Raw genomic sequence first — 71,409 nt, 5'->3', positions numbered from 1 at the left:
TTCACCATGACACCAAGCCCTCTATCTTCTTTCTGTATTCTGATTCCTCGTTGTTTGATTTCTGTCCTACCACAGTGATGTCATCAGCAAACGTGTAGGTAGCATTCATTTGGAATTTAGCAACACAGTCCTGGGTGTACAGGGAGTACAGTAAGGGGCTGAGAACACATCCTTGGGAGGCTCCAGTGTTGAGGGTTATCATGGAGGAGGTGCAGTTGTTAATCTTCACTGATTACGGTCTGTAGGTCAGGAAGCTGAACATCCAGTTGCAGAGGGTGGACCCCAGACCTAGGTCTCGGAGTTTTGAGATCAGTCTGGAAAAGGACAATGGTGTTGAAAGTGGAGCTGTAGTTGATGAGCAGGAGTTTGATGTAGGTGTCCTTGTTGGCCAGATGTTCCAGGGATGAGTGCAGATCTAGCGAAATAGACTTCGTTGTAGACCTGTTGCGTCAGTAGGCAAATTGTAGGGGATCAAGGAAGGCTGGGAGACTAGAGTTGATGTGGGCCATGACCAGTCTCTTGAAGCACTTCATGATTATGGAGGTCAAAGCCACTGGGTGGTAGTCATTATGGCATGTTGCATGTGTTTTCTTAGGTAATGGGTTGATTCTTAAAGCAAGTGGGGACTTCAGCTTGTAGGACAGAAAGGTTGAAGAAGATATCGGTGAACATCTCCACCAGAAGGTTCGCACAGGATCTGAGTGTTCAGCCAGGGACACCTTCTGGGCCCATCACTTTCCTTGGGTTGTCTCTCAGGAAGACGATCTGATGTCTTCAGTGGTGACGGAGGGAACAGGTGCATCCAGGGCTGTCGACACTGCGCTGCTGGCATTCTGCTCAAATTGAACATTGAAAGTATTGAGTGCATCAAGGACGGATGTGTTTTGTCCGCTATCTTGCTCTGCTCCATTTTGTATCCTGTTATGTTGTTTACACCTTGCCACAGGTAGAGGATACTGTATGGTGGATTTGGGCCTCTAACTTGGCCTGGTGCTGCCTTATAGCGTCTCTGATAGCTTTGCAGAGATAGAGGATTCTGTGTAATCCAAGATAGAGGGCGGGAAAAATTTCTGGCCACAACATGCTGCTCCTTTTTTGGCGAATTTTAGCTGTTGGAGGTGATTTCCTCAAATTCTAGGAGCTGCAATTACTGTTTCTTATGCTGTTGCATTGTTTTGGATCTTTGGACAAAAGAAAAGTCAAAACAACAGCAATTAAAAAGGGAGAAAGAAAGACAAAGGCAGCAAGCACATGGTCTGTAAGGGAGAAAGAGAAAGAAACCCACACTGCTAACTGACACAGCATTGAATCTGCCTTTGCAGTTTGAATTCATGCATTGCCGGACAATGGAATGTGACTAGAAAAACTTAACAAACAGTGAAATTCACAACTGATCTTGGTGGAACCTGTTTGGGAGTGTTCATAGCACAGAAACAGATAAGTAAATAGTTTTAAGTATAGCCTTGCTGTAAATCTATAATGCAGGAAACAGGAGAATCGACGTTTCGGGCATAAGCCCTTCTTCAGGCTTATGCCCGAAACATCGATTCTCCCGTTTCCTGGATGCTGCATGACCTGCTGCGCTGTTCCAGCAACACATTTTCAGCTCTGATCTCCAGCATCTGCAGCCCTCACTTTCTCCTCTGTAAATCTATAATAGTGAGTAGAGTGGGTTCTTTCTCGATTTTATGTTTTTATTGAAATCTGTTTCTTGATTAAATTTTTAAAATATAAGCCATAAATATTAAGTTAGCCTGAAGCTGTGTTTGGTAGTGCCATTTTCTGGGTCTGTAGATTGGAAGGAGCAAAATGGCTTTTAGTAGAGTGATATGCTCTCCTTGTCAGATGTGGAAGTTTTGGGAGAGTTTAAGGGTTACCGAAGATTATATCTGCAATAAATGTCATTGGTTATGAATCCTGGCAGATCAAATGGATTGGTTGGAGCAACAGTTAGAGGCAATGAAGAATTTACATGAGCTAGGGGGTGTGATGGATTGCAGTTATAGAAAGGGAGAAAAGCCGCTGATACAGTCAGATAGATGGGTTAACTCCAAGAAAGATAGGAGATGTAGGTGGGTAGTACAAGAGTCTTCTATGGCCATCCCCATTTCAAACAAGTATGCTGTTTTGGAAAATGTAGGGGGTGATGGACTTTTAGGGAAATGTAGCATGAACAGCCAGGTTTCTGGTATCAAGACTGGTTTGAATGCAATGAGGGGTAGGTTGGATTCCAAGAGATCGATTGTGTTCGGGGACTCTCTAGTCAGGGGCACAGTCAGACGCCTCTCTGGCCAGCAGTGAAAAATCAGAATGGTGTGTTGCCTCCCTGGTGCCAGGATCAAGGATGTCTCAGAGAGAGTGCAGAAAGTTCTCAAGGTCGAGAGGGACCAGCAGGGGGTTATTGCACACATTGGTACTGAGGATATAGGAAGGGAAAAGGATGAGCTTCTGAAAGGAGTATATGGAAAGTCAGGCAGGAATTTAATAAGGAGGTCCTTGAGGGTAGTAATATCTGGATTACTCACTACAAGCTAGTGAGGATAGGAATAGGAAGATAGAGCAGATAAATGCATGGCTGAGGAGCTGGTGTATAAGAAAAGGATTCACATTTTTGGATCATTGGAATCTCTTCTGGGGTAGAAGTGACCTGTACAACAAGGACGGATTGCACCTGAATTGGTAGGGGACTACTGTAATGGCAGGGAGATTTGCTAAAGCTGCTTGGGAGGATTTAAACTAATAAGATTGGGGGGGGTGGTGGGATCCAGGGAGATAGTGAGGAAAGAGATCAATCTGAGACAGGTACAGTTGAGAAAAGAAGCGAGTCAAACAGTCAGGGCAGGCAGGGACAAAGCAGAGAACAAGGTAGGGCTGATCAATTAAACTGCATTTATTTCAATGCAAGAGGCATAACAAGGAATGCAGATGAATTCCGGGCATGATTCGGAACAGGGGAACTGGGATATCATAGCAATTATAGAAACATGGCTCAGGGATGGACAGGACAGGCAGCTTAATGTGCCATGATACAAATGCTACAGGAAGGATAGAAAAGAAGGCAAAAGAGGAGGGGGTGTGACATTTTTGATAAGGGATAGCGTTACTTAGCTGTACTTAGGGAGGATATTCCTGGAAATACATCCAGGGAAGTTATTTGCGTGGAACTGAGAAATAAGAAAGGGTTCTACAATACAACCTTACTGGGATTGTATTGTAGAACCACTAACAGACAACAGGAAATTGAGAAACAAATTTGTAAGGAGATTTCAGTTATCTGTAAGAATAATAGGGTTATGGTAGGGAATTTTAACTTCCAAACAAAGACTGGGATGCCATAGTGTTAAGGGTTTAGATGGAGGGCAATTTGTTAAGAGTGTACAAGAAAATTTTCTGAGTCAGTATGGGGATGTACCACTACAGAAGATGTAAAACTTGACCTACTCTTGGGGAAATAAGACAGGGCAGGTGACTGAGGTATCAGTGGGGGAGCACTTCAGGGCCAGTGACAATAATTCTATTAGTTTTAAAATAGTGATGGAAAAGGATAGACCAGATCTAAAAGTTGAATTTCTAAATTGGAGGAAGGCTAATTTTGACGGTATTAGGCAAGAACTTTTGAAAACTGATTAGGTGCAGATGTTTCCAGGTAAAGGGATGGCTGGAAAATGGGAAGCCTTCAGAAGTGAGAGAATGAGAGTCCAGAGACAGTATATTCCTGTCAAGGTGAAAGGAAAGTCTGGTAGGTATAGGGAATGCTGGATGACTAGGAGAAATTGAGGGTTTGGTTAAGAAAAAGAAGGAAGCATATGTCAGGTATGAATAGGATAGATCGAGTGAATCCTTAGAAGAGTATAAAGAGTAGGAGTATACTAAAGAGGGAAATCAGGAGGGCAAAAAAGGGACATGAAATAGCTTTGGCAAATAGGGTTAAGGAGACTTCAAAGGACTTGTACAAATACAACAAGGATGAAAGGGTAACTAAGGAGCACATAGGACCCCTCAAAGATCAGCGAGGCAGACTTTGTGTGGAGCCGCAGGAGATGGGGGAGATACTAAATGAGTATTTTGCATCAGTGTATACTATGGAGAACGACATGGAAGATATGGAATGTGGGGAAATAGATGATGACATCTTGAAAAATGCCTATATTACAGACGAGAAGGTGCTGCTTGTTTTGAAACACATAAAGGTGGATAAATCCCCAGGATCTGATCAGGTGTGCCCTAGAACTCTGTGGGAAGCTAGGTAAGTGATTGCTAGGCCTCTTGCTGAGATATTTGTACCATCAAAGGTCACAGGTGAGGTACCAGAAGTTGGCTAACGTAGTGCCACTGTTTAAGAAAGGTGGCAAGGATAAGCTAGGGAACTGTAGAACAGTGAGCCTGACATTGATGGTGGGCAAGTTGTTGAAGGGAATCCTGAGGGACAGGATTTACATTTATTTGGAAAGGCAAGGAACTGATTGGGGATAGTCAACTTGGCTTTGTGTGTGGGAAATCATATCTCACAAACTTGATTAAGTTTTTTGAAAAAGTAATAAAGAAGATTGATGAGGACAGAGCAATAGATGTGATCTATATGGACTTCAGTAAGGCGTTCGACAAGGTTCCCCATGTCATCCCCCAAGGTTAGATCTCATGGAATACAGGAAGAATTAGCCATTTGGATACAGAACTGGCTCAAAGGTGGAAGACAGAGAGTGATGGTGGAGGGTTGTTTTTCAGACTGGAGGCCTGTGACCAGTGGAGTGCCACAATGATTGGTGCTGGGTCCACTACTTTTCATCATTTATATAAATGATTTAGATATGAACATAGGAGGTATAGTTAGTAAGTTTGCAAATGACACCAAAATTGGAGGTGTAGTGGACAGCGAAGACAGTTACCTCAGATTACAACAGGATCTTGATCAGATGGGCCAATGGGCTGAGAAGTGGCAGTTGGAGTTTAATTTAGGTAAATGTGAGGTGCTGCATTTTGGGAATGCAAATCTTAGCAGGACTTAGATTCTTAATGGTAAGGTCCTAGGGAGTGTTGCTGAACAAAGAGACCTTGGAGTGCAGGTTCATAGCTCCTTGAATGTAGGTAGATAGGATAGTGAAGAAAGCATTTGGTATGCTTTCTTTTATTGGTCAGAGTATTGAGTACATGAATTGGGAGGAGAAAGTGAGGACTGCAGATGCTGGAGATCAGAGCTGAAAATGTGTTGCTGGAACAGCGCAGCAGGTCAGGCAGCATCCAGGGAACAGGAGAATCGACGTTTAGGGGATTCCTGAAGAAGGGCTTATGCCCGAAACGTCAATTCACCTGTTCCCTGGATGCTGCCTGACCTGCTGCACTGTTCCAGCAACACATTTTCAGTACATGAATTGGGAGGTCATGTTGCAGCTGTACAGTATGTTGGTTAGGCCACTGTTGGAATATTGCGTGCAATTTTGGTCTCCTTCCTACTGGAAGGATATTATGAAACTTGAAAGGGTTCAGAAAAGATTTACAAGGATGTTGGCAGGGTTGGAGGATTTGAGCTCGAGGGAGAGGCTGAATAGGCTGGGGCTGTTTTCCCTGGAGCATTGAAAGCTGAGGGGTGACCTTATAGAAGTTTATAAAATCAAGAGTGGCATTGATAGGGTAAATAGACAAAGTCTTTTCCCGGGGGTGAGGTAGTCCAGAACTAGAGGGCATTGGTTTAAGGTGAGAGGGGAAAGATATAAAAGGACCTAAGAGGCAACCTTTTCATGCAGAGGGTGGTGTGTGTATGGAATGAGCTGCCAGAGGAAGTGGTGGAGGCTGGTACAATTGCATTATTTAAAAGGCATCTGGTTGGGTACATGAGTAGGAAGGTTTAGAAGGATATGAGCCAAGTGCTGGCAAATGGGACTAGATTAAGTTAGGATATCTGGTCGGCATGGACGATTTGGACCGAAGGTTCTGTTTCCGTGCTGTACATCTCTATGACTCTATGACTGTGTATCTGGGTTTTCTGTATAGATCTGGGTTATCTGATTTGAATGCTGCATGTCTGGTCTTCAGCAGGAAGTGGATTTCTCAGTTCATCCAAGGTTTCCGATTGGGGAGCACCGATCTCATTGAATGGTGCAACCAAATAGCCCACTGCTGTTCGTGGGCTTGTAGTCTTACAGTTTAATGGTTTTATCCAGTAACTGTTAATGTGCATGCTCTTTCTCCTTTTTTTTTGCAGTATATCAGCTCTGGCCTTTCAACCAACTCTTTGTATTTAAAGCAAAGAAAGTGAGGTAATTCAACCTGAAAATTCATCATATGAAAAGAGGGAAAATAGTAGAGATGATTAATTTAAGTTATTAATTGTTCAACATGTCTTTACTTTCTAATTATGCTACCATTGTAGAATGGTTTGTTTTGTATTAATTATGCTATTATAATTTAAAGACAGCAGTATTCAGAATCTGGACTTAATGTGACTCCAGACTCAAATACTTTTAGACTTCCTGATGAGTTAGTCTCACCATACTGCCCTACAAAGTATCTCTATGGCTTGTTACTCGATTCACATTCCAAACGATGTCGCAAAACAAGTTTGTTAAAAATATGTTATATGAATGCACTGTTAGTCTCACTAATGCAGTTAAATAATAGCAGCTTAAATAGAACTTAACAATATTGAAACGTTTAAGCAACACTTGGAAATGATTAACCAGTTGATATGTTGTACGGGCTGTGACACTGCGGTTGAGATTTTTGAGTGGATATTTCTGCTGATGATTGTGCAAACATGTTTTAAAACAAATATACACTAATTTTAGGTTAGAAGGTTAAATTCACATCCGTTTTATAAAAAGAAATGTATGTGTAACACGCCTGATGATGTTAATGCATGTGTTACTCAGGAATACCTGATCAGTAAAAATATAAACTCTTTGAGCCTTCTGTTCTCCAGTAGGCCCATTACTAGGCACATATCCATTGTGCTTCAGAGTAATACATTCTGGGGGCTTTAAAATGTTTCTGATGGATGAGTTCAGATGCAATATACGTGCAATTCTCTGTGTTCCACCAGCACAATCTTATTAACAATAGAAAGACTCACTTATATTTATATAACGCACTTCATGTCCTCAGGACATCACAAATTAATTTCACGGTCTATTAATTACTTTTGGAAGCCACTGTTGTCTTTCAAAGAAAATGTGCCAGCCAATATACACACAGCAAGGCCTGACAGATAGCAAGAAGATAAATGACAGTTCATGTGTTCCACTGGTTAAGAGAGAAACATTGCCGATGACACAGAAGCAATTCTTGGTTCTTCATTGAATAGTAGCACGAGATATTTGATGTGCACCTAAGCAAGTGTGTGATTTAAAACTTCATCTGAAAGACCAACAATGAAGCATTGCCTCAATACCATGAAAGAGCTTCCATTTATATTGAATTTCTCACGACCACTGGACAAGTCAAAGTGTTTTACAGCCAATGATGTCCATTTCTAAAAAAGGTACTCAGTGTTGTAATGTAGGGAACGTGGTAGTCAATTTGCACGTGGTAAGCTCCAACAACACCAACGTGATAAGGATGAAATAACCTGATTCTGTGATGTTGGTCGAGGGAAAAATATTGGCAATGGCACTGGGGAGAGTCCTCTGATCTTCATAACATTGTCATGTTATTATTTATGTCCACAAGTGAGTGCAGATGAAGCCTTTGTTTAACATCTCAACCAAAACTGCCAACAGCCCAACATTCCTTCAGTGCTGCACTGGAGCACTTGAGTTTTGGGCTTGATAGGAACTTGAATTTTAAACCTTGTGAGTCAGAGACAAAACTGCTACCAACTGTACCACAATTAACACCTTCCACCTTGATCTTAAGTTCACCTGGACCATCTTGGATAGCTCCCTTCCCTTCCTGGACCTCTCTGCCTCCAACTCTGGTGACCAACTCAACATGGACACCTATTTCAAACCCACCAACTCCAATAGCTACCTGGACTACACCTCCCCTCAACAACTCCCACCCCCATAAAAATGTTATCCACATCTCCCCATTCCTCCATCTCCGCCATATCTGCTCCTAGAAGGAGCAATTCAATTCCAGGGCATCCCAGATGGCTTCTATTTCAAGGACCACAATCTCCCCTCCCACGTGATCAACAATGCCCTCCAGCACATCTCCTCCATTTCCTGCACCTCCATCCTTGATTCCCACCCATCCAATCGCAACAAGGATAAAACCTCCTTGGTCCTCACCTTCCATCCCACCAATCTCCAGACACTTACAATCATATCCCACCACCAGAGATATATTTCCCTCCCCCCCCATCTGCGTTGCGCAGAGATCATTCCCTCCGCGAATCCCTTGATAAGTTCACTCCCCTCACCAAACCGCCCTCCCCTCCCGGCACCTTCCCTTATTGCTGCAAAACCTGTGCCCACGCCTTCCCCCTCACCTCCATCCAAGGCCCCAAAGGAAATTTTCAGATTTGGCAGAGATTTTCCTGCATATCGAACTGCCTCATCCACTGTGTCCGTTGCTCTTGATGAGGTCTGCTCTACATTTGGGAGACAGGACATAACTTGTGGAGCGTTTCAGGAACATCTTTCAGATACACCCACCAAACAACCCCACTGCCTTGTGGCCGATCACTTCAACTCCCCGTCCCCCTCCGCCAAGACATGCGCGTCCTGGGCCTCCTCCACTGCCAAATCCAAGCCACCAAGCCACTGGAGGAAGAACACTTCATCTTCCGCCTTGGGACCCTCCAACCACACAGGATCAATGTCGGCTTCACCCATTTCCTCATCTCCCCTTCCCTCACCTTATCCCAGATCCAACCCTCCAACTCGGCATCACCCTCTTGAACTGTCTTACCTGTCCCTTTTCCTTTCTATCTATCCACTTCACCCTCCTCTCCAAACTTTCACCATCATCCGCTATCTGCATCTACCTATTGCATTCCCAGTTACCTTCCCCCCACCCTCATCCCCCTCCTATTTATCTGTCAGCCTCCTTCCACCGCACATTCCTGATGAAGAGCTTCTGCCTGAAAAGGCATCTCTCCAGCTCCTCGGATGCTGACTAACCTGCTGTGCTATTCAAGTGCCACACCTTTTAACTCAATTAACATGGTAAACTGAAAGTAAAAACAAAAAATTGTCAAAGAAGCACAGCATCTGTGGAGAGAAAACATTTCGAGTCCAGTGACCTTTCAGACAGAAGTAAACTGAAGTGCCAGCTTCAATCATCTTCCTCATCAGATCCTGGAGTGAGTTCTAGCCCATGATTAATGTGATCACTGTTTCATGCCTGATAACCTTTTAAGTGGCTTAACAAGAATCTAATTATTAAAAACATTTAAAGACTGCGCTTTTCCCACCTTTACAGGGTCAGATATCCAAAGACCTGCAAACCTCTGTACCAAAGAAACGTTACCATCCTCTCTCTCTTAAATGGGTGCTCTCTTATTTTTAAAGAGACCTCCACTTTTAGATCCATGAGGGGAAAATCTTCTCCACATCTGCCCTGCTAAGTCCTGTCTTATGTGGTCTTATATGGATTTATATGTTCCAATTTGCCTCTTCATTTTCTAAACCCCAACAAATATAAGCTGTACTGTGCTTCATATATGAATTTTAAATAATTTGAGGAAAATTAATGTTACTCGAATTTAATAAACTGAACAGCAACACTGAGATAGAATTGCATGCAACTGCAACATAATAATAATTGTTTCTGTGGGTACTGCAGATGCTGGAGATCAGAGTCAAGCTTAGAGTGGTGCTGGAAAAGCACAGCAGGTCAGGAAGCATCCGAGGAGCAGGAGAATCGACATTTCGGGCAAAAGACCTTCATCAGGAATTGTTTCTGTGCATGCATGTTAAATAAGTCAATAAAGATGCAGCATGATAGTTTGATCAGATGCTGAGACATAAAGGTCAGAGTCTAGAATTTTTCATTAGGATTAGCTATAATGTCTGTGAAGAGAGATACAATCTCCATGTGGATGCACTCGTTATAAAGGCCCAACAAGATCTCTTCTTCCTCAGGTAGCTGAAGAAATTTGGTATGATGGCAAATACCTTTGCCAACTTTTATAGGTGCTCCATCGAGAGCATTCTGTCTGGATGTATCACTACCTGGTACGGCAACTGTAACATTCAAGATTGGAGATGGTTACAGAGAGTGGTGAACTCGGCCCGGACAATCACAAAGGCCAACCTCCCATCCATAGGAACCATTTACCAGGCCTGCTGTCAAGGAAAGGCCACGAACATTCTCAAAGATCCATCCCACCCTGGCAATGTTTTTCCCCAACCTCTACCATCAGAGAGAAGCCTGAACACACACACCAGCCAGTTTCGAAACAGTTTCTACCCTACTGTTGCTAGGACTCACAAACTCTTAATATTCCCCTGTACCTGTGTATTTGTTTTTCCCGCTGTTTACCTATTATTTACTTGTCTATGTGACTTAACTTTGTGATCTGTCTGTATTGTTCGCAAGACAAAGCTTTTCACTGTGCCTCGGTAAACATGACAATAAATTCAATTCAATTCAAAGTTAGCGTTTTGAATGCTGAAAATTGTAGAGTTAGTCCCTGATTGCAAACAGGTTCTACTCCTGAATCTGTTCGTATGTCAATTTGTATGCAATTCAGAACAAATGCAGGACATTATCAAGCAGCTATTCATAAATGTTCGCATGTCTGATATTTAAAATTGCAACCTGTATGGGATCGCATTCGTAAATACAATTTGTAGGTCAGACGTTCATAAATTGGGGTCTCCTGTATTTGGCAATTAATTTTGTTTCTTTGTGGATTTGCCATCATACAGGAAGAATGGAACAACATTGTACTCACAGCAGCCGCCTCCCTTCCCTTTCCCGTGCTCTTTATCTGCAGGTTGTTTGCAATAATTGCCTCTCCTCTCCATAGAACCTCCATGCCTTCTTGGAACAAGAAAATGTTCATTCTGTTTCTGATTTCCACATTCTTTACTACTCTTGTTTCATATGACACACACACACCATGTTATTTGACTGTTATCCAACTCTTCTTTAAAGCCTGAGTTTCTCCAGCATTCTATTTCCAGCTTTCAGATTTCCAGCATCTGTGGTTTAATGTTTGACTATAATGTCTATCTTATTGATAGAACATAGAACATAGAACATAGAACAATACAGCACAGAACAGGCCCTTCGGCCCACGATGTTGTGCCGAACATTTGTCCTAGCTTAAGCACCCATCCATGTACCTATCCAATTGCCACTTAAAGTTCGCCAATGATTCTGACTCTGCCACTCCCACAGGCAGCGCATTCCATGCCCCCACCACTCTCTGGGTAAAGAACCTACCCCTGACATCTCCCCTATACGTTCCACCCTTCACCTTAAATTTATGTCCCCTTGTAACACACTGTTGTACCCGGGGAAAAAGTTTCTGATTGTCTACTCTATCTATTCCCCTGATCATCTTATACACCCCTATCAAGTCACCCCTCATCCTTCTCCATTCCAATGAGAAAAGGCCTAGCACTCTCAACCTATCCTCGTACGACCTATTCTCCATTCCAGGCAACATCCTGGTAAATCTTCTCTGCACCCTCTCCAAAGCTTCCATATCTTTCCTAAAGTGAGGCGACCAGAACTGCACACAGTACTCCAAATGTGGCCTAACCAAAGTCCTGTACAGCTGTAACATCACTTCACGACTCTTGAATTCAATCTCTCTGCTAATGAACGCTAATACACCATAGGCCTTCTTACAAGCTCTATCCACCTGAGTGGCAACTTTCAAAGATCTATGAACATAGACCCCAAGATCCCTCTGCTCCTCCACCTTACTAAGAACCCTACCGTTAACCCTGTATTCCGCATTCTTATTTGTCCTTCCAAAATGGACAACCTCACACTTGGCAGGGTTGAACTCCATCTGCCACTCCTCAGCCCAGCTCTGCATCATGGGACTATGATGTTGTGGCCATCACGGAAACGTGGATAGAAGAGGGACAGGAATGGTTGTTGGAGGTTCCTGGTTACAGATGTTTCAGTAAGATTAGGGAGGGTGGTAAAAAAGGAGGGGGGGTGGCGTTGCTAATTAGAAATGGTATAACGGCTGCAGAAAGGCAGTTCGAGGGGGATCTGCCTTTGGAGGTAGTATGGGCTGAAGTCAGAAATAGGAAAGGTGCAGTCACCTTGTTGGGTGTTTACTATAGCCCCCCCCAATAGCAGCAGAGATGTGGAGAAACAGATTGGGAAACAGATTTGGGAAAGATGCAGAAGCCACAGGGTAGTAGTCATGGGTGATTTCAACTTCCCAAACATTGATTGGAAGCTCTTTAGATCAAGTAGATTGGATGGGGCGGTGTTTGTGCAGTGTGTCCAGGAAGCTTTTCTAACACAGTATGTAGATTGTCCGACCAGAGGGGAGGCCAAATTGGATTTGGTACTTGGTAACGAACCGGAACAAGTGATGGGCTTGTTAGTGGGTAAACATTTTGGTGATGGTGACCACAATTCTGTGACACCTTGGTTATGGAGAGAGATAGGTGCGTGCAACAGGGTAGGTTTTACAATTGGGGGAAGGGTAAATACGATGCTGTAAGACAGGATCTGAGGAGCACAAGTTGGGAGCACAGACTGTCAGGGAAGGATGTCGTGGACATGTGGAACTTTTTCAAGGAACAGATACGACGTGTCCTTGATATGTATGTACCTGTCAGGCAGGAAAGAGATGGTCATGTGAGGGAACCTTGGTTGACGAGGGAGGTTGAATATCTTGTAAAGAGGAAGAAGGGGGCTTACATAAGGTTGAGGAAACAAAGTTCAGACAGAGCATTGGAGGGATACAGGATTGCCAGAAGGGAGCTGAAGAAAGGGATTAGGAGAGCTAAGAGAGGGCATGAAAAATCTTTGGCGGATAGGATCAAGGATAACCCCAAGGTATTTTATGCGTATGTGAGAAACATGAGAATGACGAGAACGAGGGTAGGTCCGATCAAGGACAGTAGTGGGAGACTGTGTATTGAGTCGGAAGAGATAAGTGAGGTCTTGAATGAGTACTTTTCTTCAGTATTTACAAACGAGAGGGACCGTATTGTTGAAGAGGAGAGTGTGAAATGGACTGGTAAGCTAGAGGAGATACTTGTTAGGAAGGAAGATGTGTTGGACATTTTAAATAACTTGAGGATAGACAAGTCCCCCGGGCCTGACGGGATATATCCTAGGATTATGTGGGAAGCAAGAGAGGAAATTGCAGAGCCGTTGGCAATGATATTTTCGTCTTCACTGTCAACAGGGGTGGTACCAGGGGACTGGAGAGTGACGAATGTTGTGCCCCTGTTCAAAAAAGGAAATTGGGATAACCCCGGGAATTACAGGCCTGTTAGTCTTACTTCGGTGGTAGGCAAAGTAATGGAAAGGGTACTGAGGGATAGGATTTATGAGTATCAGGAAAGGCACTGCTTGATTAGGGACAGCCAGCATGGATTTGTGAAGGGTAGGTCTTGCCTTACAAGTCTTATTGAATTCTTTGAGGAGGTGACCAAGCATGTGGATGAGGGTAGAACAGTGGATGTAGTATACATGGATTTTAGTAAGGCATTTGATAAGGTTCCCCATGGTAGGCTTATGCGGAAAGTCAGGAGGCATGGGATAGAGGGAAATTTGGCCAGTTGGATAGAAAACTGGCTAACCTGTCGAAGTCAGAGAGTGGTGGTAGATGGTAAATATTCAGCCTGGAGCCCAGTTACAAGTGGAGTTCCGCAGGGATCAGTTCTGGGTCCTCTGCTGTTTGTAATTTTTATTAATGACTTGGAAGAGGGAGTCGAAGGGTGGGTCAGTAAATTTGCAGATGATACGAAGATTGGTGGAATTGTGGATAGTGAGGAGGGCTGTTGTCGGCTGCAAAGGGACTTATTAATGTATTATCAAACAGTAACCTTGGAATTATACAAAAACATTTCCAAATTCTGATGTACAGCAGAATTGTTATTTCTTTGCTGAATGTTTCTGTCAGGGTAGCTGAACTTCTCTACCGTCAATAGAATTGAGGTGCGATGGGAATTGAAATGCTTAAACTGTGACGCACTGATAGCTGTTGTTTGAAATTGCTGATATTTTACGTTGAAGGTTCAGTGCTTTTATGTTAATTCATGGAATACACTTCCAACAGGATTTAGATGAAATTGTACAGGAGCTTAAAATGGGTTATACTGAAATTCCAATTTCTTTTTGCATTTAAAGAGAGGAGAGCTAACATGTGAATGGAAACAGAAGGTCATACTTGGCAAATATTATTCCAGCCAATTTAGAAATTGTTTTTGATTCCAAAGTCCAAATCATTGGTATTAGTCACAAACAGCAGTGATCCCAACACTGATCCTTGCAGAACACCACTTTCTGTCTCCTGCTACTCTAAATAACTGCTTCTTATTTTCACTCTGCTTTCTGTCTTGAAGCCAGTTAGTAATTCTTTCTCCTGCGTGGGCACTGACTCCATTCTGTCTGACTTTATGAATTAGTTTATCATGGGGTCCATTGTGAAAGGCCTTTTAAAAATCCAAATGAATGACATCTACAGCATCATTATTATCTACACACGCTGTTAAATGCTGAATTAGTCAATCAGGATTTTTGCTTTATAATTCACACTGTCTGTTTACTATACCTTCTTTTGTTTCTAGATGTTCGTCTATTTTCTCTTTTTGTAGGGAGTCCACAATTTTTCTGACTGATGTTAAGGCGAAAGGTCTATATTAACTTGTGTATTCAGTCCCCCCTTCTTAAATACAGTATTTGAATTAAATTAGTTATCTGTCTGGGCACCAAATAGTTGTTAAATATGTGTGTAACATTGTCTCCATTGTTAGCTGCCTTCTTATGTACGATAATCTGTTTCTGGATCTTCGTTTCACAATATTTGGCTCCAGTTCCGGTCTATTTCATGTGATTACATTCTAAATTCAACCCATCCTTTTTGCAGTCCACAACTGCTTATTGATATCTCTGTAATAATCCTTATTGAAACCACTGCTCATTTTGCCTCATGAGCACCCACCTCTCTGTTAAGCACCACCAGCAACCCTGGTTTACTTTATTTCAGAGCAGATCTGGGCCTCAGTTTTATTTCTTCAATTTGCTTTATATGATGCTGTACGAAAATCTTTCTATTACTTTTAGGTGGGAGAACAGCAAGCTGCAATGAACCTTGAATCTCAATACCTCTTCTGATCTCTCGTCTGCTTTAATTACTTTTGACCCTCACTCTTTAAATCTCACCTTTTGTCTCTTATGCATTTTCATTATGTCCGACAGCTTTAATTAAACCCTCTGAATCTGAGCCATCATCCTGCAGCAAAAGTCTCAGTTTCCCTCAATGGGCCAAATGGCCTATTTCCACTCTGTAGGAATTCTATATGCTTATTCCTTCCTCCCTGCTCTCACCTCAAGATTCAAGCTGCATTGAATATTCAACTCTATTTCTGCTGCTGCTACCTTCACTCCCATGTCTTTGTGGCCAGAAGTTTTCTCTCCCACATCCCTCCCCACACAGTCTTTTCCTCTTTCCTCTCGCCTTTGAAATTTTCATTTCAGGTGAAGCCATCCTACTGGCCCTTTGATCTCCCATTGATTTCTTTTGAGAACTGACAGTATGATATCAACCTAGTTAGTTTCTTCAGTTCCCCAGCTCATTCAAAATCTAAAATTTTGTGCCTAGGTACCTTTGTACAGGGAATGGTGATATTGTATACTTTTCATTGTCTTCCTGTATCCCTGTACTTGAATACACATGACAGTAAAATCTAATTCTAATTCTAATTCTAAAATCTATCTTGAATTTAAAAAAAAGTCAACCTCATCTTCACCTTGCCACAGAAATCTTCTGACTGTATCAAACATTTTCTGATTTAATTTCAGTACATGAGTTGCTGTTTTGAGCATCAGTTATAAAAGGCAGCACGAAGACGTCTACCAACCTATAAACTAATTATTTGCATAGCAGCTTTTCATAATAAAGAATTCATGTTGGCGGACTGAATATAACAGTAAAATAGACAACGATCCAGACAGTTCTGAGTATTGATTGTTATTTGATTGTTATTTACATTCTGTTGCACTGCTGAACAAATGAATTCTTCCTGCAAGTCTGTTCCCTGAATTGATGTAGTCAGCACATGTAAGTTAAATAAAGCAAATTCAGTTCTTTCAAAGAAGAAATGAAAAAAAGTTAAAGCCAATTCTTGTTAACGGTTTAAGTTTTAATGGAAGTGGCAAGTTGGAGACTCTACGTGGAGTTCCGATAAAATGAGATTATTTGGAATCCATTGGAATTTGTGGTGGAAATGTTGGAATAGTTTAGTCAAGCCTGTTAAAGTAATAAGTAATTCTTTCACCAGCTACAATAATGAGGTGTTAAAGTGACCCATTTAGATAAACAGATTAGTATTTCCAATGCAAACAATGAACCTATTAATCTGGTTAAATATTCATTGTGTGTGTAGAATATAAAACTGGACGCTTCAATTCACATGACCTGATTTTTAGATTAATTCTGTATTACGTTTCAAGAAAGGTATACAATTGAGTGTAAGAATTTACAGAGTGTGATCCATATAGTTTGGGAAACTGATTTTATTGTTATATGCTTAGCTGCTCAGGAGTCAGTAGAAATGAATAGGAACCAATCTGCTGACTGGTTGAGTTTCTCTAGTACTTTTTGTTTTTACTTAAGATGTCTAGCATCTGTAGTATTTTACTCTTATTTACATTAACTCCCTTTCTCCCTTCACAGACATTACCAGACCTGCTGACTTTTTCTAGCTCTTTCTGTTTTTATTTCTGTTTAATTTCTAATATCCCAGTTTGTATAATTACCTGATTAAATTGTGAAAATGCATTGATTTGGGTTCAGCAAACATTGACATCCCCACTCACCATGTCACGTATTGGAAGTGATGGCCTAGTGGTATTATCGCTAGACTATTAATCCGAAACTCAGCAAATGTTCTGGGGTCCCATATTCAAATCCTACCGTGTCAAATGGTGGAATTTACATTCAGGAAATGAAAATTTCGAATTAAGAATCTACTGAAGGCCATCATTCCCAACCCACAGAGCAACTAAGAGGCAACCACATTGCTGTGGGTCTGGAGTCGAATGTTGTCCAGATCAGGAGAGGATGGCAGATTCCTTCCCTGAAAGACATTAGTGAACCAGGTGGGTTTTTCAAACAGTTGACAATGGATTCATGGTCACCATTATACTCTAATGCCAGATTTTTTTAATTGAAATTCAAACTCCACCTTCTGCTTTGGCAGGATTTGAACCCAAGTCTGCAGGGTCTCTAGATTAGCAGCAATAATGCCACTAGGCCATCACCTCCCCAAATATTGGTATTGACTCACCTTCACCCTTTCCCTGTCCTTCCAGTTCCACTTTCTTCTCTCACATGGGGTGAGTAAACAGATCAACAAGTGAAGGTCAGATATTCAGTTGAGGGAAGCTGTGCATTCAGTGAGTAAATCAGATACATAACATTGCTCATGGATTGCAGTACATAGCAATGGCATATGGGGATAATTGGGAAGGTGATGAAGTGCATTTAAAGTCAGAGCTGGGTGTGGCTGGAACCTGAGTGTGAGGAGGAATGTGATGGAGAACATGTGGCATCACTGAATGTGGGTGAAGGGGATTACATTACAGGATGTAAAGTGAAGAGGCCAATGTACAGGTATTCCCTAAACTGGTGTGATCTCTAAGCCACTTCTAGTTCTTGATTCAAGACCAGGATACAATGCTCCAGAGGTTCATCTCATCACTTATCTCCAATCACTTGTCAGCAGCAGATTTCTTCCTTCAGCTGCTGGGGAGAAATAGGGGTTACTGGCTCCTGACTACTTTTAGCTATAATTCCAATGGAGCATCACTGTGTCCGGGTGCTGCTCTTGCTCCAAGTGTAACTATATTTTTTAGATTAGATTAGATTACTTACAGTGTGGAAACAGGCCCTTCGGCCCAACAAGTCCACATCGACCCTCCGAAGAGCAACCCACCCAGACCCATTCCCCTACATTTACCCCTTCACCTAACACTACGGGCAATTTAGCATGGCCAATTCACCTAACCTGCACATCTTTGGACTGTAGGAGGAAACCGGAGCACCCGGAGGAAACCCACGCAGACATGGGGAGAATGTGCAAACTCCACACAGACAGTTGCCCGAGGCAGGAATTGAACCCGGTTCTCTGGCGCTGTGAGGCAGCAGTGCTAACATTGTATAATCTCTGCTGGGTGCCTCCATTTGACTTTTTTAAACAGGACTGTGATCACATTAAAGTTGTTTTGGAAGTGGAAATGCATTGCTTCCATCTGAGTTACAATTGCAGACTCTAACCTGGTGAAGACTTTCAAGTTGCCGCTATGCACTCCTTTACCCCAACAATTACCTCTCCAAAAAAGCCTTCATAACAGACCCCTTTTCCAAAATAATATTTCAACTAATTATGCCAAGTGGGCTAATTGTTTCAATACATTCAATTGGCTCAACAAAAAGCATAGTATAAAAGTTTTTGGAGGACAAATATCTTTTCATCAGGTGAACACTAAGCTGACTTCTTGCAATTTCACCCTCTGCTGAACTGTTCCATTGCCATGGTTCCCTTTGAGAAACTTACCATAGTGAAAGCAATTGAATTTATTCAGTTTGATATACTTTTGAGACATGTGGAGGTGTTATACAAATATAACTCTTTTGTCTTTAGATTTTACATTTTGGTGATATGGTCGCTGCTGGTAATGTACACCCCATAGTAGACATTGAGATGTTAATGGTGCTAGATGTTTGTTTAAATCTTAGCAGTCCTTGTGTTATCTTTATATGATGCCCTTTTGTTCATTAATATTAATAATTGCTAAATTGACAGCAGGATGGACAAGTGAATACTTAAAATTTGTTTGGTTCTCCAACTTGAGTAACATGGAAATTTTACGCACAAGTGCCAATTTTTTAGACTGTTATACCCTACCCATGGTGCACATTTAAAAATGAATGTAATTTGATTAAATAGTCAAAACATTGGAAACACAAAATTCTCTGTAACTGAATATACCAGTGATTAAATGAATGTCTTAGACATAGGGTCAGCATTTCTGATGATTGCAGGATGTGTTTTAACTTGGTTGTTCTGACTGTTTACAAATGTCTGAAAATATTGAATATTTGATGAGAAGCATTTAACTAATAAGAGAACATCAGTAATTTCTTTGTATGAATAGGACGTTAGGTCTTCTCACTCAATGTAGTTGCACACTTTTGATGAATATGTCAGTAGGCAATAGCATGCAACATATCAACCTAGATTCTTAGAATAAGTGTTTAATCTTCCTTGATTCTAAATGCATTTTGACTAGATTTTTAGTATCTGATTTTCAAAGTTTATTTACTACTTCATGATACCATCGTGAGCAGTGCTCCTTGGTATAAATTAATGTCTTCATTTATCATTAATTGTTATCATTAATTTGTTGACATATGTAAAAAAAACCGAAAGAGTAATATTGTGTTCAATTTGAAGGTACCAGCTGTTGTTGAATCATGTAAGGAAATAAATCCAGGAATACCTTGTTCATGCCATGACTGTTGTGAATTTTGACTGTCATTCCATTTTTTTACAATAAGTACAAATTTACCAATTGATTTTTCTCTGCATGTGTTACCTTGTTCAAAGAACAACATTTCTTTATCTGCTTATGAATACACACTGAGTGACATGGCCATTTCTGTGCTCTCTAACCTGTCTGTTTTTGGTGATTACTCACTTCAATGGGGGCATATGTTAGTGAATGATTAAAGACATGGAAATTCATTGCGTGAAAAGGCATTATTATGTTGCATAGATTGGAAATAATTGAAATTGTGATTAGTTCTTTGGTCCTTCTATTCATCAACAAACAATAATTACCAAACACTTGTTTATGAAAACAATAAATTAAAACAAACCGCAAATACTACCACAAAGTTCAGATGCATTTTCTGTTTTAATGTAAGTTATTCATATACATACTAGTGAATTACTCAAAGCATGACAAACATTTGAAATAAATTTGAAACATTCATTATTATTGATGAGACCTTTGTTTGCCTTCATAAAAAGCTTGGTACATTACTTTATGGTAAAGCACATTTACTAAATTACTTAAGGTTGCTCTCAAACAATTGGATGTTAAACGTTGTTGGACATAACGTCATTGCTTTCCATTTATCAATGATACAATTCTTGGAAATGTGTGGAGTTTTTGCCTGCATCACGCAGTGGGATTCATTACCCTTCCTGCAAACAGGACAGACTTAACATTGTGGTCAGCAATTAATAGGAAGAAAGGCCTGTTAAATACATACTCAGAAGGAACAGAGAATGGTATCATTTCAATTCCTGTAACAGCTGTAGCTTTTGTTCCTGTTTCATCAATATCCAGCACTGCCTCATGGGTCACCTGCAATAACAAGGAAACCACATCAGGTTAATAGAAACACCATTTGACATAGTCCGTATAGTTCAGCAACTCAAACATCCAGAGGATTGAATACATGGATATAATCTCAGGTTTTCTTTGACTAAGTGTCAGTTTTGTCATGCTTCAAGTTGGGTTTACCTCTGCAACATGTCTCATCATATCGTACCAACCTTACCTCATTAATTACCTACAAGGTAGCCTGGTTCTGTTCCCATTCTCTTACTCACTGTACCCTGATCAATCTGCCACTGTCAGGATGTCCTGGAAATGGACCTCACCCCAACTGCTGGTGCCATTTTTAAAAGTCCATTGTGGAACTGGAGTAGCATTGTCAGTCTGGAGATGGTCAGAAGTCACACAACATCAGGTTATAGTCCAATAGGTTTATGTGAAATCACAAGCTTTTGGAGTGCAGTTCCTTCATACTTCACCTAACAAAAGAGCAATGCTTTGAAAGCTTGAGATTTCAAATAAACCTGTTGGACTATAACCTGGTCTTGTGTGACCTTTGACTTTGTTCACCCCAGTCCGGCACCTCTACATTAAGTCTGGAGCTGCCCCAGTGCATGTCTTGATGTTTGTCTGAGACATAGCAGAGAAGAGAAAATTGACATCTTGCATCACGGGCATTGACCTGAAGATGCTGGTGGACAGGGTGGTGTGGAGGTGGGATGTCCACTAGCCTCCAGGACTCCCAGTAGATGCCCATAATATGGACCATGCCAGCCAGCTGGATCAGTGCAGTTGCAGCCATCTGGAGGAGTGCACAGCCACCTAGGAAGAGGATCAATGTCCTTCTCCATTTGGCCAGTACAGATCTTCTCCAATAGTTCACCCTTTCCATCTTTTTGCTACTACAGCCCCCTCTGCACCAAGCCTCGTCTTCCCTCACTCATTGTCACCCACCCTACCATCAGTAACCCTGTGTGCCCACTGTGCTGCCTACTCACTTGCTCTGGACACCTTCTGACCCACACCAAAAGAAACAGCTGTGTTACCCACTTTCATCCCTTAGTGCCCATCTCTTTCACATTCTAGGACAAAAACAGGTCAAGATAGGGCAGAAAGAGTGAAGATGTGTGGTGTGCTCTCTGACATTTGTCTGCTCAATCCTTATGTGGAGAGAGTCAGACTCTAACCACCCCGAGAGCTTGACTGACTGTGACATGCCCCTGGACTGGTATCAGAGACTACCAGAGTTACTGGTAGTCCTGGGTGACAGCTCGCTTCCTTGATGACCGGGGTCTGCTGACAACCATAACAAGTTTCCTGGTTTTGTACCTGTACTAAATGACATAGCAATATGGCAGGACTGTGAGGATCAGGTGCAAGGTACCAAAAGGCAAAGCAAAGTAGGGATGTTGTGAACATCCAAGTGGGTTCAAAGTGAGTAAGTGCTATGACAGCAAGCAAACAGGCCAGAAATGCATTGTGGTCCACTTCATAAACTGGGTGCATGACTCTGATGCATCATGACAAAGCTGGTTGCTGCTGTGCCCTGAGTGCTGCCATGGTGCAGAAATATCCAGTAAGTGAATCAGAGATGTGCCATATGGGTCCTCAGAGGCTTACACATGTTAGCTGCCAATGTTTGTGGATGTTGACTGAATGTGGCCAGTACGAATGGAAGAAGATCTGAGCTATTTGTGCCCTATGTCAAGCATGGAGGATCTTTACAGCAAGCATTGAGCTGAAGTCATAAGGTACCAGCTCCAACTTCCATGTTGAGAATGCTCATCCTCTAGTTTGCTCATGACAGGTGTTAAGACGGCAAACTGCATATTAAAACACCATTCTTTTGGGAATCTATTATAAATCCTAGGTTCTCATTTGATTAGTGGTCATAATAAAACTGAATGGCTCTTAATTAAAAAATCAGATGGTTATTATTTGATTCATCATAGATTTCAGAGCATTGTCAAGATATGTGACGATTGATCATGTGTGCACTGGTCATATTGCAACTGGTTCTGTTTGACCACAAGTTGTCCCTGGTTTTGTGTCAAGGCTTGCACAGACTAGCAACATGAAACTTAGATGTTTCTCAGTATCAGGTGGAGTCAATCTACTTAGAATTAAAGAATTAACGAAATACGGGTCATCAGGCTCACAGCAGAGAACAATTTTTCTTGTAATTGTACTCCAGAAATATGATGGATTGAAAAGAAACCTCACAAATAAACCTGAAAGCATTTTTTGTCCTTTCCAATGATAATCATTCATCTGTTCTATGTACTTTCAATACCTCAATCATTCTAATAATATGGCCAGTGTTTCCAATATCATTTGTTAGACTGCAATAAACAAATAGTTGGTTTATCAATGCTTTACCTCAGATACTTTTAGAGGGGCAGTTTCAGACATTCCAGAAAGGTTTGAATTATCTGTGAATACATCCACAATACCCATAGACATCAGCAGATCTTTGAGCTGGTAGGATTCCTTCAACAATAACTTTGGAAGGTGCAGAGTTGCAGACCTACGACAAACACACAGAGAGATATTGTTGACTCATTAATTTCTTACTTAAAATTAAATTTGTCATTGTAATTTTAGTTTTGTCAACGCATGAATAGAAAACAATAATTTAAGTTAAAATGGTGTTAAGTTTGGCCACATATATACATGTTATATATGTACATGATCTCTGTATAAATTAACAAGAGAACTGAAATTGTGCATAGAAACTTTAAGATGATCAATAGATTTGAGTCAGTCTTGGCTATTGTAATTGGTTTCTGATTCTTTTCCTTAGATTACTTTGATATACTGAAGAAACCATGCTTTATAGGAATCAGTGAGACTTATTCCAGAAAGACATGAGCTGCTAATGTTTTACACAGAGAGTGGTTTGCATGTGCAATTGATGGATGTGTGTGTAATTACAACATTTAAAGGACATTTGGATAAGTACATGAACAGGAAAGGTTTGAAGGGATATGGGCCAGGAGCAGGCAGATAGGACTGGTTTAGTTTGGGATTATGTTCGACATGGACTGGTTGGACTGTTTCTGTGCTGTATGACTCTAGGAGGCATATTCAAATCACAAATATTAGGATTTGGAACAAATGAGAAAATGAGATGCACTTTGGAGAGTCTCTAGAAATTGCTATGATATTAATGTCAGAACAAGAGACAGATTCACAGTGTAGACAAGAAAAACGTTGTTTGTTTTGAGGAAAATAATAACATGCTTTTAAAGGATTTGTCAGCAATCACTTGCTAATGAATATTTTTGTCCATCACTTGCTAACAAGTACTATTGTCTCCTAGGAAATCCTGTATCACTGGTCATGGGTTTTGTCAAAGGAATTAAGTCCTTTAAGAATACACTAATTCCCAAGAAATAGGGGTCACTGGCAAGGCCAATGTTTATTCCTGTTTTTTTGTCTATTCCCTGATGGCTTTGAGAATGTGCTCTTCTTGAACTCCTCATTGCTATTTATGTGGCAAAAATGCTCTCAGAATGCTTTTAGGTACAGAATTATATTATTTTGACCAGCAACAATTAAAGAACCACTGTGTACATCCAAGTTAGGGTGGTGTGCAGCATGGAGAAGATGCTGTTCCTCTGCATTTACTGCCCTTGTTTTTCTTTGGGATGCAGTTAGTGAGTTTGGAATCATCATCCAATGAAAGTTTAGCAAGTTGCTGCTGCACATGCTACAGAAGGTATACGCTGAAGCCAAGCTTTAGGCTAGTGGAAAGAGGTGACAAGGAACACTAGGGCAATGAAATCTAAAGGGAGCTGATAACAGGGGCTGCATAGTGGCTCAGTGGTTAGCACTGCTCCCTCACAGTGCCAGGAACACGGGTTCGATTCCAGCCTCTGCCTGTGTGGAGTTTGCACATTCTCCCTGTAACTGCATGGGTTTCCTCTGGGTGCTCTGGTATCCTCCCACAATCCAAAGATGTGTAGGTTGCGTGAATTGGCTATGCTAAATTGCCCATAGTATTCAGGGATATGTATGTTCGGTGCATTAGTCAGGGGTAAATATAGGGTAAGGGGACGTATCTGGGTGGGTTACTCCTCGGAGGGTTGGTGTGGACTTGTTGGGCTGAAAAGTGTGTTTCCATACTATACGGATTCTATGACAACTAGATGTGTTGTAAGATTAGATTTTTTTTTACATTTTTAAAAGAAAATAAATAATAAACACCACTATATTGTCAGACAAAAATGAATATAACTTGATTTCACTGAACGTACCTAAACGGTAATGAGAAAAAAAAGTTTTGAAAATGGCTAATGGTCAGATTTTGTTCGACTTCTGCCAATTTTCCTGGGGCTGGTAGAATCAGCACCAAGGATGCATTTCCATGATATGGAATGCTAACCACATAACTGGAAATTTGCTGATCATAACCAGAGTAATACATCCCCAGCCTCTTCATCATTTGAACTCTCACTGTTGTTGTGTTATCTACGTGGAAGTCGGCTTCATACGTTGCTGTGGGATCAAAAGGTTTCATCCAACTACCTACAGGAAACAGATAGAGATCATGAGACTGTGAATCCATCTGAACATACACCACATAATTTCATCAATATTGATAAAAGATGTTTACTCTCCATTGTATAAAAATCAATACAAGTTTAATGCATTCATATTAACTTAACTGTCACAATCATTTTGGGAGCCTTAGATTCTAATGAGTTACATATCATTTTGTCAACTCGAAAAATGCCCCTTATATTTTCTTCAAAATATTCTCAACTTTTTAAATTGATAAAACCTAGGAAAATAGCAGCGGGGGTTTGAGGGATGGTTAACTCAGTCAGCAATGAGGAGATAGCATTAAGTAACATAGTTGAAAGGTCATTAATAAAGTATCTTGGATATTAATCAGCTAACAGCAGGTGATAGTGCAGTCGTGCAGTCACTGAAGTAGAAATTCTAAAACTGGAAAGTAGAAAAGCTGGGATCTGGGTTCAAATCCCCACCAGGGAATTTGAATTCAATAAAAATCTGGCCTTGGAAACCTAATGATGGTGATGAAACCACTTTTGATTGTCATAAAATGCATCTGGTTCACTAATGTCCTTTAGGGAAGGAAATCTGCTACCATTAAATGGCTTACATGTGGTTGACACTTAACTGCTCTCTGAAATTGCCAGGAAGCCATTCAATTGCATAAGAAAGCCTAAACAAAAGATATGAAACCAGACAGAGCACCTGACATGGATATGGGCAAACACAGCCCTGTTGAATCTGCAAAACCCTCCTTACTAATGTCTGCAGGCTAGTGCCATAACTGGGAGAGCTGTCTCACAGACTGGTTAAGCAACAGCTTGACATAGTCATACTCATGGAGTCCTACCTTATACACAGCATTCCAGACAACACCATCTAGGAGAGTGGTATTCAGTCAGGAGGGAGGTACATTGGGAGTTGTCAATATTAATTCCTGATCTTATGACGATTCATCACATCAAGTAACACATAAGCAAAGACTACATGCATACAAACAGCATAAGCAGCAGGTGATGAACAGAACCAAGCAATTTCATAACTGATGGACCAGACCAAAAACCTGCAGTCTTACCACATCCAGTCACGGCAGACAATGAAACAGCCCGCTCTAACAGCACTGTCGATTTATCTAAACCAGTTGGACACTAGTAGTTCAGGAAGGGGCAATTAGGAATGGGTAACAAATGTTGATTTTGTTAGCAATATCTACATTTCATGAATACATTTTAAAAAGTACATCCATCAGTTGGTAAAAACAATCCTAATCTTCAGGTCACCAGTCATTTTATCCCAGTACCTTATTATTCCTTCTAATCTCATTGTCCTTGAACTGTTACCATGCAGTAATGCTGACACTACTTTGAGCAACAGCACCTCAGCTTTCAACCAAACATTTTACAGTCTTCTGCACTCAACACTGAATTCAACACTTTCAGGCCTAACTTCTGCCCCAATGCTATATCTTATATCATTTAAACGCTTTCTTGTTTCTCTCTTATGTTACTTTTCTTTCAGTTAACAGCCATTAAGCATCCTACAACTCCCACTTCCTCTCGACAAACCTTTTGTTTATTCACTTGTCCCATTACCACCCCCTTCTGCCTTGCACCATGAAGCCTTTTGTCATTTATTCTCTCCTGTCCTCCACTCTCTTACAGATTCCCCCTTTATTGTCCCAAATTTCTCCCACTTGTTCTAACTTTTCCTATGGAGCATTAATTTGGTTTCTCTGTCATAGATGTGACAAGACCTGCTGAGTAATTCCTGTACTGCCGGATTTATCAAAGCATCAGTTATTCAGATTAAACTAAATGTAGTCGTGAAGCCCACAAAAATGTATAAATAAAACAAATAGAAGCAATAATTGGTTCAATGGGTTTGAACATCAGTGACACCTGGGCTTGAACCCAGCTGAAGTTGTTCAGATGATGGGTTGTCTCACTTTTTTGCTGGAAGAGAAATTAAGTGCTGGTGAGAGATATCAACATGTCTCAAAATTGGGACCTTAAAAGAATGGCAATTTCACTCCAAAAAGCTAACAGTTTGGTATGTTGTGAAACTTGAAAGGTTTCAGAAAAGATTTACAAGGATGTTGCCAGGGTTAGAGGATTTGAGCAATAGGCAGAGGCTGAAAAGGCTGGGGCTGTTTTCCCTGGAGCGTCGGAGGCTGAGGGGTGACCTGATAGAGGTTTATAAAATCATGAGGGGCATGGATAGGATAAATAGACAAAGTCTTTTCCCTGGGGTCGGGGAGTCCAGAACAAGAGGGCATAGGTTTAGGGTGAAAGGGGCAAGATATAAAAAAGATCTAACAGGCAACTGTTTCATGCAGAGGGTGGTACGTGTATGGAATGAGCTGCCAGAGGAAGTGGTGGAGGCTGGTACAATTGCAACATTTAAGAGGCATTTGGATGGGTTTATGAACAGGAAGGGTTTGGAGGGATATGGACCGGATGCTGGCAGGTGGGACTAGATTGGGTTGGGATATCTGGTCGGCATGGACATGTTGGACCGAAGGGTCTGTATCCATGCTGTACATCTCTATGACTCTCTGACTCTATGCATATTATCTCTTCTTGCATTTGTGATGAAGCTAACTTCAGATTGCTTCAGGAAGGCACTTCTTGCACAAAGCAAATTCCAATGTTGGCCCATTAGTCAGTTCCAGTGAACTTGCATCTTTTCACCAATATTTCAAAATGAACTGTTCCCAAAACAACATTCTCTGCCATTTTTGGGTGAAGCTGTTATTAAGTTGCACTGAGTGATGGGCAGATTTGTGTGTAGACCTGCACCTTCCAAGAATGAAATCAAATAATTTGACTCTGGATCTTTATATCCAAGGAACAGATGAAACTTTCATCACCACTTCTGATAATCAATGTGAAAACAGGCACAAAGGGTGAAACTTCATTTCATTTGAAACATTTTCTTCAATTTATCACATTACAGGCCGCTCATCTCCTAAGGTAGAGTTAAAGCAATAATAATCTTTCAGCATAGATTAACAACATTGAAGAAGAAGGCCATTTGAACCATCACGTTCATGCTGGCTCTCCAGTTCACATACTGCCATTTCCTCAACCTATCTCTATATGCCTGTTCACTCCTCCTCTTCAGTTATTATTATAGTAGCATCTAGAGAATTATATCAAAATCAAAACCCTGGAACTCTGTTCCTAATGATAGAGGATGCCAACAGCATTCCAAAAATATTGAATAATCAAGGCAAAAAGTGTGTGAAGAAAAATATTGAATAACTCAGAGAGAAAGTACAAGTGATACTACTGGGGTTAAAGGCTAATAAGTCCCCTGACCTGATCGGTTGTATCATAGAACATTAAAAGAAGTAACAGAGAGGGTGCATGCATTGATCATAATTTCCCAAGAATCTTTAATTCTGGGAAGTCCCAGAAGATTGGAAAGCTGTTAATGTAACACTCTTATTTAAAAAGGGATGTAGACAAAAAAAAACACAGGCAACTGTAGGCCAGTAAGCATAACATCTGTCTTTGGGAAAATGTTAGAGGCTATTTTGAAGGATGCAATAACAAAATATTTAGAGATGCAAAATATAATCAAGCAGAGTCAGTCTTGTTTCATGCAGGAGAAAACAACCTGACAAATGTGTCAGAATTCTTTGAGTAGGTAACAACTGGGATAGATAAAGGGAATCAGCAAATGCAATATGTTTAGATTTCAAAAATATGTTTGCAAAGTTGCAGTGCATAAAGCTAAGTAATAAGCTAAGCGCCTTTGAGGCCGAGGGTTGTGTGCATGTTTACAGAACTAGCTATCTAATAAAAGACTGAATTTGGATAAGGGGAAGGGGATTGAACCTGTAATTGGTGGAATGCCACACAAGTCAAATCTAGCTGTAATAGTTGAACAAATTCTCGATATTCTGTTCATATTACCCTTATTTCGGGCATCATGATGTGTCTCTCACTCTGCCACAATATTTCCATCATGCGTTGATATCAAAATATAATGCACATTCATACTTATGATTAATTTATTGACTTCGGTTCTCACCTTATTGCTCTCTGTACTCTCCATCCCCTAGGTTACCTGGCCTCCATATTCTGCTAGATTGTGGTCCTAGATTGATTCCTCCCCTAATGTGGGGGAACTACCCTATAATCAATCACTTTCTAAAAACAAAAGATTAGCTGGCCATCTCTGTTATTCATAGTGTCTCTCCACTTGCAAACTGGATAGGTAGTCGGATAAAAAAACAGCAGCACAAGAGGTAGAAACAGTGGATGGGAAATCATGGAGAGGAGCAGAACATAAGTGAAGGAGATCAATCAGAAAGTAGAAAAAAAGTGTTATTCAACTTATGCAATAAAGAGATTTGCTGATAGGAAGCAAGATTTTCATCCTGCAATCAAGCAACCCGACTGATGAAAACAAAATTAATTTGCTATGGATCAGTCTCTTAGATGTTTAGATGAAATAAGTAAATTGCTTTGCCAATTAATGTCTCACAGCACCTTAATGTGTTTTAACTTTCCTATATATTGCCAATCATCAAATTACTGCACTCCAACATGAATTTTCTGAAGCAAAATAAGTAATTCAGAAATTTTCCTACTCAAGATATGGTTGCTGCATACCTCTTTTATGGTCCAAATGCTTGAAGGCAGATGTATAATTTTTAAAAATGTTTTACCTTTGAACAAGACATAATTGAGAAGCATCATCACAGTTGATCGATCAAGGGTTTTAACAAAATCTTGAATTTCACCAGATGTTTTCTTGTTTATGTATGCATTGATCTGTCCTTTTGCATTCTCTGGTTCTTTGAAATTAACATCCATTACCTCTGCCTTATAAAACTGCTTTGCATCCTCAAGGAATTTCTGTTTAACAACAAATTCCTGCTGGATGTGCAAAGAATTGCCCATTGTTAAATTCAGTTCACTATTTTCTCTGGTTAGCTTTTGCAGAAGGTATTTGTATGCTTCATGCACTTCTGCTGCATCATTTTGGGACATATCACTGTACCCAAGAACACGTAGAAGCTGGTTGACTGTGTTATCTCTTGCACCCAAGGAAAGCATGCTAAGTGCTGCAGAGACACTAACTGGAGAGAAGAAAATATTCTTGGCAGCTGAGCGTGGCTGTGAAGCAATCTGTCTGTAGAGACGTAAGGCAAAATCTAAATTTGCAGCTGAAAGTCTGAGGATAGATAATTGTATAACTGGATTGTTTTCCTTTGGTATGGCAGATTTTTCAGTGAGACTGACCACTCCACTGCCAAACACAGTGAGTAGGAGCAAAGCAACTGGGATCAGCTTTTCCATCTTGAGCCTGCAAAACAAAGAACCAATTTGTATTGTAATGCTTTCAGATTATTCAAATCCTGAACAACCCTCATCTGACTCAGATTCTGTACTAGTTTAGTAATGCTTACTTAGTGCATCCTGCAAGCTGAGATCGACAGAGATTTGAATACTGCCAATTTAACTTCTAAAATAAATAAATTTACTGTTAACATCTTATTAAACAACTTTCAGAGTCCTACCTAAAGTGAAGCAGGCTGTTCGTACTCACCTTTCTCCTTGCTCATACATGGTCCTTTGTGTTAAATGTCAATTTATACTGCAGCAAATGCAAACAGCTCAGTTACAAATTAATCAGTAAACTGACCTTCAGTTTGGCAGATATCATTGCTTTACGATTATTTGCATTATAAATACATTTCTTACAACTTTGCAGCTAAAAAAACACCCAAAAAAACATTTTTTAACTTTAATTTCATGCATTACATTTTGCATAGAAGCAGCTTGTTCCTATTTATTTCCTTCTTTGTTATGCATTGACTTCCCCAGGCCATGATGTTTTGAAGAAATTGCAAATCACATTGATAGATAATGTTAAAGTTCTATTGTTAACTTACCTTTTTTTAAATCAGAAGTCTATAGTTGTTAATTAACATGCAGCCTTATCATTGCAATTTATTTTAAATGCATACACAACTCCAAAGTTGATCTTTTTTGAATTTTGAACATGGAGCTTAAAATAAACAGACTTTCATGTAAACAAAATCTCATTGTTATTTAATGAAGGAATATTACATTTACCATAATTAGATGTACTTAAATAGAGCCATAGAGATGTACAAAATGGAAACACAGCCTACGGTCCAACTTGTCCATGCCGACCAAACCTAACAAACCTGCTGATCCTAACCTAATCTAGTCCCATTTGCTAGCACTTGGCCCATATCCCTCTAAACCCTTCCTATTCATATACAGTACCCTTCCAGATGACTTTTAAATGTTGTAATTATACCAGCCTCCACCACTTCCTCTGGCAGCTCATTCCATACATGCACCACCATCTGCGTGAAAATCTCATAATTAAACATTTAAAGTTGCAAGCCAGGGAATAGAATGAGCTGTTAGAGGAAGTGGTGGAGATTTGTACAATTACAACATTTAAAGGGCATCTGGATGGGTACATGAATAGGAAAGATTTAGAGGCGATATGGGCCAAATGTTGGTAAACAGGACTAGATTAACTTAGGATATCTGGTCAGCATGGACATATTGAACCGAAGGGTCTGTTACCATGCTGTGAAGCTCTATGACTCTATAATAAGCTTGCCCACAATTTTGGAATTGTTAAACAAGGCAATGAAAATGTTTGAAAGTTTAAAAGAAGAAATACTTGCATTTATATAATGCCTTTCATGTTCTAAAAATGTCCTAAAATGTTTTACAGACAGTGAATTACATTAGAATGTAGTCAGTCATAGAGTTGTAGAAGAAGGCTCTTCAACTCATTGAGTTTACACTGGTCACTTATTTTTCCAGCACTCGACCTATAGCCTTGTATGCCTTGGCATTACAAGCGCACATCTAAATACTTCTGAAATTTTATAAGGTTTTCTGCCTCCTCCACCCTTACAGGCCATGAGTTCCAGATTCCCACTACCCTCTGAGTGAAAAGAAAGTTCTCAAATCCCCTCTAAACATCTTGCATATTACCTTAAATCAAGGCCTCTCAGTAATTGATCTGTCCACCTTGTCTCTGCCTCTCATAATTTTATACACTTGAATTGCATTCCCCTCAATCTCTTCTGCTCCAAGGAACCCCAGTCTATCCAATCTTTCTTCATAACTAAACATCTCCACCCCAAGCAACAACCTGGTATATCTCCTCTGTATCCTCTCCAATGCAATGGCAATCCTCCTATAATGTGTGTTTCACAAATGCTCACAGTACTCTAGCTGTGGCCTAACCAATACTTTATACAATTCCAGCATCACCTCTCTGCCCTTGACAACTCTATGCCATGCCTAATAAAGGCATATCCTTAATGCCTTTCTTACCACTTTTGTTTACACCCCCTGTACTGTCTGAAGGGTCTGGTGGACATGCACACTAAGGTCTTTCTGATCCTTAGTGGTGCCTAGGATCCTACTGTCCATCATGTAGTCCTTTGCCTTGTTTGTTCTAGTTCTTTTAAACATTGTTGGGTGGCACGGTGGTCTCATGGGATGCTCCCCAGAGCTTTGGTGTGGACTCGATGGGCCAAATAGCCTGCTTCTACATTTTAGATTTTTATGATTTTAAAACTTGTAAATTCTCTTAAGAAAATGTTTGTGTATAACCTTCCTGGGATCATGGAGGATTCATTTTTTTGATTCTTCCTGGAAGGTTTCTCACCATTTGAACAAAATGGAGGGTTTCTGCCCTTTCCTTTTCTTCTTGGGGTGACTTGCACCTTGTCCCTCTGACAAAATCCGTGGTCACACTCTTCTCATGATTAAAATATGTTCTGATCTTTAAATCTTTTTTCCCAACTTTGTCATCTTAAATCTTCTTCTTCAGTAGATATATGATGCTTAAATTTGTTTCCATTGTTCCCAACATTGCCATAAATTAAATTAATGGCCCTATTTAAACTTTTCAGCTGATCTATTTGCAGCTCCAGCAGTATGTCAGTTATACTGGTAAGTGCTCCTATTTTAATTTAGTAGCCTCATAGCCTGGGTTTTGTATTGTCCAAGTACGTGTTTCTACATTTTCCTGTTAAAGATTGAACTTACTGCTGGAGTGCCGACTGACCATTTGCGGTTCTATCGAATCTGGACTCAAGTATCCATGAACACCAACTAGCCACAAAACGACACGACCAGCTATCCTTAGTAGCCACACACATAGATGACAAGCAACATGAGTTCGACTGGGACAACACTACTATTATAGAACAAGCCAAACAGAGAACAGCCAGGGAATTCCTAGAGGCATGGCACTTATCCACAGATTCTATCAACAAACACATCGACCTGGACCCAATATACTGGCCACTGCAGCAGACAGCTGGAACTGACAACCGGAAGTGACAGAGACAAACCACTATAAATGCCGGAGGAAACAACACAGAAGCACTTCACAGGAGGCTCCCAAGCACTGAGGATGTCACCTAGACAGGGGACGAAACGTCTGCAACACAAATTTCCAGCTCGGCGAACAGAACCACAACAACGAGCACCCGAGCTACAAATCTTCTCACAAACTTTTATCAAATCTAATTCTTTATACCCAAGTGTTTTAGCCTACATTAGTTTCTCTGCACTTTATGCCAGGTCTGCCTGCCTTTGCACATCGGAGTTCAGCTACTCAGCTGTATCAGCACATAGGTCTATACTGAGACATGCTGAGATAGTGGTGAATTAGCCAATGCAGCGGTCAATTTATGCAAAGCAAGTTTGCACTAAAAACAATACAAAAATATCGAGATAATCTGTTTTTGAGAAGCTACGTAGGCCAAAGCACTGGGTATAATATTCCCTTACTCATTTTTGAAACAGTGGCATGGGATCTATCATGTGGCAGACATGACCTCAATTTACTTTCTTAACATAGAGTTGACAACTCCAATAGTGAAGTGTTCCTTCAGTACTGAGGGGGGTATCAGTCTTGTGTGCTCAGGTCCTGGGGTGGAGTAAAATCTAAAACCTCTGCTGTAAACATGTTTCAATCTATGTCCTCAGATAACAGTGATAATTTATAACTTCCTACCCAGGACAAAATTCTGAGACAGCCACAAGTAAATTGATCAGCAACAATTTCAATAAAAGAACTAGAATTAAAGCTGTGAAAATCGGTTGATTCAACATTTGGGAGCATCACCTCACTGGAACTAAATTGAAGTGTAAAAGTCTATGTCTCAGTTAATCAAGTTTATCCAAAGGGTATCATTGGCTTTGAAATAACTCCATGTAGGCTGGTATCCTGTCACCAAGTCACTATTTATTTGCTTGAACATAGTACATAACACTGACCCAGCTAGCTCACGGCTGGCTCCGAGAGTGAGCAGAACTTCTGTTTGTATCTGACTGCTAGGGCTCCCTCTGTTGGACCAGATTCACAGCCCCAATCAGGGAACTCATACTCTATGAGGTCCACCTGGCTGACCTCATTCTAACTACTACAGGTTTAATTTAAAATTTGAAACATAATCAACTTTTAAGACAGGATGGCTGAAATTTTAATTTCTTTTTGGATGAAAACCCAAACTTTGGAATCATGGTGGGCCAATAGGAAATCCTATTGGTCTGAAAGAGCAGTAACCTCACCATTAGAGGTAGGACCTGACAATGTAGAGGTGGAGCAAAAGGATACCTCAAGTCAGTGAAATAGGATCGGGTCTTAGAAGAGAGGAGCACAATTCTCCACCACTTCATTGACATTGAAAATGGATTGTCAATTCCTAGCGATTGATGACTTTAATTGGATTTATCATTGGATGTCGAGTGTTCAGTGTGTACAAATACAATTAATTGACTAAAGTTATACATTCCATCTGTTCTTTAGATCATAGTTCCTTTTTAACAATTGTTATAAATTTCACTCTTATGCAAGTAGTCATGAATTTTAAAAGAGTACAATCAATACTATGGAACACTGCAGCATAGCTTCACAAGGTTTGTTAGTGACATTATTGGAACTTTAATCCCAACAAAAAATTAAAGCTTGTGCTTTGATGAAAATTGGTGTACATACCAAAATAAAACACAAAATAATTGTTCATGCTCAATGTACTTCATTTGTAATTGGCAGAGACAACTTTACATTTGAAATTAAATGGACTATCTTTTGGTGGAATAGCCTGCTTCATTTTTTAATCCTCTTTTGCATTTGCTGGATTCTTATTACTGGTAAAAATTAACACTTCTCCAAAGTTAAGACTGTCCCATATTGTCAATTCCCAAACTTTAAATACAAGTTTGATTTGACAAATAAAGATTAAAAAAAACACTAAAATATGCAAGATGCAAGAAGTTAACTTGGCTAAAATCAGTTTTAACATTTATCTAGTTAAGTGCCGAGTCAGCAGTAAAATCTACTGCACATTATTTCACAATGTAATAATTGACTATTGACCTCAAGATTTCAAGATGACTGAAAAGAATGTGTTGTTTCTGTTAAAAAGAAATTAACCGTCACTTTAAATTCTCTTCTGCATACTGTTTTTTTTCCATCATATCTCAGGAAAAAAATTAGAACTTTTCTTTGATAACAATTGAATTTGTTTTCTCTGTGTTAAAAACTCAACATGTAACTTGGACAATGGGAGTTAATCAAAGTAAATTAGACCGTTAAAGAAGAGAGCAAGACAATATTTGAAATATATCATTAACTTGAGATAAATGCTTTAAAAATATGGCACTCCATAATTACCCACAGTTTAATGAATTCAATTTATTTTGAATACTTATTGATCAATGTTTAATTTGTTAATTGGTCTTATAGTCAGAACATCACTATAATGTTTGGCATAAATGTGTTATGAAATGTGCTTTAATCAGTCATCAAACAAATGTGTACTAATGTTTTTTTTACTTTGAGAGTTATATCTGCCTCAAGTTGTTGAACTTAATAATGAGTTGATTTTCCCATGATGGAAAATAGACAGGGTCTGCATTACCAACAGCTCAGTGTGACCCTGCTCTGAATTCTTTGCATTTGCCTGAGTCAGGTTACTGAAGCATATTTATGTTTTACAATTGGGAGCTTGACTCCTTGAAGTTCTTAGATTATACTTCCCATGAAATATAGAACAGATTTAATCTGAAAGCAGGATTGTTTTATTTGAAGTGTCCAGTTTTTATTCTGTACACACAATGAAAAGATAGCTAGATTAATAGCCACTGTTTGTGTTGCAAATATTCTGTTTATCTAAAGGGTCACTTTAACATATTTTGGTGAAGATGTTTTCATTATGGTTTCAAATTGAACTGTTTTATTGTTTGCACCACAAATCCTGTTTGATTCCAAATAGATTACTACTGTGTATCTTGCATGCACTTCAGTTAAAATCCCAGTCTCTATGTCCACTTTAGAAAGCTAAGTTTCCCTATAATTTTGTTTCCTTCCTTTGCCTGATTTGTTGGTGAAATTATCTATTTGGTGTAATTGTGTTGAATATTTTACTTAATTGCATGTTAGTTTTGTCTGAATTAACATATTGGCTTACAAAAGGGTTGGATTCTCAGCTTGTTTTGGAAGGAATGATCAATTCAAATGAAGAAACCAGATTAGTGATGTATTAGTTGTTTCCCTGCTTCCAAAACCTTAAGTCACTGTTACCAGCTGCCAAGTCACAGTGAAGAAAACAAAAACAGAAATTGCTGGAAAATCTCAGCAGGCCTGGCAGCATTTGTGAAGAGAAATCAAAGTTAATATTTCAGGTCCAGTGACCCTTCAGAACTGATGGTAGCCAGGAAAAAGTTGTTTTTTTATGCAGAAGGTAGGGTGTGGGGAGAGGGTAAGGAGTAAACAATAGGAGGAGATAGAGCCCAAAGTGAGAGAAAAACAATTGGACAGACAAAGGAGTGGATCGCAGTCATCCTAGGAGAATGAATGGCTGCAAATGGGGACTATTAGTAGCTAATGCTGGGTGGTGTGTACATAGAAAAGTACAGTACAGATCAGGCCCTTAAGCCCACTGTGTTGTGCCAAGACTTAATCCTAATGTAAAATATCATAATTTAACCTACGCACCCCTCAACTCACTGCTATCCATGTGCATGTCCAGCAGTAGCTTAAATGTCCCTAATGACTCTGTTTCCACCACCACTACTGGCAACGTATTCCATGCATTCACAGCTCTCTGTGTAAAGAACCTACCTCTGATGTCTCCTTTATACCTTCCTCCAAATATCTTCAAACTATGACTTCTCGTACCAGTCAATCCTGCCCTGGGAAAATGTCTCTGGCTATTGACTCTATCTATTCCTCTCGTTATTTTGTACTCCTCGATCAGGTCTCCTCTCTTCCTCCTTCTCTCCAGAGAGAAAAGTCTGTTATTCAACCTTTCTTCATAAGATGAGCCCTCCAGAGCAGGCAGCATCCTGGTAGACCTTCTTTGCACCCTCTCCAAACCCTCTGTATCTTTCCTATAGTAGGGCAACCAGAACTGGACACAATATTCCAAGTGTGGTCTCACCAGGGACTTGTAGAGCTGCAGCAAAACCTCACGGCTCTTAAACTCGATCCCCCTGTTAATGAAAGCCAAAACACCATATGCTTTCTTAACAACCCTATCCACTTGTGTGGCAACTTTGAGGGATCTATGTACTTGCACACCCAGATCCCTCTGTTCCTCCACAATGCCAAGAATCCTGTCTTTAATCCTATATTCAGCATTCGAGTTCGATCTTCCAAAATGCATCACTTCGCATTTATCCAAGTTTAACTCCATCTGCCATTTCTCAGCCCAGCTCTGCATCCTGTCCATGTCGCACTGCAGCCTGCAGTAGTCCTGTATACTATCGACAACACCTCCAACCTTTGTGTCATCTACAAATTTACTAACCCACCCCTCAACCTCTTCATCCAAGTCATTTATAAAAACTACAAAGAGCAGAGGCACAAGAACAGAGCCCTGCGGGACTGCCCTCAACACTGACCTCCAGGCAGAATACTTTCCATCTACCACCACTCTCTGCCTTCTGTCAGCCAGCCAATTCTGAATCTAGATAGCCAAATCTCCCTGTATCTCATACTTCCTGACTTTATGAATGAGCCTACTATGGGGAACCTTATCAAATACCTTGCTGAAATCCATATACACCACATCCACCTCTTGACCGTTGTCGATCTGTCTTGACACCTCCTCAAAGAACTCAATAAGATTTGTGAGGCATGACCTGCCCCTCACAAAGCCATGCTGACTGCCTTTAATCACACTATGTTTTGTCGAATAGTCATAATTCTTTCCACAACCACAACTAATAGCGGACTTTGTGATAACAAGGCCTACTGTATGAGATGGGGTAAGGACATGGGAGAAAATGCCTGAAGCCCTAAAATTGTGCGACTCAATATTAAGTCCAGAAGGCTGTAGAGTTCCCAAGTGGAAAATGAGGTGATGTGCTTTCAGTTTGCGCTGAGCTTCTCTGGAGCATTGCAGCAAGCTGAAGACAGAGATACTGGCCAGGGAACAAGGTGGTGTGTTGATGTAGCAGGCAATTGGAAGCTTAGGGTCATTTTTCTGGACAGAGTACTGATCAAGTCTACGCTTCAGTTCCCCAGTGTAGAGGAGACCACATTGTGAGAGATAAGTACGGCAGACTGAGTTGGTGAAATACAGGTATAACACTGCTTGACCTGGAAGGTGTGTCTGGGCCCCTGAATCACAGAATTGTTGTAATGCAGGAGGAGGCCATTTAGCCCATTGTGTCCACACCAGTTATCCAAATAAGTATTATGACTGAGCAACATTCTCCTGTTTCTAACTCATACAGCTTTATATTCTATTCGAATTATTATAATCCCTGCTGATGTTAGTATTGGGCAAGTGGTGAAACACAAGCCCTTACTACTGCTGCTTTGGTTTTAACAATGAAACAACAGAAGTTTATTACACAATAGAAATGAAGGTAAAATAGAATACACCAAGCCATCCACACAGAAGGCAAGTTTAAAAATTTTGAAACACTTGATAAAATTGTAATCTTATTAATCTCAAAAGTGTCCCTTTACAGTACTCACACCAGCATCAACTTAAAATCCTGAGAATCTTACTGGTCCATTCTTAAGTTTTCATACAACTGGGCTTAGACTCTGGCAGCTTCAAATAACTCTTTCAGCATTAAACCAAATGCTTCTGATCTGAAATTTTCAAGTTAAACTCCTTACACTGAGGTAACCTATTCCTTAATAGGTCCAAACTATCTCTCTTCTTTAGAAGACATGTCCTGTGTCCTCACTGGGTAAGTCAATGGTTTGTGTGAAACAGTCTATTCAAGGACACATTTTAGTTATCGAGTACAAGTCAAGAAAGAGGTGTTGCTTTTAATCAGCCTCTCAGTGCACACATTGCAGTTTACATGGTTGTTCAATGCACTGTTTCTGTTACAATTATAGCAGCTCATTTTTGAAATCTATTGGTTGTTGTTTAGATAACAAGATGAAAGGCAACTGACAATAATAGACAGCTTTATTTGAGTGAGGCAGGAAGCCAATTTACTAATCTGGCTGTTGTTAAATTATGGGAATCTTTGACAATAGCTTTGTCAATTGAGCAGAAAGAAACAATTGTCATAGGCGACACGAAGTTATCAGCATTCAGCTTGAGTATTCAGGATGCTGTAAGCTTTCTTTATAATTATATCAAAATTTCTCACCCTCCCAGCTCAAAAATTAATTGGGAGCATGAGGCTTAAGGAATGAGTCAGTAAAATATCACACCGAGGAGTCTTTAAATCCATTTTCACATCTAATGAATCACAAGCTCCCCTAATATCAGAAACCGAGAGGAGAAAGAGCAATATTAAAGAAATGGAGAAAGTTTAATTAAATATAAGGCATGAGTGAAAAAGACACATAAGAGAACACAAGTACAATGATTATCTTTTTCATTTTGTTATAAAACTTTTACATGAGCGGTTCAAAGTATTGAATTGATTCGAGCCATATAGAATCAAATGAAAAAAAACTCATTAGTTTGGCTCACCTGCTGTGATACAAATATAACTTCTAGATGTTGGAAGCTGAGATGTTATTTTTTGGGTAATAAAAACAGTATTAAAACAGTCTTGAAATGGATACAATAATTCCATCAACTGTAAATCCGAAATATCGGAAGCAGTCCTGGACATTCCATCTTAGGAAGGTTACATTAGCTTTAGAGTAAATGCAGTGTTGATTTAATAGATTGATACCTGTACTATGAAGATTTAGCTATAAGAAGAGCTACACAAACTATTGTAGTATTCCCTGGGATTAGATGGTTAAGGAACAAAACAGAAGTTGCTGGAAAAGCTCAGCAGATCTGGCAGCTTCTGTGAAGAGGAAAGTGTGAGGCTGGAAAAGTACAGTAGGTCAGGCAGCATCCAAGGAATAGGAGAGTCAACGTTTTGGGCATAAGCCCTTCATCAGGAATGTTAATTTAGATGGTTAAGCAATGGTTTGATCAAAGTTTACAAAATATTAAGAGGAACAGATATGGTAGATTAAGAGAACCTACTTCCACAGATATGGGGTGTGTAGGACTACAGCACAGTTGAAAAGATTAGAGCTAAATCATTCAAGAATGCAACTTGCAAACTCTTTTTGACACAATGGTGGAAAGTTGGAATTTTCTTGTGCAAAGTGTTAGTTACATTATTAGTTTTTAAAATGGGTATTGATAGAGTTTTAGTAGCCATAGTTATCAAGCAATATGTGAAAAACTAAATTAATTTAATGGAAAACATTTTACTTCAAAATGTAACATTTAAACATTTTAGTCAATATCGGCAAATTGTTTCTGTATATTTTGTTTAACCCAACAGAAACGCACACACTATTTTTTTGAAATGAATATCTCAAATTGGGTGGCACAGTGGCACAGTGGTTAGCACTGCCTCACAGCACCAGAGACCTGGGTTCAATTCCCGCCTCAGGCAACTGACTGTGTGGAGTTTGCACATTCTCCCCATGCCTGTGTGGGTTTCCTCCCACAGTCCAAAGATGTGCAGGTTAGGTGAATTGGCCAAGTTAAATTGCCCGTAGTGTTAGGTGTAGGGGAATGGATCTGGGTGGGTTGTACTTCAGTGGGTCTTGTTGGGCCAAAGGGCCTGTTTCCACACTGTAAGTAATCTAATAACAGATAAACACAAAGGAGATATATTATAGTCTCATCACACAGTATTGGTTTCAGGTTATGGACTAATCTGACAAGACTACATTGTTTGGTCATTCTTAGGAACTAGAACATTCCTAGAAATAAAAGAGCATGATTTTTGTTTAATCATGGGCTTCATTGACTGGGACTGTATTTCTTGCCCAACCCCACTTGTCCTTTAGAAGGTGGTGGTGAGTTGTCTTCTCAAACTGCTGGACTCCATGTGCTCTAGGTAGACTCACAATGCCATAAGGGAGGAAATTCCAGAATCTTGAGTTGAAGGAACAGCAAAGTATTTCCAAGTCAGGATGGTGAGAGGCTTGGAGGGGAATTTGCAGGTGGTGGCATCCCTATATATCTGTTGCCCTTGTCATTCTGGATGGAAATGGTTGTGGTTTTGGAAGGTGCTGACTCAGCATTTTTGGTGAATTTCTGCAGCGCATCTAGTGGATGGTATATGTTGCTGCTACTGAGCATCAGGAATGAGTTGAGGGAATGAGTGAGGTGCGCATCAAGCAGGCTGCTTTGTCCTGTGATGTTAATCTTCTTGAGTGTTGCTGCAGCTGCACCCATCAAGACAAGTGGGGAATATTTCATCATACTCTTGGCTTGTATTTTGTAGATGGTGGACAGGCTTTTGGAGTCAGCAGGTGAATTACTCACTGCAGTACTCCTAGCCTCTGATCTGCTCTTGTAGCCACAGTATTTATATGGTTGGTCCAGTTCAGTTTCTTGCCAATGGTAAGTTCCAGGATATTGATAGTGAAGTTGCCATTAGATTGTCTCTTACTGGAGATAGTCATTGTCCAGTATTGTGTGGCATGAATTATAGTTGTGACTTTTCTGTACAAGCCCAAGCATTGTCCAGGTCTAGCTGCATTTGGACTGGAACTGCTTCAGTATCTGAGGAGTTGAGTAGTGCTGAACATTGTGCAATCATCAGCAAATATCTCCATCTTATGATGGAGGGACAGTCACTGATGAAGCAGCTGAAGATGTTTGGGCCTAGGACCCTGAGGAACTTGTTCAGAGATGTCCTGGAGCTGAGATGATTGATCTCTGATAATCAAAAACATCTTCCCATGTACCCAGTATGGCTGTAAGCAATGGTTTAGATTAGATTAGATTAGATTACAGTGTAGAAACAGGCCCTTCGGCCCAACAAGTCCACACCGACCCGCCGAAGCGAAACCCACCCATACCCCTACATTTACCCCTTACCTAACACTACGGGCAATTTAGTATGGCCAATTCACCTGACCCTGCACATCTTTGTGATGTGGGAGGAAACCGGAGCACCCGGAGGAAACCCACGCAGACACGGGGAGAACGTGCAAACTCCACACAGTCAGTCGCCTGAGGCGGGAATTGAACCCGGGTCTCTGGCGCTGTGAGGCAGCAGTGCTAACCACTGTGCCACCGTGCCGCCCACGGTTTATAGTCCGCTTGATTCCCATTGATTCCAGCTTTGCTAGGATTCTACGATGCCACACTCAGTTAAACGTAGCCTTGACATCAGGGACTGGCACTCTCACCTCATCATATAACACTATTCGTGATTCCAAGATATCTCAAACACTTTACAGCCAATGAGATACTTGTTATCATTGTTACAATGTAAGAATGTGGCAGCCAATCTATGCACACATAAAACAACAATATGAGAATGATTAGATAATTTGTTGCTAGCAGTGTATGGTTAATGGATAAAGATCGGTCAGGAACTCCTTCAAGTAATGCCAGGGGAATGCCCACATTCATCTGAAAGGGTGGTAAAGATCTCAGTTTATCTTCATATTCAGAAGACAGCAACTCTGACAGTGCAGCACTCCTGCAGCAGCTGAAGATGTTCAGCTCCTCCTTTTATGTTCAAATCCTTTGAGTGGGATTTGTATCCACAACATTCATAAATGAGAGTGCTGCATGGTTAACACTGCTTACCTCAGAAGGTTGTGGTGGACTGTCTCCTTGAACATGCAACCCTTCTGTAAATGGTGCTCACAAATATTCATGAAATATTAAGTTTGAAATTATGTATGTGACTTTTATATAATTTGACAATATGACTTATTTGACTTATTGGTAAAATGGCAGCCCCTTCGAGCTTACATTGGTAGCCTTCAACAGGAACTGGGGAAATGGTAAGCTGTGCTGCTGAATATTTAAATCACAGACAACAATACTGTGACTGCTGCACAAAGGGGTGTAGTCTCTTCACTGATGGATTCTAGGTTCCTGAATGGATGTAGAAAGAACATTTCCTCTTGTGAGTGAGTCCAGAACTAGGGCCCCTATTCTAAAATTAAGGGTCACTCATATTAGATGAGGAGAAATCACTCCATGGATGGGCAACTTTGCATCTCTCTACTTTAGAGGTAGGGAGTAAACATGAGAGCTAGAAATTGGAGGAATAGAAGCAAGGCAAGTAAGAAGGAAAGGAATTAACTGCCAGGGATGCCATTTGCCAGTGCTGCGTCAAGGCCAGTTGGGCTTGAGGCTCGGATAGTTAAGGCTGTGGTGGTCTGAGGCTGGGATGTCCAAGGCCTGGAGTGTCTAAGGCTAGGTTGGGTAGAGACCAGAAGTTTATCAATTCTGGGGAAGCCAAGGCCAGAGATGTTTGAGTTTAGGGATGTCTGAGAATGGGGGTATCCTAAGCTGGGGCATCTGAGTCCAGGCATTTCTGATACAAAGGAGAAAGAAAGTTTAAACCTGTAAACAAAAGAATATTCAGCTAACTGAGACTTAAGGAAACTTGAAATCACAATGAATTCCTTGCAAATGACTGTAGATTCTCTAGCTTAAGGCTGCCTATGTCCAGAAGCAACTATGGATTCTTCTACTGTATTGAACAGTGTGCCAATTGTTAAAATTAATTCTGAAATAGAGACTTGAGATGCAATAAAAGGTGTAGTAACTGCTTGGTTAAAACCTGTCAGCTGCATTGATATATGAGTGGAAATGCACGAGCTGTGATCTCTTCAGGCTGTGGATTTCTTTGTATGTCAGTAATTAAAAATAAACTTGTAGAAATTTTGCCCATTCTCTTATGTCAATTTAAATACTCTGGTGTCCAAAAGTAATGTTTTCCTTGTGTGTTGTGGCTTTAAGTTTATTAGGAGGATAGTAACTGTTGAGGATAGTGATGTATTCTTCTGAATCTGCTTCTGTCTGAGTCCACTACTGGCAAGTTGCCCTCCAATGTACACACTATCCTGTGCCAGAATTATATCACTATTACTTCATTATCGCTGGCTCAATATCCTGGAACTCCTTCCCTGACAGCACTGTTTGTGTACCGGCATCAGATTGATGGCTGCAGTTCAAGAAGTCAACTCATTATCACCTTCTCAGGGGAAATTAGGGAGGGTAATAAATGCTACCTTAGCCATCAATGCCCATGTTCCATGAATGAATGCATTTGAAAGAATGCATATGTCAACACAAATACTGAAGACAGTGCTACTACATGACTGCATCACTTATAATGAGTTAATAAGCATGAAAAGGAGGCCCCAAAACCCAAAAGGTAGCTCCTGAAAATCAAAAATAAGGAGAGACTAAGACCAAGGATATAACCTCAGTGAAGAAATGATCTTTAGACATGAGATGAGGAGGAGTTTCTTCAGCCAGAAGGTGGTGACTCTGTGAACCCATTGTCACGGAAGGCTGTGGAGGGCAAGTCATTGAGTGTATTTAAGACAGAGATAGATAGGGGTTCTTGATTAGCAAGGAGATCAAGGATTACTGTGAGAAGGCAAGAGATTAGTGTTGAAAAACATATGAGCCATAATTGAATGATGGGCCAGACTCAATGGATCAAATGGTCTAATTCTATTCCTATATCTTTGGTCTTATGGTCTAAATGGAAGTCCTTTAAAAAAATCTTATGAAGCGGCTGGAGAAAAAAGAAAAATGGTGCCCTGCATTTCAGCATCACTGATAATTTGCTCCCCCATTGGTGGCTGTGCCTTTAGTTGGTGAAAGCCTATCCTCTGGAATTTTATTCCTTCACCTCTCTGCCTCACTGCCACAATTTCATCTTTGTGACATTCCTTAAAACCTGCTCCTTTGACCAAGATTTTGATATCTGAACTAATACTGTATCTCTTTCTGTGGCTCACTGGCATGTCATATTTCATAATGTTCCTATGAAGCACATTGTAATTTTTTTAATGGTATGGGTACTTGACAAATTTATTTGCACTGCTTAACAGTACAGAGGAAGAAGATCCAATATAAATTTTAGAAGGAATTTAGATAAGCATTTAGATAATGGGGGAACATTTTGCAGGTTTTTGGGGAAAGAGCAGATGTGGGCACAATGAACTTCTTTTGTATTGCTCCATTATTCTATAATGATGTTAGGTGCACTAATCCAGTACATTTATGCAGCAATGGCAATAGATATCCAAGTGAGGATGATTTATGTTTGGAAGGGCAATTTGGTCCAAAGTGGATGGTGTTGCCCTGTTAATGCTAATTTTGACATTCTTGGTGGTGGAAATTACAGAATTGGGAGAAGCTGCACAGGCAAATTTGGTGAGTTGCTGTTATATATATCCTATAGATTTCATGAATAATAATAAATTGCAGTGACGCAGCAGATACAATAAGCTGTCTTTGTCTATTTGACACAAACAAATCCCCTGTTTTATCTTCTCCAACAGGCACAGCCAAATGCCAATGGGATTTTGATCATACTGAGACCTGGATCTGTGTAGATTGGACCTAAATATTCAACTCCAATTAGCTTGACTCTGTCAGTGTAGCCTCATAAAATTGTTTGGCTGTGTAAAAGCGTAATACAAGAAAAAAAATCCAATGGAAAGTAGCAATCGGCTCTTCTGGTCCTTTTAAGTCATCAAATAAAATAAATTTACCGATGCAACTTCATGAGCACTTTTAAACAAAAATCACACCCTGAAAGTTCAAATGCATCATCTACTTTAATGTAAATTATATTTAAGAAACTAAAACTAGGCCTCATATAAAGCATGATATATCATAAGTCTACATTTGATACACTGGGTTTTCATTATAGAGTAGAAAGTGAGGTCTGCAGATGCTGGAGATCAAAGTTGAAACTTTATTGCTGGAACAGCACAGCAGGTCAGGCAGCATCCAGGGAACAGGAGATTCGACGTTTCGGGCACAGGCCCTTCTTCAGGAATGAGCAGAGAGTGTTCAGCAGGAGAAGATAAAAGGTAGGGAGGAGGGACTTGGAGGAGGGGCGTTGGAAATGTGATAGGTGGAAAGAGGTCAAGGTGAGGGTGATAGGTCGGAGTAGGATGGAGGCGGAGAGGTCAAGAAGAAGACTGCAGGTCAGGAAGGCGGTACCGGGCTGGAGGGATCCGGCTGAGACAAGGTGGGGGGAGGGGGGATGAAGAAACTGGTGAAGTCCAAGTTCATCCCCTGCGGTTGGAGGGTTCCCAGTCGGAAGATAAGACGCTCCTCCTCCGACCGTCGGATTGTTGTGGTTTGGCGGTGGATGAGTCCAATGACCTGCATATCCTCGGTGGAGTGGGAGGGGGAGTTGAAATGCTGTGCTACAGGGTGGTTAGGTTGGTTCGTCCGGGTGGCCCAGAGGTGCTCTCTGAATCGCTCCGCAAGTAGGCGGCCTGTCTCCCCAATATAGAGGAGGCCACACCGGCTGCAGCGGATGCAGTAGATGATGTGGGTGGAGGTGCAGGTGAATCTGTGGTGGATATGGAAGTTTCCTTTGGGGCCTTGGAGAGAAGTGAGGGGGGAGGTGTGGGCGCAAGTGTTGCACCTCCTGCGGTTGCAAGGGAAGGTGCCGGGAGTGGAGGTTGGGTCGGTGTGGGGTGTGGATCTGACAAGGGAGTCGCGGAGGGAGTGGTCTCTACGGAAAGCTGATAGGGGAGGGAAATATATCCTTGGTGCTGGGGTCTGTTTGGAGGTGGCGGAAGTGACGGCGGATGATGCGCTGTACATGGAGATTGGTGGGGTGGTAGGTGAGGACCAGTGGGGTTCTGTCCTGGTGGCGGTTGGAGGGGCGGGGCTAAAGGGCGGAGGAGCGGGAAGTGGAGGAGATGCGGTGGAGGGCACCGTCGACCACGTCGGGGGGGAAATTGCGGTCCTTGAAGAAGATATAGAGTGCTACATTTGACTAAATCTTCTGCTATTTAAATGTTAACAGCTGTTACAAGTAACCTCATCACTTTCAATTTATTGATCCTAGACTATTTTGTGGATGTGTGGAGTTTGCATCAGTATTAATCAGTGGGATTCATCACTCTCCCTGCAAACAGGACACTCTTGCTGCTGTGTTCAGCAATTAATAGTAAGAAGGGTCTATTAAATTTAAGTTGAGGAGGCTTTGACATCGGCATCAAACCAACTCCTGTAACTGCTGTGGCTTCAGTTCCTCTTTCATCAACATCCAGAACTGCTTCATGAATCACCTAGAAAAACAGGGAAATATGAAATTTGATTAATAAAATCTGATCAATGGCTGGAATTTTATTAGCCTTTAGAGAAGGCCTGGGAGGTAACAGGAGTGACAAAATGGCATCAGGATAAAAGCCTGTTCCTGTTACTGTGGGATGGTAGTGGCTCGGCCAGTCAAAGGCAGATGCCCAGGTAAGGAACTGCTCCTGTTTCACTGACATAATAATTATATTTGATTTATTACTGTCATGTAAACTGATGCACAGTGTAAAATGTTGTTTTACATGAATTATGACATTCCTATAGTGTGGAAACAGGTCATTCAGCCAAACACATCCACACTGACCCTCCAAAGAGCAACCTATCCAAACCCATTCCCCTACCTTACATTTACTCTGACTAATGCGCCTAGCCTACACATCCCAGAATACTATGAGCAATTTAACTTGGCTAATTCACCTAACCTACACATGTTTGAACTGTAAGAGGAAACTGGAGCACCTGGAGAAAACCGCACAGATACGGGGAGAATGTGCAAACTCCATGCAGACAGTCACCCAAGGCTGGAATCAAACCCAGGGCCCTGGTGCTGTGAGGTAGCAGTGCTAATCACTGAGCCACTGTGCCACCACATGCTTTCCAGGCAGATTGTACTATACAAGAGCATCAGGGTAACAGAACAAAATGCAGGATACAGTATTAGAGATGCTGAGAAGGTGCAGAGAGAGATCAACATTAACACAAGAGGCCAATTAAAAGGTCTGATAACTGTGGGGAAGAGGGCGTTCTTGAATCTGTATATTCAAACTTTCATATATTCTCTCCAATGGAAAGGGTGGAAGAGAATATCAATCGGGTGGGAGGGGTCTTTGATTATGTTTGGTTGCTTTGCTGGTACAGGGGGAAGCATAGATGAAATTAATGGATAGGAGGCCGGTTAATGTGATAGTCTGGGTTGTGTTCACAACCCCTTAGTTTCTCGCCATCTTGGAAAGAGAAGTTGCCATACCATGCTGTGATGCATCCAGATAGGATGCTTTCTCTAGTGCATTATGATGCTGGACATGGTAAAATCTCAACACCGAGTCTCTTCAAGATTCAGTGATCATTCCTTCGCTGTAGCCATCAAACTCTCTCTTTGTTGTGATTACTATTACTTCAGCTTTATTGATTTTAATAGAGCAGCACTGCTTTGAAACTTACTTTATTCTAAGCTGTAGGTATGTGTTATTCTATACACTCACCTTCCATAAATTTATGTTGAGCTATGTCTTAAACCAAAATCTCCTTCTATAGCTTTTTATGGATAAATTTCCTTGAAGATTTCCTACTCTAATGTGGGAATTATTGAATCAAGCTTTGAGCTAAACTGTGAAGTTACAGTGATAGAGGAAAAACAGCTTTGACAAAATTCTTCAATATTATTTCCCAGAATGTCAAAACTGTGAAAGTTCTTTTTTCTCTCAGGATTCCCTAACATTTACAATGTATGTTTTGAAAACCAAAGTTTGGTATCTCTAAACTACTGTGCCCTCACATATCTCACCCTGGCATTGAAATTGCTACAAATTTCTTCTGCTACTTTAACAGTCAAATCACACTGTTTATGATACAATATTAAACAATGTATTTAAAGTAGCACAATCTGCGTGTTATTATTCTGGAGCTATACTTGAACCTTTACCAATTATTGTATTTAAGGGACCAAGTGTTTAATTTGGTTTCCCAACAAGTAATTTATGTGCTGCTGCAGTTCCACTCAAACACCAGAACTATAGAACTGTGTAGCACAAAGACTAGCCATTTTAACCCAGCATCACTCCACTGGTTGTGTCAGACAGCTGCTCTATCAGTTCCTTCATTTTTCTCATGACCTCAGAAAATGTTTTCAGGTCATTTTACCATTAATCTGTTTCATCCAAAGGGTCGAATTCACTGCCCAGTTTGGTGATTCATATGGAGACCCTCAACTCATTGAAAAGGGACCTGGACAAGCCCTCGGAGGACAGACACCTGCAAGTCTATGGACCAGGTGTTAGAAAATGGGATTAGGATGGGCACCTAATTTATTCAGCCAGTGCAAACATAATAGGCTGAAAGGCCTTTTGCTGTGCTGTAACTTCTGTATGGTTCTATGGTTAAGATATTTAGATATTGTTCATATTTCCCACAAGATCACATGGTTTTCATTGGGGTAGAGAATGTATTTATACAGATGCGCCAGGAATTGTAACTTCTGGGACAATCTGGATGGAATTGATGGTCTTTTTCCTCTTTGTATCAGAAGTATTAATTGTGAATGACTTTTGCTTGGATATCTGGCGCTTATTCATTGTTAACTTATGGATTCTGGAGTATTGTCTGTAATGTAGAATCATCTGATAATGTTTGCATTTGTCACAGTTGCAACTTTTCTGACCATGGACTATCTCTGGTTTTAAGGCTCGTTCTGGTTTTACACAGGTCAATGAGACATGGAAATTGTTATGCTGCGCTGTGCAGGTGAACTCTGATTACTTGTAGATAGAAACAAAGCAATGGTCTCTTGACACCAGAACCTCTGCCATTTAATTTGCCTTTAGGTAGCATAAAGTGAAACATTTCACAGAGGCAGAACTCCAGAAAGATGACATGTAAGAGAAAAATCACAGGAAAATCTTAAAGGAATAGTTATGTCTTCTGATGATTATTCAAATTTTGATACTTGAACATTCAGACAACCAGTTCCACAACCTTTTATTAGTTGATTAAAGTTTGAGTATTATGTGTATGTCAGTTAAATGTTTTACCTTCGATACATGTACTGGTCCAGATTTAGTGATTTTGGAGAGATTTGCATTATTAGTGAAGATGTCTACAAGACCCATTGTAATCAGCAGTTGCTTGAGTTGGTACGTCAACCTTAAAGACAACTTTGGGAGGCGTAGATCCACAGACCTATTTGGTATCAGAAAGAATACACTCATTTTCTCTAAACTTGTACATTCAGCTTACATTTTATTTTAATTTGTTATTTTCATTTCTTAATTTTGACCTCCAACATATATAATATAAATGATATATTCTCGGTTTCCATTCACCAACTCTATGCTATTTTACAAGGTGATGGTGATCTTTTCTTATACATAGCTCGACTGGATATTTTCCTGGTATTTTCCTGAATGGTCATTATCCTAGCTGATGGCATTTCTCAGTTCAGACTCTGTGTTGCTTATTAATGCTTCTTCAGTTTGACTGATTAAAGAGATACTTGGTTATTGGCACTGCTCATACAGGTTTTAGCTACAATGTAGTTGTGGTGCTTTTTGGATCTCATGTTCCATTTTAAAATCTCATCAAAATTTTCTTCATTTGCGTAGATGCACCAAATTATTCAGTGCACCCACTCCAGTAAATATTTCTTTGCATCTTGTTTGAAGTAATACACTAGATGAGTAAAAACAGTATTTGTTTAGAATCTCTACAGTGTGGAAACAGGCCATTTGGCCCATTGAATCCTCAGTGACCCTCTGAACAGTATCCCACCCAACTCCAACCCCTGCCCTGTAGCCCTGCATTAACCATGGCCAATCCACCTAACCTACCCATCTTTGCATATGGGAAGGAAACCCACACAGACACGGGGAGAATGAACAAACTCCACATAGATAGTTGCCTGAGAGTGGAATCAAACCCAGGTCCCTGGGACTGTGGGTCAGCAGTGATAACCACTGAGCCACCATGCCAGCCCATTTGTTCCATATCGATTTCTGAATCTAAGTAGAAATCAAAAACAATTTTTAAAATGAAAGAAATGTAAAGAAGTCATGTTTAACCTTGAATAATTTTACTTAAAAAATACAACTGACTTCAGAATAAATTTAAAATCATGCTTTTGAGCTGAACTACCAAGTTTAGAACTTTTTCCTGTTAAATCGAAATCTATTTCGACAAGGACAGATTCTTTATAGATTCCTGAGATTCTCTGAGCTCATAGAGCCACCAGTTGTCCCGTTCCTAATTGCTATCCAATGCCCCCGTTGGAAAAGCAACTTATGGGTAGTTTGTGGGGGCAACATAGGAATGAATTCCTCTGAAAAGTTTTCCTATAAATGGTTTGTGTCCATTGACCGAGCCGTCTTATTAAACCATCTCAGCGTAAATTTAAATCCCCTACTTATTCCGCTCAGATTTGAACTCAGGCCTTCCAGATCATCACTATAACATCATCACTATATCTCTGCTTGCTATTACTAATCAAGTAACATCACCACTATATCACTGCATCCCCATATACTGCTAGGACTTTGCAAAGGATCAGTATATCAGAAGTAGGATTCAAATCCATGCTTCAGAGAAACAGCAACCTGAGGACATTTGGATCAATCTGTCACACTGATCTCTCTTAAATTTGACCCTTCTGGCACCTCTTTCACAAAAGCAATAGATATTGGGGCAATAAGACCATGCAATATAAAAGTGAAGTTACCGCAAAACCATGGATCTTTCGCTGCCTTGTCACTGATTGTAACACACCACCTCTGTGTCGGTGGAAAATAATTATATTTCATTGATGCAGCAAACTTACCCAATCCGTGATGATGTTATTAAATTTTGAAAATTGGTAATTGTCAAGTTTTGTTCCACTTCTGCCAATTTTCCTCGCTCTGGTAGTATAAGCACAAGAGAAGCATTTCCTCTATATGGAATCAAAATCACAGAACTACGAAGTTCTTCATCATAATTCATATAATATCTTCCTTTCCTCTTCATCATTTGAACTTTAACTGTTGTTGTATCATCAACATGAAAGTCATCTTCATAGGTTTTCTGAGGATCAAAAGGTTTCACCCATTTACCTAAAAGAACCAAACAGTGATAATGAGAGATATTGTACATTGGACTCAAAATGTTTCTCTCTCCATGTAAACTGCCAGAACTATTGAATTTCTCCAGCATTTTCTGGTTTTATATTATATTAAAGACAATAAGAGGCTTAGTTTACTCACATGAATATAAGTGTGTTTTTTCTCAATTCATAAACATTAACAAAAATTGTTTTCAAATCCTTCTATTGCCTTGATACTCCCTTTCAATAAAATCTCCTCCAACCTGAATTCCATTTATTTTAGTGTCATGCACAGCTCTTATTTGAATAACTTGAATGCTTGCTATTGAGGCTGTAAGCTCACACATAGCCTCAAGTCTCTCAATTTTTTCCTCTTAATCGATTTGTTCAGAGATGCCAATACACACATCTAGAGCAGGTGGGAATTGAACCTGCAATTACCAATCCAGTGGTAGGGACAGATCACACATTATAATATTCTGCAAATCTGAGCAACTACAAATTGCAAGTTACTCTTAAAAGTCTATCCCTTTGGCTAAGTTTTTTGTCACATGTCCTGGTATTGCTTAAGTGGCTCAGTATCAAATCTTGCAGCTTGAGATGTTTTGCAACACTAAAGGTCTATCAATAAGAGTTGCTGGTACTGATTTCCTATATTAATCTTGAAGGGATGAAACAAAATTCTAAAAAAATTCACAAAAATCACATGGTAAAACATTTGCTTTTATACTATTTCCACCAATGTAGGTATTATAACAAAATTACACCTTTTCTTTCTTCTCACAGATCACCTTATTTGAATTTGAATGTGCGTGGGATTGGTGTGGGATGGGGGGATTCCTTCTTTCAGGCTTACAAAAGGACTATTTAGCTGAACTGAATATGCCCATTTGAGAAATTTTACCTTCCTTCTGTGAGGAAGCAATTAGCCTCCACCAAAGATGTTATGTTCTGATGATAAGGCTGAGTTCGAGAATTCAACAGCTTTTGTGGTCGTAAAACCTATCAAATTACTATTACTCAATGCATAATATCACTGAATTTTTATGATAGTCATTCTTTACTAAATTATATATTTCATGTCAAAACTAGGTTAGATTTTTTTGACTTCCAATGCCTTCCTGTCATTCTGAAGCTCTTTTATAAGATCAAGATCTCAGAGTAGGTTTGGGATTAATTACTCTCTCATCTTTATTGCTATAATTTGTTCAGGAAGACAGATCCCACATTATAATATTCTGCAAATATGAGCAACTACAAATTGCAATTTAGACATGTCATCCCTTCACTCTTTGGCACCTTCCTGCAGGGAATTCCATTACCTCACAACATATATATATAATAGGCCCTCTGATTTGTAAGGGTTACAAGCCTGTACACAACAATTGCACAGCTAAAATAAAACAAACTGTTTCATGTAATGTATGTTTAATAGCTCTGCCAGATTATAAAGATAAGTGACTCCAGTAGAGGCAGAGGTCACATGATGACAAGCCAGCAGTGAGCTAATTATACAATTGCATCCTCCTATCATTTATGTTAACTCTTGCCCGTTCCACTTTTGCCAATAACTGCACATGTATGGCATACATAAATTATGCAGGTCTCTAATGGTACAGATATTCATTGTTGTTGGCTGTTTCTCATATATTTGATCTTTCCTGGTGTGATTCCTTCTAGAGGGAGTATTGCTTCCAAGTTAAGTGCTGTTGCCACTGTAACTATTATTGTCAATCCATGCCTATTGCTGGGGAACAGAGGACTTCTGGGTCTGATGGTCTGTACTCTGTGCAGGTCATGACATTGTAGCTTTCCGATCCACTGCCTGTAGTGAAGGAGGTGTCTGTGGTTTCGTTGATATAGTTGTTTGCTCATGTTCATCACATACAATCGAAGTGCCAATTTTTTGTTGCCACATAGGCTGACATTTGTTTATAATATTTAACATTTGCTAGCAATATTGTAAGGTTTTATCAATGTGAATTTTGTCATTCCTCCTTGACTTTGTCAATCACACCTATTTTAATCCTGACCTCAATAGTTTTTACACTATTGGAAAAGTAGATTAGGACAGGCATGACATTAATATTTGGTCTGCATTACTTTCCATGTCTTGAGTAGGCGTGTTTCTCTGCTCAAGGATTACCTTGTATACATTTGGATTTTCATGATTTCTTTAGAATTCCTTTGGTGATCTTTACTGCTGCCTCAACCTTTCCATTTGACTAGGGATACTGTGGAGATGATATGTGGTGTTGAATTTCCCAATCCTTTCTGAATTGAGGGCCATTGTCACTCAGTACAATATCAAGAATGCCATAATGACTTTCAAACATTATAATGTTTCATTGAAGTCAGTATGTGGGGGTGCTGGTATTGGACTGGAGTGGACAAAGTCAGAAGTCACACAACAGCAGGTTAGAGTCCAACAGGTTTATTTGAAATCACAAGCTTTTGCAGCACTCCAAAAGCTTTGTGGTTTCAAATAAACCTGTCGGGCGATAACCTTATGATAGTGAAGTCATTGACGTCAGCTGGTCAACCTCCCTATGGTCAGAACAACAGTTGACAGTGACCATGTAATCAATCTCTATGAGAGTGAAGCAGCCTACCTCAAACTTCATCTCAGACCGTTTCTTCCATCAGTTTCTGTAAGCTGTACACTGAGTAGTGGGGCTTGAGAATCAGCAAAATTTCTCAAGAGGGTTGTAACAAAGATTGGGGATTATAGTTAGATTACATTGAAACAGCAACGAGAATTTGGTTACAGTATTAGGAAGTGATGAAGATAAAGAAAACATCAGGTTGTGTACTGCAAATAAGAAATGGCACTGGAAATTGCAAAGAATTTCCTGCAGGTGGCAGAGTTGTTACTGACAGTCTTAAGTGAAACTACGCAAACCAGGTAAATTGAATTGCCAAATAATTTGGCAATGGCTTTGCTTGATAAATCTAAGAAAGCAAAGACATTCAAAGTACTAGCACAGCAGTTGTGTTTAATAGAAATACAGGAGACAAGGTATTCTAGGAATTGAAACATCAGAGTTAGGTATGATTCATTTATATTTAAAACAACTTGAATTAAAGAAGCAGGAGATACTATTCTAAAGGACAGAAAAAGATAAAAAGGAGCAGATTTATAAAGTCAGAAAGTGGAAATGAGAAAAGTAAAACTAGAATTGCAAAGGGAAAGTGAAGGGAGACAAGAAAGAGAGAAAAAGAGAAAAATAATGTTTATCAGCTTCAAATGATGTATGTAAACAAAGTGACATTGGATGCTAATATAGACTTTGGTAAAGAGAATATGAGTTATAATTTGAAGTCCAGTAGGGAATTTTTAGATTTGACCAGACTGTGCCAAAATTTAAGAAAAATGATTCAGAGGTATTCTTTCAGAAAATAGCAAGACAAATGAATTAGCAAAAAGGAACCCTGACATTGCACATATAGAGTAAGCTGGCAGGTAAAGCATAGGAAATTTATGCTTTGGTGTCAGAGGAGATTCAAGGGATTATGATGCATTTAAGTTAAAAACTGTATTGTCTGCATATGAGTTAGTGCCTAAGTTACAAATTTTGAACAGTTGGGCAAACTTACATGGAACTTGAAAGAGTTAAGCAAAGCAAATTTGACAGGTGGATACAAGCACTGTATGCGATCCTTAAGTGCCCTTGTTGAGGACCTAAGAGGTTGTAGCTGCTAGACAGGCAACAGTACTGGCTGACAATTATGAACTATACAAAAAAACTAAACCTTTTATTTGTCACCCTCAGAAATTCAAAAGGAATAGAAAGTGGGAGAGTGAAACAAAGTCAAATAGCAAAGGTCTAAAGAATAGATAGCTGGTAATAGCCCAGATTATACTCTTCAGATCAGAAAGGAGAGCTCTGGAGCTGAAAATGGGAAGTCAAATTGTCTCCATTGAAACAAATTTCAATATATTCATTCAGGATGCTGGAATTTGTGAAGGAAACAGAGGCAAGTTAAGAATGAGTCTGAAAAAGAAACTCAAAAGAAAAATGATCCGGACAAAATTGAAGCTGTAACTACAAGTAAGCAACTGGGAGTAAACACTGCTGTGAGTGCAATATAAGAACAGAGGATATTTGAGAGATTTGAAGGCACTTTGTCTAAATGGAAGATAATCCTTTTTTTTTCAAAACAGTATAGCCAAATGTTTAACTATATGAAGGGATTCAAGGGCTACTCAAATTCTTTTCCTGCAGAAAGATTTACTTTCCATCCAGGGTGCTCAATGAAAGTCAAAATATTGGTAAACAGGATAGGTGGAGATTATGTCATGCTTCCATTGGGCAAAGTCCAGTTAGAATATGGCTCACTATCAAGACTACTGGTAGCTGGGGTAGTTCAGAGATTACTCATGGGTGGAGGACATTTACTCCTGAGGAATGGTTAGACAGGAGTGAAAGTTATAACTTCACCTCTAATCATGGAAAGTCCAAGTGAGGCTAAAGAGACAGAACAGTTGCAAGAGTAGGTTCTTTGTATTTTTCCTTTGTTTGCAGAGACCAGAGCAGTGGTTAAATAAAGTCCATCATCAGAGATCTCAATAATACCAAGACAAGTCAGGGTAGACAAAACTCTATTAAAGAAAGAGGATAGTTCAAAAGAAATGTTTGGTAAGTCTTTGATATTTGAATTTTAGGAAGCAAATCCAAAGTTAAATAAATTGGCATAGTCAGATCACCTGGAAGCTGAGGCTAAAAGAGTTCTGGCGCAGTATTATACTGGAAACTGAATTGTGATGAGGAAGTGGAGACATCTTCACAGGCCTGCAGATGAAGAATGTATAGTTATTCATCAAGTAGTGCTAGCACCCAGATATCGTAGGGAAATATTGCGTGTAGCACAGGAAATTCCTATGGCAGGACACATAGGAATGTGGAAAATACAGATAGTAATGAACAGCTTTTTTTACATGACTAAGACTTCATAAAGATGTGCAATTCTACTAAATGAAATGTACAACATCTAATTATGCCAGCACCTTTCATTCCCATACTGGCTTTTAAAGCACCACTGGTCAGCTGCAGTCAGTTCTGCTATAATGCAATAGTTCCGTTCTCATGCAATCCCACATTATAAGAAAATCACACAATAGCAGCACCATTTAACTAATGGGGCCAGAATCGCATTATAACCAATACACTCTTCAAAAATTTGTGCTATAGAAACAGTGCCCTCAATTTGTTAATCATAATAGCAAATTTGTGTTAACAAAACAAGTGCTATAGCAGAACGACTTGTATTAGGTGATTGTGTAGGACCACTGTCAAAAAAGTAAATGCAGGACATCAGTACATATCTTGATATGATACCTTGATTACCAGAAGCTATTTCTCTAAGGACATTATACCCAGGGTAGTCGTGGAAAAGTTAACTCAGCCTTTTTACTTGCAATGTACTGCCAAATGTGATGCCATAGAGTCATAGAGTCACAAAGCTGTATAGCATGGAAATAGACCTTTTGGTCCAACCCATCCATGCTGACCAGATATCCCAACCTAATTTAGTCCTATTTGCCAGCACTTGGCCCATATCCCTCTAAACGCTTCCAATTCATATATCCATCCAGAAGCCTTTGAAATGTTGCAATTGTACCAGCCTCCACCACTTCCTCTGGCAGCGCATTCTATACGCATACCACCCTCTGTGTGAAAATGTTGCTCCTTTGGCCTCTTTTGTATCTTTCCCCTCTCACCCTAAAACTATGTCCTCTAGTTCTGGATTCCCCCACCCCAGGGAAAAGATTTTGTCTATTTACCCTATCCATGCCCCTCATGATTTTATAAACCTCTATAAGGTCACCACTCAGCCTCCGACGCTCCAGGGAAAACAGCCCCAGCCTATTCAGCCTCTGCCTATTACACCCTGGCAACATCCTTGTAAATATTTTCTGAACCCTTTCAAGTTTCACAACATCCTTCCAATAGGAAGGGGACTAAAATTGCACGCAAATTTCAAAAATGGCCTAAACAATATCTTGTACAGCCACAATGTGACCTCCAAACTCCTACACTCAGTGCTCTGACCAATAAAGGAAAGCATACCAAACACCTTGATCACTATCCTATTTACCTGTGACTCTACATTCAAGGAGTTATGAACCTGCACTCCAAGGTCTCTTTGTTCAGCAACACTCCTGAGGACCTTACCATCAAGTGTGTAGGTCCTGCTCTGATTTGCTTTTCCAAATGCAGTACCTCGCATTTATCTAAATTAAACTCCATCTGCTACTCCTCAGCCCATTTGCCCATCTGATCAAGATCCCATTGTAATCTGAGTTAACTTTCTTTGCTGTCCACTACAGCGTCAATTTTGGTGTCATTTGCAAACTTATTAACCATACCTCCTATGTTCACAACCAAATCATTTACATAAATGATGAAAAGTAGAGGACCCAGCACTGATTGTTGTGCCATTCCACTGGTCACAGGCCTCTAGTCTGAAAAGCAACCTCTACCACCATCCTCTGTCTTCTTCCTTGAAGCCAGTTGTATATCCAAATGGCCAGTTCTCCCTGTATTCTATGAGATCTAACCTTCCTAACAGTCTCCCTGGGGAACCTTGTTGAATGCCTTCCTGACGTCCACATAGATCCCATCCACCGTTCTGCCTCATCAATCCTCTTTGTTACTTCTTCAAAAAACTCAATCAAGTTCATGAGACATAATTTCCCACACACAAAGCCACACTGACTCTCCCTAAGCAGTCCTTGCCTTTCCAAATATATGTAAATCTTGTCCCTCAGGATTCCCTCCAACAACTTGCCCATCACCGACTTTAAGCTCACCGGTCTATAGTTCCTTGGCTTGACCTTACCACCTTTCTTAAATAGAAGCATCACATTAGTCAACTTCCAGTCTTCTGGCACCCCATCTGTGACTATCGATGATAGAAATATTTCAGCAAGGGGCCCAGCAATCACTTCCCTAGCTTCCCATAGAATTCTAGGGTACACCTGATCAGGTCCTGGGGATTTATCTACACAAAGGCTGCTTTGCTGATCTTTGAGGGGCCCTATTCTCTCCCTAGTTACCCTTTTGTTCTTAATGTAAGAACCCTTTGGATTCTCTTTAACCCTATTTGCCAAAACTATCCCATGACTCCTTTTTGTCCTCCTGATTTCCCTCTTAAGTATACTCCTACTGCCTTTATACTCTTCTAAGGATTCACTTGATCTCTCCCGTCTGTACCTGACATATGCTTCCTTCTTTTTCTGAACCAAACCCTCAATCTTTCTAGACATCCAGCATTCCCTACACCTGCCATCCTTTCCTTTCACCCTACCATTGTCTCTGGACTCTCTTATCTCATTTCTGAAGGCTTCCAATTTTCTAGCCGTCCCTTTACCTGCGAACATGTGCCTAATAACGTCAAAATTAGCCATCCTCTAATTTAGACTTCAACTTTTAGATCCAGTCTATCCTTTTCCATCACTATTTTAAAACTAATGGAATCATGGTCAGTGGTCCCAAAGTGTTCCCCCATTGACACCTCAGTCACCCGCCCTGCCTTATTTCCCAAGAGTTGGTCAAGTTTTGCACCTTTTCTAGTAGGTACATTCACATACTGAATACAGCAGAGCTAGAGGTCACACAAGTACAGAAGGCCAGCGGTATATGAACAGCACAAATACATTTCTCCAAACTGAAATGGTTTGGTTCACACATTACCAGTATAAGAGCCAGCTAGAGTCAGCATTGTTAAAAAGAGATAAATATTATGAGAATGTATTATCATCCAAGTGATGAGCAGGAGCAGGTCATTTGGCTTCTTTCAAGCCAGTTCTGTATTTTAATAAGGTCGTAGTTGATCTGATTATCACCTCTGATTTGGAGATGCCGGTGTTGGACTGGGGTGTACAAAGTTAAAAATCACACAACACCAAGTTATACTCCAACAGGTCTAATTGGAAGCACTAGCTTTCAGAGCACCACTCCTTCATCAGGCGCTCCGAAAGCTAGTGCTTCCAATTAAACCTGTTGGACTATAACCTAGTGTTGTGTGATTTTTTAACTTTTGATTGTCACCTCAAATCTATAATCTCACCTACCCTGATAACCTTTCACCCACTTGCTTATTAAGAATCTATTCACCTATGCCTTAAGAATATTCGAAGACCTCCACTATCTTTTGAAGAAAAGAATTCCAAAGATTTATTTGCTTAAGGAGAAAAAAAAATTCATCTGTCATAAACAAATGACCCCCTTTTTTTCCCCAATGATTAATCCTCTTAGCAGTTTCTCCCACAAGAGGGAATATCCTTTCCATATTGAACCTTATCAAGCTCCCTTAGGATCTCATATATTTCAACCAAGTCACTTCTTAATTCCAGCGAATACAAGCCTAGCCTATTCAGTCTTTCCCCTTTAAACAACTGGCCATTTCCAGCCGATTGTATGAACTGCTACTGACATATTGACATCTTTCCTTACAAAGGGTTACCAGCACTATGTACAATACTCCAGATGTGGTCTCAGCAAGGCTCTGTACAACTGAAGCATAACCACTCTATTTTTGAATTAAATACTCCTCCGAATAAACAATAAAATTCCATTGGCTTTCCTAATTACTTTCTGTGCATGTATATAGGGAGTCTCAGATTAAATGTCAAATTTATGAATGTGATCATATACATGGCTGTAATTTTAAAGATCTTATATATGAACGTTTTCTGCACTTATGTACATTGCTTTCCATTGCCCTGCATTGTGCTCTGAATATTTACTGATCAACTTGCAAACAAACTCCAGAAGGCATCCTTTTCACAATGTGGCAACTGCCCGTGCTAACTTTTTTCAATTCAGGCACTAGGTCACCCGATACCCTCTGCTTCTCAGAACTCTGCAATAACTCATTATTTAGATAACGTTTCTTTTTTATTATTCCTGTCAAATGGATAATTCACATATCCCTCCATTTGACATCTCTTTGCGTACTCACTAATTATAAACAATATCCATTTGCCGCCTCAATTTACATTTTACATTTTAACCTACCTTTGTGTGATAACAAGTTTAGCAACCATACCTTCACCCAAATAATTTCTAGATATTTTCTAATCAACCTGTTCAGACATATTATTACAGACCACTTGAGTAGGTGGGACTTGAACCTAGGTTCAGAGGTAAGGACACTACCACTGCACGACAAGAGCACTAATTGAACATCTATAGGTTCCAAGTCACCGCATAAATTGTAAAAGGTTGAGCGAATGAGCCTTGCACTAATCAGGACAAATTTGTGCCAACTTCAAATGATCATAACAAATTATTCTACAGGAGACAAAGGTGCTGATTGGTTGGCGTCAATTCTGATTGGCTGACATGGTGCCATGGAGAAAGCAATGAAGAAGTTGAAGTGAAATGTGTTAACTGTCATTCAGCTGAGATCAGTGTTGAGTTGGGGTCAAAAGAACAGTATTATTATGCCTCTTTTGCTTCTGAATGGAGTGAATTCACTCCAAATTAAATGCTTGTGCTTTATTGACGTGATCTATAATTTAAGTCAAGTATCCTTATGTTTTCAGTTTATGTAATGCTAATTGAAGAAATCTGAGAAACTAGCAGTATGAAGTCCTTCTGTCAGCATTACCATGGGCAAGAGTGAAGACATCTTTTTGACAAAGTATCCTGGATACTTGCCAAGTTTCAACATCCCCAGCATTGTGAACAGTTCCTCAATTATTATATCATTCAATTCTATTTAGTTGTCATCAGTATTTACTATGAAAAAAAATATAATTGCAAAATCTACAGAAGGAGATAAATAAAAGAAACAGAAGAAGTAGAAAAAGAAACAATGGATTGCAACATCCTTTTACCAGTGGGACCTTGGCTGGAATCCAGCTCAAACTGGTGAGATGAAAGGCCTGCTTTACTGTTCGCTAGAAATGAAATTAATGTGGCCAGTAGCAACTCTATTAATAAATATGAGTAATCAGCATTAACTATTCCAAATTTAATCATTAAAGAGCATTACTATTAGGATCATACACAGAAGGGCAACAAAATGACTAGTGAGTGAAGTAGAAAATTTGTATTGATGCTGGAGGGATGAAGGCAGGGTCTTTTTGAGACAGAATGAAAAGTGCTTTGCTCTCCTGTCATCTGTGCTGTATATGACCTCAGACTGTTTGAAATGATAACAGGAAATGGTTATCTTTAACAAAAGAGAATCTAGCCATCTCCCTTTGACACTGAACAGCATTGTTACAACAGAATTCCCAATATCCATATCCTGGGAGTTACCATTGTTCAGAAATTTAACTGGACCAAGTTTATAATTACTGTGGGTACAAGAACTGCACCAAATAATTTGCTTGAGAAACCAAAAACTGTCCATCATCGATGAGGCTCAAGTCAAGAGTTTGATGGGATCTCTGGGGGAATGCAGCTTCAACAACATTCAAAACCTCGACACCATCTGATTCTCCATCCACCACATCAAACACTCCCTCCGTCCACCACTGACACAAAATGATGCTATCTACATGTTGTAGTGCAGCAATTCATGAAGCCCCCTTCAAATGCATTTTCAAAAATATGACCTCTACAACTCAAACGACTAGGTCAGCAAGTGCATGGGAACACCACCATATGCAAATTTCACTCCTAGGTGCACATCATCCTGACCTGGAACTATAATACTGTTCCTTCACTGTTACAAGATACAAATCTTGGAACTCGTTTCCTAACACCATCTCTTTAAGAACAATTCAGGAGAACAAAACTGGAAAGGTAAGTTGGAAGGTGAATCAAAGAAAAGTGATGTTTCACTGCATGTTATTTTATCAATGACCCTGCAAAACATGAATTGGTTTAAAGGTCAAGTGAATTACCAAGCCTGTTCTTTATGAGTTTCCCATATACACAGTGAAAGATTCCTTCACTTTCATGAAGGTGTAGGGAATGCTAGGTGACAAGAGAAATTAAGGTTTTGGTTAAGAAAAAGAAGGAAGCATACGTCACGTATACACTGCAGAAATCAAGTGAATCCTTAGAAGAATATAAAGGCAGTAGGAGTATACTTAGGAGGGAAATCAGGATGGCAAAAAGGGGACATGCAATTGTTTTGACAAATAGGGTTAAGTAGAATCCAAAGGGACTCTACAAATACATTAAGGACAAGAGGGTAACGAGAGAGAATAGGGTCCCTCAAAGATCAACAAGGCAGCATATGTGTGGAATCACAGGAGATGGGGAAGATACTAAACGAGTATTTTTCATCAGTGTTTACTATGGAAAAGCACTTGGAAGACATAGAATGTGGGGAAATGAATGATGACATCTTCAAAAATATCCATAATTACAGAGGAGGTGGTGCTGGATGTCTTAAAATGCATGAAGGTGAAACAATCTCCAAGACCTGACCTACAACCCTGTGGGACCTTGGAAAGTGATTGCTGAGCCCCTTGCTGAGATATTTTGATCATTGGTAGTCACAGGTGTGGTGCGGGAAGACTAGAGATTGGATAATGTGGTGCCACTATTTAAGCAAGGTGGTACGGAAAAGCCAGGAAAAGGTGGTAAGGAATAGACCAGTGAGCCAGATATCAGTGGTGGGCAAGTTGTTGGAAGGAATCCTGAGGGTCAGGATTTACATGCATTTGGAAAAGCATGAATAGATAAGGGATCGTCAACATGGCTTTGTGCATGGGAAATCATGTTTCACTAATGATTTTTGAAGTAGCAAAGAGGATTAATGAGGCCAGAACGGTGGATATGATCTATATGGACTTCAGTAAGGCATTCAACAAGGTTTCTCATGGTAGACTGGTTAGCAAGGTTCGATCACATGGAGTACTAGCCAGTTGGACAGAGAATTGGCTCAAAGGTAGAAGATAGAGGGTAGTGGTGGACGGTTGCCTTTCAGACTGGAGGCCTGTGACCAGTGGTGTGCCACAACAATCGGTGCTGAGTCCACTGCTTTTCATCATTTATATAAATGATGTGGTTGTGAACATTGGAGGTGTAGTTACTAAGTTTGCAGACACCACCAAAACTGGAGGTGTACTGGACAGCGAAGAGGGTTATCTCAGTGTACATTGGGATCTTGATCAGATGGGCCAATGGGCTGAGGAGTGGCTGATGGAGTTTACTTTAGATAAATGTGAGGTGCTGCATTTTGGAAAGGCAAATCAGAGCAGGACTGATTCATTTAATGGTAAGGAGCTGGGAACCTTGGAGTGCAGGTTCATAGTTCCTTGAAAGTGGAATTGCAGGTAGATAGGATAGTGAAGGTAGTGTTTGATATGCTTTCCTTATTGATCAGAGCATTGACTATAGGAGTTGGGAAATCATGTTGTGGCTGTACAGGACATTGATTAGGTAACTTTTGGAATATGTGTGCAATTCTGTTGTCCCTTTTATCGGGAGGATGCTGTGAAACTTGAAATGGTTCAGAAAAGATTTACAAGGATGTTGCCAGGTTTGGAGCATTTGAGCTACAGCGAGAGACTGAATAGGCTGAGGCGGTTTCCCTGGGGCGTTGGAGGCTGAGGGATGACCTTATAGAGGTTTATAAAATCATGAGGGGCATGGATAGGATAAATTGACAAGGTCTTTTCCCTGGGGTGAGGGAGTTCAGAGCTAGAGGGCACAGGTTTAAGGGTGAGAGGGGAAAGATTTAAAAGGGAACTAAGGGACAACTTTTTCACGCAGAAGGTGGTGCGTGTATGAAATGAGCAGCCAGAGGAAGTGGTGGAGGCTGGTACAATTACAACATTTAAAAGGCATCTGGATGGGTATATGATTTCAAAGGGTTTAGAGGGATATGAGTCAAGTGCTGGAAAATGGAACTAGATTAGTTTATGATATCTGTTCGGCATGGACGAGTTGGACCGAAGGGTTTGTTTCCATGCTGTACATCTCTATGACTCCATGACTAAATGCAAGCTACATATTGATAGCAATGTCTTGTCAATGTTTTTGGTCAGTTTGTGAGCTTATTCAGGCATGTATATCTGCAGGAGACCATTGACATTTGCACCAGAACCATTTTTTTTTATGGAAATGCAGATAAATTGCATTTGTTTTCATTTAATTTATGCAGGTAAAAACAATGACTGCAGATGCTGGAAACCAGAGTCTAGATTAGAATGGTGCTGGAAAAGCACAGCAGTTCAGGCAGCATCCGAGGAGCAGCAAAATCGATGTTTCAGGCAAAAGCCCTTCATCAGAAACTTATGCAGTCAAGTTCCGTATCAATGATGGATGCCAAATTGATGGTGTATTGAAATTTCCTCAAGTTCCAGCCTTACTGATATTTTTGATAGTTTCCATGTGAACACATATATTTGGTGAAGCATGTGCTAAAGTCTTATCCCAAGCATATTTCAGATATTTAGATGATGTAATGATTTTTGGTTTTGCAGCCACAAGTATAGCTTCCCATTCACACTCCAATATGCTTCATCCTGCTCCCAAATTCACTCAATGTGCCTCTCTGTTACTTACTTCCACTCATCCTTTGGGTCCTAATTATTTGATCACCTTGCAAGTCTGATACCGAAAGAGAATGCATTGAACCTATCCTACAGGATATTAGCTATCTTAATCAGATCATTACTCATAGTGTATTTTGCAAACTCATGGGCGAAGACTTTCAGACTTGAAAAGTTTCTGGTCTTCCTAAAATTACCCTGGAGAGGCAAGATGCCTTCAAAATACAAGATAAGCAAGCCACTTCTCACTGTTATTATGCAGTTGCTACGTGAGTGTGATTTTCCACTAAAAGGATGGTGCCATCAGTCTAAAATGACATTTTGCCAACAAGACAATTGAGCAACCTCATGTACAAATTTCTGATCTGATATGATGCCAATAACAGAAGCCTTATTTTTCCATATTTAGCTGACAAATTAAACACAATGTTCCTTTAGTTATTTGTAATTGGTAGGGTACAGACTGTACTCAGACAGTCTGCAAAATCCAAACATAAATCTCCTGTTAAAAATGATGCTACAATTGGGCAACATCTGCTGAATAATGCCAATGGATAAAGTGGCGACTAATTTCAGATAATTGATCAAGCTCATAACTTGGATCATTCACACATTCATAGACATGCACCCCTTCCATTAACAAAAGGAACATGATCAAGCCTTGCACCTTGTTTAAATTATTGAGGAGCTTGGATGTGAACATATTTCTCTATTCTCTGAGGCAAAGTCTTGACTAATTAGTGTTGTCATGTCAATCAGAACTATTCATAAATTGCTGTGATCATTTGAAATTTGGTATTCTTGCATGTGTCCTCAGAACTCCAAGATAAGAAATGCTCTGGAAACATGTTTCTCTTTCCAGCTCTCAACATTTAAGATTGAAAATGTTTTATTTCACCAGTATTTTGAAGTGAACAAGAATTTCACTTCCCAAAAGCTTCATTCTCTGACTTTTTATGTGAAGTTGCGCCGCTGAATGACACACAGATTTGTGCTGTAGAAATTCCAAAAACTAAGTTAACTCACATTGCAAATTATGAGCAATAATATCCAAACACTAGAATTTCACCTGGAGATCTACACCTTCGATAATTTTAAAGATAGTAGGAATGAAGTTCTGATATAACATGCATCGGTTAATAAAATGTGAAATGAAAAGTAATTACAAAAGTTTGATATTTTTAAATGAGGATGTCGTTGATAAAAATGTCGTTTGACTTGAATATTCTTATGAGGTTTTGACACCAATCTTGCCAGCAGATGAATCTGCACCCATCAAAACTAGGAATTTGCTTTTGGAAGCCAATAAGTTTACTTAAGTTTAACTTAGGATTGAACAGTGTTATAAGAATTGGATATCATGGTCCCTTCACATATACACCTTTGTGTTTTACCTATCTGCTGAAAAGAACTCTTTCATAAGATGTAGTTGGATGTAAATCGACAAAATAATTTGCTATAGAATTGTTGGGTGAGCAAATATACAGACACTTAAAGCAATCTACATCACAGTGCTAGTGTGGATTTCATGGGGAGCTATATGCCCTGAAGCCAAGTTATTTGGGAGCTAATTATCAATAGCCATTTTATGCACGGGACAGACAGTGTTAACTAGCTCAGGGTGAGACTTGAACCTTGCATCTGGGAAGGAAGCCCTGCCTTAGACAGTAACTTGCCAATCTGATTGGCTGCCAGCTCTGTAGTTCTGGCAGCACCAGATACAGGTGCTAGTGGCCATTGCTAGGAATTTGGCTGTTGGTCTCCAAAGAAGAGGAAGTTACAGAGCCTGGACTTAAGGTAAATCTGGGGAAACTGCGGAATCAGGTTGGCAGACTCCAACGATTGGCTAAATTTGAGGATTTAGGGAACGGAGGTATGGTCATGGGGAAATGGAGGGGATGAGAAGAGGAGCACTTTGTGGTGTGCCTTAAATGGACAGAGAGGATTCCAAAAGGAGGTTCCCACTATCTTATCTGTCATCCACCTGTGGAATAAAATCTGCTGGACCACTCCCTTCACATGACTGCCCCCAGCTGGGATAAAATAGAGATGGAGATTAAATAAGACTGTCAAGTGGTCACTCGCTGCAATATGAGCCCCTCCTTCTACCCATGAGCTCCATCTTGAAACATGTCAGTAGTGTTGGGGGTGGGGGGAGGGTTAGTACTGTAAAACCTGGCCCTTCTTGTTGTATTCAGCTGAATAATAACTTTGTTCCACCTTGGCACTTCTAGCTGCCAAAATAAACTTTCACTTTTTGCCAAATGATTTATTTAGAAACTTGACCAAATTTCAAAGCCAAGGCTGATTTTCTTTCTAAAGTAGATATGTTTCCTCCATTGATCTTTATGAACTAACCTTGAAGGTGAGCAGCATTCCCTTTTTATCCACAGAAACCTCAACTTCCAACCACTCCCCTCCCCAGTTGGTTGGTCTGTAGTCCTTCCGTCAAGATGCCTGGTCCCATTGCTTACCCAACACAGCGACTTCCTCTTTCCAATTGGGCTCCTTTGGAATTGGCTAGAGCAAAAATATAACTTTCTGATCTGAGGTCATTGTTTGGAATCAAGTTCTTTTTTTCTAAATAAGTGGCTTGTCATAAACACTGAAAATCTTGAAAGCAGATTTTAATATAAAACAATTTTTAAAAATTCTAGCTTACACATCCATCCACATATCTCAACTATTTTATAGATATAATTGATCAAAAAATATCAAACCTGTCAGTCATTAACTAATCTAAGTTAATTTATTAACCATAAGTTGTTGCACTAAAGTTCATAAGATAGCTTGGATGGAAAAAAAAATATTGTTCTCAGGTTTGACTAGTTTAACTAGACCAAAGACTAATTCCTTACCAATACAACTTACTTCATTAATTCACTGCACTAGTAGTCTTCAATGTCTAGAACAATGAGAATACTTCAACCCAGTAAAGACAAGTTCAAAACAAATTAAAGGTATGTTCCTTCCTGAAATCAGAAAGCGACACTTCTATTTACAAATATGTAAACATGATATAGCATTAAAGAAACTTCTTACCTTTGAACAAGATATAATTAATAAGTACCATTACAGTGTTCCGATTAAGCGTTTTAATGAATTCTTGGATTTTGCCATTTGTTTGTTTTCTCACATAAGCGTTGATCTTTCTTTTTGCTTTGTCTAACACTCTGAAATCAGTACTGACTGTCTCTGCCTTATAAAATTGCCTTGTATCGTCAAGGAATTTCTTTTGAAGACTTAGTCCCTGCTGGATGTGGAGAGAGCTCCCCATCATCATATGCAGCTCACTGTTTTCACTGGTTAACTCCTGCAGGAGGTATCTGAATGTTGCATGCACCTCGGCTGCATCATTCTTTGACATATTGGAGTACCCAAGAACACGCAGTAGCTGATTCAGAGTGTTATGTTTTGCACCCAGTGACAACATGGCCAGGCTGGAGGAGATGCTTATAGGAGAGAAGAAAATATTCTTGGAAGTTGAGCTTGGCTGTGAGGCAATCTGTCTGTAGAGACGCAAGGCAAAATCTGTATTTGCAGCTGAAAGTTTGAGTGCAGACAGATTGTTTTTAGTTCTTGAACCAGAATGCGCTTGTTGAATTGTAGCCTTCATTGCAGTCATTTTTCCACTAGAAATCGCTCTTCCACTGTAGAGCACAGTGAGCAACAAAGCTACAGGAATCAGCTTCCTCATCTTAACCTGCAAAGGAAAGAACAAACTTGTTTTGCAGTGCTTTGAAAGTGCAACCTTGATGAGGTTGCTTTTTACGCTTAGTAAGCTTAATGAGTTCTAAAGACTTCTAAATATTGTCAACTTAGCTTCTAAGACATAATCATTTATTAAACAGTTTCTTACTTGATGTCTGATTGTAGTTTAAGTTCCTTTTACCTAAAGTGAAGCAAGCTGTACTTACCGTGATTTTCTTCTCCCTTCTACATGGTCCTTGGTGTATAATGCTAATTTATACCACAGAAATTGTAAACAGATCTGTTATGCATTAATCAGTAAACTGACCTTTGGTCTGATGGTCAACATTTCTATAAATGGCGTCTGCATTGCAAATATAATCTGTGTAGCTTGTATAAGCTTTGTCATATATGACAAAATAGTTGTGACATTCATTTTGTCTCTTACATTTTTCAATCAATACAGGAGCTGTCAGTCCTTACGTTATCACCTCCCAGTCTCTTCACACAAACTGCTGTTTTTTGGTAAATTTTGGTTAATTTATGACTGTACGATGTCTTAGTTTAATACTTATTTAATATTAAACTCAATCTTATACATCTCAATAAATACGCAGCATTTCATTTGCAATTAATTCCACACATAACTCTATTTTTCAGCTGCCTTCTTTCTTGATGCACATACACGCTCATTAATATCACAAATTTATTGAAAAACATAATTTCACTAACTTGGCAGCCTTTTGAATTGTGAGATGATGATTTACATCTTGGTAGTGTTAAGCACTATGTAGCCTGACAGTGTCTACCACATTTGTTTCAGACAAAAGCAGTGGTCTGTTGGAGTCACACTAATGTATGTATCTAGATGCACCAAGGCATATACACACACACACACACACATAGTGCATTTTTGATTTTGGTTCTGATTCTCCTTTCTGCCTCCATGATATTACATATTAAAACCACTCCTTTACAAGATATAAGAGTTGTTTTCTCTGGAGTGGCAGAGGCTGAGGGGAGACTTAATAGAAGTGTATAAAATTATGAGATGGATAGAGATGACTGTCTTTTTCCATCCCATAAACATCCCCTTGGTAAGAAAGACAATTTCAGAAAGAATAGATTTTTTTCAAGGTAACCCAACAGTACAGAGAATGCCCAGCTGTTACCAAGAGAGGGAAAAAATAGGTTTTATGTCTTCAAACCCACAACAATAATTGCTTAAAGCTAAACCTAAAACTAAAAAAAACTAGAAAGCCTGATCTGTGAGAGCTGGCCACACCCAGCCAGTTGCCTCTATTGTGGCAACTTTAAGAAACACGAAGGCCTCACAAGCTGTTTACTTTATAACAGACAACTTGGTACCTCACATTCAATCTCTCTTTAAAAATAAACTCTAAAATCCACAGCATCATCACACTACAAGTGTACAAGCCATCATATTGGACAAGAATAATTAAGTACTGTTCGTTATCCATGTCTAATGCAGAAGCTTAGAGTTTAATGTCTGAACAAGGACCATTTTGCAGGATTGGTTTGCCTAGAGGCAGCAGTACCATTTTTACTCTAATTAATGATCAACAATATGGGAGATAGAATATGAGGTTTAAATAGCAGATGAATGAAATTTACCTCAAAAATGAGTGTTGTCTGGCATATCCTTCTGTTATTTGGTGAAAACAACGTTCACCAATAAAACGGATGACTTAAAGGAGATATTGGAAAGCTGATATCAAAAGAATAATATAAAAGAATGAACTGAGTAGGCTGATTATCTAAAAGAATAATTGAAATTACTAGGGAAACTCAGCAGGTCTGGCAGGTGAAGAGAAAGCAGAGGTAATGCTTCATTTCCAGTGACCTTCATTCATAAAACAGTAATTCCAACATAAGTATGAAATAATATTTTCAGAT

General features: G+C 39.9%; 2 protein-coding genes across 4 annotated transcripts; both read right to left on the bottom strand.

Annotated features, from left to right (window-relative positions):
• Window positions 1–19,994: 19,994 nt before the first annotated feature.
• On the bottom strand, window positions 19,995–30,543 carry LOC122553423 (alpha-1-antitrypsin-like). Of its 2 annotated transcripts, none has more exons than XM_043697167.2 (5): window positions 30,526–30,543; window positions 29,642–30,282; window positions 24,702–24,972; window positions 22,822–22,969; window positions 19,995–20,469 (listed from the first exon to the last, which is right to left on the bottom strand). In XM_043697167.2, exons 2-5 carry the CDS (start codon window positions 30,273–30,275, stop codon window positions 20,281–20,283), a joined length of 1,242 nt encoding a protein of 413 aa, XP_043553102.2. In that variant the 5' UTR covers window positions 30,276–30,282; window positions 30,526–30,543; the 3' UTR covers window positions 19,995–20,280. The 2 variants fall into 2 exon arrangements, with proteins under 2 accessions (XP_043553102.2, XP_043553103.1); XM_043697168.2 differs by lacking the exon at window positions 30,526–30,543 and adding an exon at window positions 30,497–30,515.
• Window positions 30,544–46,025: 15,482 nt separating this feature from the next.
• LOC122553422 (alpha-1-antitrypsin-like protein GS55-MS) lies at window positions 46,026–69,803 on the bottom strand. 2 transcript variants are annotated; one of them, XM_043697165.2, is made up of 5 exons: window positions 69,720–69,803; window positions 68,845–69,505; window positions 52,074–52,344; window positions 50,296–50,443; window positions 46,026–47,520 (listed from the first exon to the last, which is right to left on the bottom strand). In XM_043697165.2, exons 2-5 carry the CDS (start codon window positions 69,497–69,499, stop codon window positions 47,332–47,334), a joined length of 1,263 nt encoding a protein of 420 aa, XP_043553100.1. In that variant the 5' UTR covers window positions 69,500–69,505; window positions 69,720–69,803; the 3' UTR covers window positions 46,026–47,331. The 2 variants fall into 2 exon arrangements, with proteins under 2 accessions (XP_043553100.1, XP_087845794.1); XM_087989668.1 differs by lacking the exon at window positions 69,720–69,803 and adding an exon at window positions 69,695–69,710.
• Between the last annotated feature and the right edge of the window lie 1,606 nt (window positions 69,804–71,409).

Source organism: Chiloscyllium plagiosum, unplaced genomic scaffold, assembly GCF_037043375.1.
Source record: "Chiloscyllium plagiosum isolate Xiang-an unplaced genomic scaffold, Cpla_swu_hap1 HiC_scaffold_8, whole genome shotgun sequence".
In the NCBI taxonomy this organism is placed as follows: Eukaryota; Metazoa; Chordata; class Chondrichthyes; order Orectolobiformes; family Hemiscylliidae; genus Chiloscyllium; species Chiloscyllium plagiosum.
This window is presented reverse-complemented; position numbering and strand designations above follow the sequence as displayed.

Excerpts from the sequence above, each read along its gene's own strand:
- LOC122553423 (XM_043697167.2), bottom strand. The coding sequence starts at position 30,275 with ATGGAAAAGCTGATCCCAGTTGCTTTGCTCCTACTCACTGTGTTTGGC. Across the intron at positions 22,970-24,701 it reads TTTTTCTCATTACCGTTTAG|GTCTGCAACTCTGCACCTTC; the intron begins GTACGTTCAGTG and ends TGTTTGTCGTAG. Across the intron at positions 20,470-22,821 it reads CCCCTCTAAAAGTATCTGAG|GTGACCCATGAGGCAGTGCT; the intron begins GTAAAGCATTGA and ends TTGTTATTGCAG.
- LOC122553422 (XM_043697165.2), bottom strand. The coding sequence starts at position 69,499 with ATGAGGAAGCTGATTCCTGTAGCTTTGTTGCTCACTGTGCTCTACAGT. Across the intron at positions 50,444-52,073 it reads ATAACATCATCACGGATTGG|GTCTGTGGATCTACGCCTCC; the intron begins GTAAGTTTGCTG and ends GATACCAAATAG. Across the intron at positions 47,521-50,295 it reads GACCAGTACATGTATCGAAG|GTGATTCATGAAGCAGTTCT; the intron begins GTAAAACATTTA and ends CTGTTTTTCTAG.